The 72,089-nt window shown below is 42.0% G+C and overlaps 1 protein-coding gene across 2 annotated transcripts; it reads left to right on the forward strand.

Moving 5' to 3' along the window:
- The first annotated feature begins 3,378 nt into the window (after nucleotides 1-3,378).
- Nucleotides 3,379-57,133, forward strand: LOC134578204 (carcinoembryonic antigen-related cell adhesion molecule 19-like). 2 transcript variants are annotated; one of them, XR_010086074.1, is made up of 6 exons: nucleotides 3,391-3,419; nucleotides 24,314-24,436; nucleotides 26,864-26,942; nucleotides 32,871-33,221; nucleotides 38,429-38,531; nucleotides 57,049-57,133. XR_010086074.1 is itself a non-coding variant. In XM_063437224.1 (5 exons), exons 2-4 carry the CDS (start codon nucleotides 26,894-26,896, stop codon nucleotides 38,500-38,502), a joined length of 474 nt encoding a protein of 157 aa, XP_063293294.1. In that variant the 5' UTR covers nucleotides 3,379-3,419; nucleotides 26,864-26,893; the 3' UTR covers nucleotides 38,503-38,531; nucleotides 57,049-57,133. The 2 variants fall into 2 exon arrangements, 1 of the variants encoding a protein (XP_063293294.1); XM_063437224.1 differs by lacking the exon at nucleotides 24,314-24,436 and having other exon boundaries at nucleotides 3,379-3,419.
- Nucleotides 57,134-72,089: the final 14,956 nt, after the last annotated feature.

Below are 72,089 nucleotides of genomic sequence, written 5' to 3' on the forward strand. Positions count from 1 at the left end.
CGTACTATTACATTAATCAAGCATGAATCCTTTCTGTTAGACAATTCGACAGATGTCCACTAATTCTTAGTTCTCAGCATGAAAGTCTATGCTGAGAATTGATTGATTAATTGTGAAGGGACCATATTTTTAAACAGAATTATTTTAAAATCTATACATTTGTTAAACACAACATATAAAATATTTTTGTATGCTTGCACAATACAAGATAACGCACTGAATTCATGACAGCTGAATATGTGAGATAAAAGTGATAAAAAATAAAAAAATAAAAAAAGGAAGAAAAAAGGGAAGAGAATTATTTGAAATTATGGTTTTGTAAATAACTGTTTTCTGATATCATTAACCCATTGCAATAATAAAGGACTAATTTGTAGCAAATATAGTTACAATTGTTTATGGAAATGTTCTTTTTAAAGACAGCTGGTCTACGCCAACTGATTTGGAAAAATGCTTTTGGTATTCAGATTTTCATCAAACTCAAAATTTTGTTTTTTAAATATTGATTTTCAATTAAAAGATGTGAAGTATCCCTTGCAACACGGCTGGACTGGGACCAAAAATACATTCAGACATTTACATGCAAAGTAGAAGACCATTGTTTTCGTATTTAGTTCATGGACATGGGGTTTCTCTCTGCTGCCTTTTCAGTCACATTTGTAGACCTATGCACACTGTCATATAAACACATGCATAGAGAAACATACTCATCCACACACTAACAGGAACACACTCATATAGACACATCCATGCTGGTTTACAGTCAAACAAACACATACAAACAGATACACATGAACATAGCTTACATCGTTGGATTATTACCTCCTTAATGTGTGATGCACCAGGGTGTTCACTTAGGTGAATCTTATGTCTTAATGAAGTAATATGATTTTGTTATCTGGTAAGGTGCCTGTTGGGAATAATACACTTTGCCTATACTGACCCAAGGCTCAAGCTACAGATGACATGATGTTCAGTCTGTTTAAAATTGGTTAACATGTCAGCTATTTGAAATAATATACTTTATCTATATGCTTAGTGAATATACCCCTAGACAATTAAGAGATGTAGAATATCATGTAACAAGTAATAGGTGTTATATGCTGTAGAACATTTCGTAACAAGTAATAGGTGTTATATGCTGTAGAACATCTTGTAACAAATAATAGGTGTTATATACTATATGTTTCTGTCTGTCTGCCTTATTTCCTGTTTTTCTCCCTTTGATCATAACTGCATAGTAATGTGATTTTATAGCAAAAAGTGCAAAATGAAAAACAACAGAATCCCAGTGGGGTTATCTCACTATATAAGACACTACAACACCATGGTGGGGTTCCCTTAGCTCTCACCAACAAATATACAATATAAAACAGACAAGGTGGAGTATCTTCCATACAATGAAGAACGACAATGTCCCAAGATGATGCTCCTATGGAGAAAAAAAGGGACAGATAATAGTGCAATATCGTTATGGGATCTTGTAGGGTCCCACTCCCTCTTCTGTATATAGTAGAGCAGATTTCCTCTTCAATACGTGTTGAGGTAAATGTCCCTCTCAGTAACAGGGTTGCTCCAATAGTCTTCCAAACGCTCTCCCTTGGGCACCATTTTCTTCTTTCTTCAGCTCTTGGTGTGTCATCTTCCAGGATGCAGATCAGTGCCATACTCTTGCACATGTGTGAGAGTCATGGGTGTCTGCAGAGGGGGAAAGGGGCCTCTCCCTGGAATTTGCTTTTCCTTTTACTAAAAGGGGCCTAATATTGACAGCATTTATGTCACCATACTTCCCAACATTGGAAGGTATGTGATTGGGACAGGCCGGAACTAAGAGAGTGAGGGGAACACAACTTTCTAGTGTCTGCTTGACATCAAGCAAGACAAGATGACAGACAGCCTCTCTGGCCAACCCCCAAGAGAGAAGACGTGCAGAGAGCTTGGCTGAAGCACTCCATGCATGGTCCTAGTAGGAGGAAGTGCATTTAATTATGTTCTCATGCTGCACTGGCTGGGGACAGTTCCACCAGGGGAAAAAATGAAAAAAAACATAATATAGGTACAGTCCTGTTTAAATCAGGACTGTTGTAAAACTTGTTGCATTGACGATGCCTAAGATGGGCTTTCCTATTTGACACCATCTCAACCAGCCCCTCTCGGGGCCAAATATGCTGCTGAAGTGCTCTCTGCATAGTCCTAGTGCTCTCAGTACAGTGTGAGCTCATCTAATGATGCACTTGCTGAAGAATGTTCACTGGTGTCTGGTTGTAGACAAGGAACCAACCCTGAAAAGAACAAGAAATCGTAGCAGTATTTCCCAGTCCAGTAGTGTTGGGAGGTATGCAGCTACAGTATAGTCACAGCTTGACTACTTTAACATTATTTTTGCAATTTTAACTTAAGTCTGCTCCTATCTGGAGTTTAGCGAGTAACCCTGAAAGCGTGTATGTAAAACAGTTTGCATGTTTACATGTGTGAGAGAATATGTGCTGTGCATTTTTGAAAAACGGTCACCTCTTAAGTGTGACTTTCAGTGACGACTCTCTAATTTGGCGCACACACACTGTAAGCCTCCCGTGAACTGTCACTTCCCACACACTGTTATCCCCACACACACACACTGTCACCCTGCCCCAACACACACAATGCTACCCTCCCACAGGTACACAATTCCAGACACACTCAAAAATGCAAATAGCCAGATACACATTGTGACCATATGTCTGTATTTGTCAATGTTTGTGTCTGTGTGTGGGTGTGTGTGCGTGTATCAGAGTGTGTATATGTGTTTGTATATGAGTGTGTTGCAATGTGGTTGCAATGTGAGGGTGGTAAGATATGGGCAATGCAAAGGTAAAATGGCAAAATATTTAAATATAGTATGTAAACATAAACAATACATAGGGAAACACAATAAAGAACATATTATAGGATATAATATATGCAATAGGATTAGAGAATATGTGGGGAAAATGACACTATGACAGTATTTTATAATCTCTAACTTTTTTCCTCATCCAAAATAGTCATTTTTGTTTCCAATAACACCCATGCAACGATACTCAGCAATTGTGTATAAACGATTAACATAAGTACTGCAAGCCTGCCCTTCAATATAACTACAGCTCCTTTATAGATACACAATGCATGCCCTATTTTTGTTTACTATGGGTGTTAGTGGGGGCCTGAAGTTTGAGTTTCACCTAACGCCTCACAAAGTATAGAGCAGCCACAGGTGACTTTACATCGATGTAATGTTTTCAGTTTGTTTCTTTTTCCTTGCAGTATACTATCTGTCCAAACCCTGCTCAAGCATATTCTACCCATGCCCCTCCCATCACATGAGCCTATTTATCTCCTCATTATACAAACTGACACAAGCATTACTGTCCTGGATAGATAAGAGAAGGGTTCTGCACACAGTGAGTAGATATATTAAAAGGATAATTCATTTAGAATTCTGCTGCAAATGCTAACCTTTTTGCTTTATAGTTTAGTGACCAAAGTGTGTATTCACTAAACAATGAATTTTAGCAAATTAAATCCAAACAGCAATATTTAGGCTAAAATTGCAAAACTGTGACTATAGCTGAGTTATGTTGTTTTTTTTCCAAAGATATTATTTTAGCCTTTATATTAGAATTCGGATTTAACTTGCTAAAATTCAGAGTTTAGTTTAGTAAATAACCCTGCAAATGTTGCCTTAATGACAAATGTTCAGTTTATTGAATAGCACGTCTTCTGCAGCTCAGATCTGTCCGCCCTTGTTTTGTACTAGGCTAGATTTTTGCAAAAAAAATAGTTTCAGCAGGTTGGAATTAAGATAATTTCATTTCATCTACACCCAAATTAATTGATCCTATCTGATTTAGGATGATGTGCCTAATATTCTTTTATCTCCTGTGAGTTTGCCTTATAACATTGCGTGTCATATTCTCAGTATTCACTGATCACACGCATACATATAGGGGTTTGCAGGGGTCGCAGTTGCCACCGGGCCGTCAATCTGGGGGGCCTGGCCGCCCTGCGGACTCCTGCATCCAGGTACCAGCCACCGTGTTTTGCGGCCCCGTCACGCGCGGCAAACCTCACATGCTGTTAGGGCCACCCAATGGAGATAGATTTTCAGGGGGCCCGGATCAGTTTCACACCGGGGCCCCCTGGATTGTGTGTACGCCACTGGATCACACTATGCCTACTCTGTGTTTTTATTAGATATCACAGACTATGTACTCTCTGAGCAAGGTTGTATTATCATTGTATTGTTTACACCTTGGGAGGTGTCACTCCAATTTCCTGCATGCCTACTCCTTTGTATGTTTCACGCTTTTTTGGTGTTCTAGAGGGCACACTATTCAGTAGGTTTGCTGTACATCTGCCTTCAGTGGTTTTCTCTTGTATGCTATATTATTGTATATCTTCTTGATACTGTGTCTTCAATTGAGAAACAGTCCTTGAGGAAGTCCCTGATAGGGATGAAACGCGTAGGACTTGGACTTATCCTGTGAATCTCTTGATACCAGTTTTACCTGCTGTTGTTTACTTCTGTGTATGTAAATAAATTTTGCATTGTGCACTTTATTCATATGGTTATTTTATCTGGCTGCACTTTACCTGTTTTTCATTAAATGAGACCGACATCAATAAAACCCAGGAATTGAGAAGACATACATCAATAATTTCTGAAGGCTCTTTATTTGGCTCCAAAGTGTGAGTGGCCAATTGGCACTTAATATACAACATTATTTGGTTACACAGTGTTGCGCTATGTTGTATTATTCTTGTTTCCCCTAGCTGGACAAGTCCTGTACATCGCATTTGTACTGACTGAAGATTTGAGGAGATATTCGGGTAACTCCATTGCTAGAAGGGAAGTTGTGTGCATTAGTATATGCACCTTAGCTCACTTAAGCACTTTATTACGTAGGAGAATTAGTGCAATCACACACATATGCACTTTTCTTAATTCAAACACTTTCATTGGGTGATATTGAGAAAGAGTATTTTTTTGCTTATATGCAACAGGCCTAGGTTTTCTCTGTAATGGCACATGTGAGCAAAATGTTGAGACTCAAGCCCAAGGCATGAGTTGAAACTCACAGTAGAGCAAACTATTAAGTTTTTGCCAGTTCTCAGTTTAGGACTCCTGTCTTAATTTTGTTCAAATTGTGAATGTGCATACCGCACGCAACTTAGACTGATCTCTCTCTCCTTCTTAGAGTGTGAATGTGTAGGGAACATGTCTACCAATTACTGAACACAGTCCCTGTGCAGGTGTTACTAGCATTAAAATCCTTTAAAAGTATTTTTTGGCATATTTTTTTACAGTTCAATATCAATATAAAGCATTAAAATGTAAGGGGTCATTTTTTTAACCTATTAATTGATTCCCATTATGCATGCCCTGTTTACAAAGGACCCGATATCAGTTGATCATACACTAATTTTAACCTTGAAGGACACTATACGCACCAAAATAACTTTAGACTAATGGAAACATTTTAGTGTATTTATCATGCCGCTGCAGTCTCACTGCTCAATTATCTTTTTTTTAGAAGTCAAGTCACGTTGTTTATGCAGCTCTAGTCACACCCTCCATGCATGTGACCATCACAGTCTCCCTACACACTTCCCGTAAAGAGAGATCTAATGTTTAAACTTCCTTTATTGTACATTGTGGTTAATTTAGAATTTTTATCCCCTTCTCCATTAATAGCCTTCTAGAACATGCAGGAGCCTCCTGTGTGTTTGTAAAGTTACAGAGCAGGAGATAAAACTTCTAAAACACACTTTTTACTAAAAAACTTTTTTTTCCCTGCAGGCTATGTGAATCGGCCAAGGGTAGGTGTTTCTAGGTCTAAATGAACAGAAACAAAAGTGATTTAACTCTAAAATGACATAATTGAGTAGTGCCACTACAGGACCTTTCTAAAACTGAACTCCTTGTCTTTCCTCCTCCTAACACTGATACTCCTCTCTCGCTCTCCCTTCAAGTCAGTGATATCCACATAAGTCCATCCCTGCAAGCGCGCTGTCTTGGCGTCATACTTGACTCTGGTCTCACCTTTGAGTCTCACATCCAGTTTGTTGCCAAGTCCTGTAGGTTCCAAACTCAAAAACATAGCCCAACATCTGCCCCTTTCTTACGCAAGATGCTACCAAGGAGCTTGTCCATGCTCTAGTAATTTCCTGCATGGATTACTGTAACCCTCTCCTGATTGGTCTCCCCAAAAGCCGTATTGCCCCGCTACAGTCTGTAATGAATGCTGCAGCTAGACTGATTTTCCTCTCTAGTCAGTCCTCTCACACCTCACCCCTCTGCCAGTCCTTACATTGGCTCCCTGTATCCTATAGGAGTCAATTCAAAGTGCTAACCCATACATATAAAGCACTGAACAATTCAAGCCCCTCTTATATCTCTTCACTAATCCATAGGTATGCCCCTCCTCGTACCCTCCGCTTTGCCCGTGACCACCTCCTGACCGCTGCTCGCACCCGCACGGCCAACTCGCGCTTGCAGGATCTCTCGCGGGCGGCTCCTCTCCTATGGAATAGTTTGCCTACCGCCATCAGACTTTCCCCTAGTCTTCAATCATTTAACCCCTTAAGGACCAAACTTCTGGAATAAAAGGGAATCATGACATGTCACACATGTCATGTGTCCTTAAGGGGTTAAGGAGGGCCTTAAAACCCATCTCTTCAGGAAAGCTTATGGCCTCCCAGAGTAATTGCTACCTTACATACCTGTCTCTTGCTCTCTCCTATGGGACAGTGCTTTGCTCTCTCCTCCAGCTCTGCTTCACTCTTACTTGATATATCCTGTCCTAATGTTTCTAATACCCCACCTCCTATAGTCTGTAAGCTAATTTGAGTAGGGTCCTCTTCAACCTATTGTTCCTGTAAGTTTTCTCGTAATTGTCCTATTTCTTGTTACATCCCCCTCAAAATATTGTAAAGCGCTACGGAATCTGTTGGCGCTATATAAATGGCAATAATAATAATAATACACAAAAACTCATTAACCAAAGTTATTTTAATGCTTATAGTGTACCTTTAATGATAAACAAGTCAGATTGTCCCCCCTGCTCCTGTTTAAGTTTTCACTTCACTTTTGACTTTGGATTACCTTCTATGTTTTTGAAAGGAAAATGGTGTGCTCAGGTTTCTAAATATTTATACAGGTATTGAAAAAGTTAAATCACTTATGATGACAACAAAGGCTAACTAACAGGTTTATTAATCCAGTAAATCCCCTGTTTCTAACAACATGCTTGGAAACTATTTGTTGAAATCTGGCGTGTCTTCACTTCTAGGATTAGGTTCCTTCAGATTAGATAATTTTATTTCTTGTACAGAGCAACCGGTTCCCATTTGCCTTCTATAGGGAAATTTATTTACAACAGATAAGCTCACTTGTATTTCTTCATGGTATAGAAACAAAGTCCCCAGCCACAGCTTCGTTAATCACATGGGATTAGTGTAACTGCTGAATTAGTGGATTGCATGACAGCTATGAGCCTGTTCTCAGCCATGTTCACAGTTTTGTGAACAGGACTGAATTCATACCTCCCAAGTGTCCCTATTTAGAAGAGACAGTCCCTATTTTACGGTCCAAATCTTTGTCCCTAGAAGCTCCATATTGTTGGTGAGTACGGAAATATACAAGAGCTCCACAACAATAATAGACACAGAAATGTGTCTTTAAATTATTATTATTTTTATTATTATTATTGGTATTTATATAGCGCCAACATATTCCGTAGTGCTTTACAATATTATCAAGGGGTAGATTTAACAATAAATTAGATAATTACGAAAAACTTACAGGAACAATAGGTTAAAGAGGGCCCTGCTCAAATGAGCTTGATGGTAGTAGGCAGGCTATTCCAATAGAAAGGTGCCACCTGCGAGAAATCCTGCAAGCGTGAGTTGGCCGTACGAGTGCGAACAGCGGACAGGACAAGGTGACGGCAGAGCAGAGAGACCGAAAAGGGGCATAGTTGCGGACAGTGAAGAGATACAGAAGGGGCTAAAATTGGTCAGTGCCTTATAGGTGTGGATTAGTACCTTGAATTGACTCCTATAGGATACAAGAAGCCAATGTAAGGACTGACAGAGGGGAGAGGTGTGAGAGGAGCGACAGGAGAGGAAAATCAGTCTAGCTGCAGCATTCATTACAGACTGAAGTGGGGGAAATATGACTTGTGGGAAGACCTATTAGGAGAGAGTTACAATAATCCATGCAAGAGATTACTAGAGCATGTACAAGCTCTTAGCCCGCATCCACCCCATGCTACTATGTTTTGAAGGTGGATTCTACAGGATTTGATAACAGACTGGATGTGAGGCTCAAATGTGAGCCTAGAATTAAATAGGGCGCCAAGACAGAGTGCTTGCAAGGTTGGGCTGATGTGGATACCACCAACTTCAAGGGAGAGGAGTATCATTGTTGTAGGAGGAAAGAAGTTAAATTTTAGAGAGATTGAGTTTCGAAAAGCAGGAGGACATCCAATCAGAGATGGAAGAAATGCAAGCAGTGACACGTTGCAGGACGGCAGGAGGTCCGGGGAGGAGAGATATATCTAGGTGTAATCAGCGTTCAGGTGGTAGTGGAATCCAAATGAGGTAACACGTTTGCCAAGAGAGGCAGTATAAAGAGAAAATAGAAGGGGACCAAGTACAGAGCCTTGGGGGACTCCAACCGAGACAAGACAAAGAAGACACAGAATGAGCGTTGGGATAGAATGAAAACCAAGAGGGGACAGTGTTACAGAGACCGAGTGATTGAAGAGTTTGGAGAAGGAGAACATGTTTTACAGAGTCAAAGGCAGCAGAGAGGTCAAGAAGAATTAGTATGGAGTACTGCCTTTGGATTTACCTGTGATTAGGTCGTTAGTGACTTGAATTAGAGCAGTCTCAGTAGAGTAGAGGGGACGGAAATGTGTTTAGAAATCAGAAAATGTTTTTAGAAATCAATCTTTGTAAATACGATATATTGTTCTTGTTCTAAATTATGTATTAGATGCATAAATTGTTATTAGTAAGTCACCTAAATGGAGCACTAATCAGCATAACCTGTAGTATAGGGTGGTAAGTGCTTAGAGTAATGGTTACATTTGCCATACTGGTTGTTTAAGTATATACAAAGGAAAACAAATGTAAATCATATACACATTTAGTCAAAAGTCAGGAATCACCCATATACCTGTAGAATGAGTAATGTTAATATTTTCAGCAGTATAATGTAATAGACTACAATACTAGTCCGGCCTAAAATTAACTTGTCGCTGCAAAGATCAACCATTGCGATTGGTTACAGCAATATCACACACTAATCAACCATTCTAATCCCAAACTGCTAGCATGTTGGTATATGTGGACTTTATATTATACTAGTCCGGCCTAAAAGTAACTTGTCACTGCAACCATGACAACGACCAGCAACACAAACTATGAAAGTCAGCCAAATAAAATAGAAATCTTTTTTTTTTGTTATACATTTACAAGTAACTTAGTTAGCATATTGTATAGATTAAATTGTAATAATCTGATGCTTGGTTTAAATGTTTATCACAGTATAGCTATTTTAATTAATATTTATTAACATTTATTTATCTCATTGTGATCAGAAAACATTGCCACCCAAAACTCTAGTATATAAGAATGTTTTTAAAGATGTAAATCATTCCCATTATACTGAACACTTATGAAAAGATACTCAAAATGTTGTTAAATTCTAGGGTTACACTTCCAGATGGTTACATCTGTTTACTTATCCTCAAACACACAGACACAACCTAAATTGAGATTGATATAGAAATCTACAAAGGGTCCTTGGCATTTTTTGCAATGGTTGAATTTCCACTCGCTTGGTAACCTACATTACAAGTATCTCCATTAGTCTGTTGTCTGTTACATAATGGTAATACTGCCTTTAATGTAACATTAAAGGGACACTCCAGTGCCAGGAAAACAATCAGTTTTCCTGGCATTGCAGGTCCCCTCTCCCTCCTACCCCGCATCCCAGGTTGCTGAAGGGGTGAAAACCCCTTCAGTGACTTACCAAAGTCCAGCGCCGATGTCCCTCAGGAGACGTGGAGGAGGCCGTAGGAGGGCAACAACCCAGCAGCAGGACCGCTACCTCCGCCTTTGTCCAAGAAGGAACAGGAGGAGCACTGCCAGAGCCCTGCAAAATAACCTCCAGCAAGCCACAAATGTGCATGTGTCTGCTCAAACGGTCAGAAACAGACTCCATGAGGGTGGTATGAGGGCCTGACGTCCACAGGTGGCGGTTGTGCTTACAGCCCAACACCGTGCAGGACGTTTGGCATTTGCCAGAGAACACCAAGATTGGCAAATTCGCCACTGGCGACCTGTGCTCTTCACAGATGAAAGCAGGTTCACACTGAGCACATGTGACAGACGTGACAGAGTCTGGAGATGCCGTGGAGGGGTTTGGGGACCCCTAGTCACCTGGGGGGAGGTAACTTTTTTTTAGGGCCCCCACCCGCCGCTCAGGGGTGGGGGCTGGGGGGAGGACAATAGGGCCCCCCACCCATTGGTATTTAGAGCCCCCACCCGCCGCTCAGGGATGGGGGCCAGGGGGGAGGACCTTAGGTCCCCCCTATTAGTATTTAGGGCCCCCACCCACCGCTCAGGGGTGGGGGCCAGGGGGGAGGACATTAGGTCCCCCCTTATTATAATTTAGGGCCCCCACCCACTGCTCAGGTGTGGGGGCCAGGGGGGATTACATTAGGTCCCCCCTTATTATAATTTAGGGCCCCCACCCACATTAGGTACCCCCCTTATTATAATTTAGGGCCCCCACCCACCGCTCAGGGGTGGGGGCCAGGGATGAGGACATTAGGTCCCCCCCTTTTTTTACTGTAGGACCCTCACCCACCACTCAGGGGTGGGGGCCAGGGGGAGGACATTAGGTCCCCCTCTTATTATAATTTAGGGCCCCCACCCACCGCTCAGCGGTGGGGGCCAGCGGGGAGGACATTAGGTCCCCCCTTTATTTGTATTTAGGGCCCTCACCCACCACTCAGGGGGGAGGACATTAGGTCCCCCCCTTATTATAATTTAGGGACCCCACCCACTGCTCAGGGGTGGGGGCCAGGGGGGATGACATTAGGCCCCCCTTTATTATAATTTAGGGCCCCCACCCACCGCTCAGGGGTGGGGGCCAAGGGGAACCCACTAGGTCCCCCCCTTATTTTACTGTAGGGCCCCCACCCGTTGCTCAGGGGTGGAGGCGGGGGGGGGGCAATAGGTCTTTTTTTTTTAACACTGAGCAGTCACAGGCTGCTCACTGTTTAATAGACATTCCCCTGCTCACGGTATAGTGAGTAGGGGCATAATTTACTAATACTAAGTATTTTTTACTTAGTATTAGTAAATTTGGCTGAAAGACCAATTCAGGTCTTTCAGCCTTTTAGTAGATAGCTCACTAATACCGTGGGAATTAGGGAGTTATCTACTTATTCATCCCTGTCATTACATTGACTATCTAAGTAACTTACATTTTAAATGAATGTATGTCACTTGATTGTTGTAAGTGTTGCAAATGCTTACAGCTGAATCCTTGGTATGTTTGTATACTTTTTATTTATAATTGTATACAATGTAACATTCTTCTTCTTTCGCTGGGTAAGTATATTAGTACTTAGGCAATACTGTGCTTCGGAACTTTGGCACTTTGACACTTCGGAACTTCGGCAACTTCGGGACTTCGGCACTTTGAGACTTCGGAAATTCGGTAATTTCGGAACTTCGGGACCTCGGCAACTTCGGCAATTCGGCACTTCGCCAATTCGGACATTCGGAAGTACCCAAATGTCCGAATTTCCCGAAATTCTTCCGAATTCATATTCGGACCGAAACGAATTGCACATGTCTAATAAGCATCACACTAATTCACACATATAAAGACACACACACAAATATTCAATCACTTATATACAGGTGCATGGAGTTGTCTGTGAAGGCATGCATATTTCCTCAAGATTTGTAGAGAGGCATATAATATTTAACCCCAGGAGAGTATATGTTGTGTGCAACATAACAAGAAGTATGGTTATATGTGGCCCCTGTGGTGGAGCATTCCAAGAGTAGGGTGGGCCAGTTCTCCAATCTGCAGTTTACAGACAACTGCAAAACATTGAGTCCAGGCCAGGAGTTCAGACTGACTCCAACACACTGCCCAGCTGAAAGTAATTAGCAGTAGTAAATAAAATAAATTCCTGCCTGGTTGACAGGGAAGATATATATTATTATTTTTTTTTTCTTTTGAGGACTGGAAGCAGCATACTAGACTGCAAGCAAGGCCTGTGGGGCAGCAAACTCTGCATTCTATAAAGTTGGTGAAATGCTGGTAATGTCTCTCCAAACCCCGGTCCCATCTCAGAAAACTCACCACATACTAACCAAAGGATCCACACTAATCTCATACCCATCTCATATTCCTCTAAATCCTCCTTCAATACTGCCCTCTGGAATGCACGCTCTGTTTGCAATATTACAAAATCTACTGTTGTCCTTGACCTCTTCATCTCTCGTTCAATAGATTCACTAGCCTTAACAGAAACCTGTCTCTCCCCCTCTGACACTGCTACCCCTGCATCTTTTGTCCTTTGGTGGTCTTCAACTTACCCACAACCCAAGAAACTCTGAATGTAAAGCTGGTGGTGTAGGGTTTCTCCTCTCCCCTCACTGCTCCTTTAAACCTCTACCTACCCCCCCTTCCCTCTCTTTCCCATCATTTGAAATACATTTAATTCCCCTTTTCAAACCCTTCTCTGCTAACATTGCTCTTATTTATTGCCCCCCTGGTTCCCCTCTTCTCTCCCTTGACCACTTTGCTGCCTGGCTACCCTATTTCCTCTCTTCTAATATTCCATCCCTAATTCTCGGGGACTTCAATATTCCCATTAACCCACCTTTGACCTCTGCAGCCTCTAAACTACTTTCAATTACTTCCAGCTGGCAATACCCTTGACCTAATCTTCTCTTATTCATGTACAGTATCTAATATCGGCAACACTTCATTTCCTCTTTCTGATCACCATTTCATATAATTTGCTCTCATGTACCCCCTCACCCAACAACCTCAGTCTAACCCCCCTCAACTCAGGAGGGACCTTAATTCTCTTGATCCCCAGCAGCTGTCAGCTGATATTGATTCACAATTGCTACCCATCCCTTCCCTCTCCTGTCCTTCACTGGCCATCTCTGCATATAACACTACCCTTACCTCTGCCTTGAACGCTGTAGCACCGCTCCAAACAAGCACCTCAAGGAGGACCCGCCCTCAACCCTGGCATACTAAATCAACACGCTACCTGCAAAGATGCTCCCGTTGTGCTGAATGCTCCTGGAGGAAGTCTCGCACCCGGTCAGACTTTCTCCATTATAGATTCATATTGTGTCATATTCATACAGCGCAGCCCTTGCCCTTGCCAAACAGTCCTACTTTTCCTTTCTCATTAGAACATGCTCCCGCAATCCCAGGCGTCTCTTTGACACCTTTAATTCTCTTCTTTGCCCTGCTGTGGCCACCCCCCAAACTAACCTTACTGCCGATAGCTTTGAATGTTACTTTACCGACAAGGTTGAACAGCTAAGGAAAGAATTCTCCCCTCCTTGCCGTTCTCTTTCTCAACCACACATAGATCATGACTTTCCTACCCTTCAGACGTTCTCCCCGGCTACTGACCAAGAGGTGGCAGCTCTAATCTTTTCCTCTCGCCCCACCACTTGCCCACTCGATCCTGTCCCATCTCACTTTATTAGATCTCTCTCCACTTGTCTCATGCCTTCTTTAACACACATCTTCAACCGCTCTCTCTCTTCTGGCATTGTCCCCGCTGACCTTAAACATTCCACTGTAGTACCTATCCTGAAAAAAACATCTCTTGACCCATACTCCCCTCTAACTATTGTCCTAAATCCCTGCTCCCTTTTTCCTCAAAGCTTCTGGAAAGCATTGTCTTTACCCATGTGTCTCACTTCCTCATTTCCAACTCTCTCCTTGACCCTCTTCAATTTGGCTTCCGCCCTCTCCACTCTACTGAGACTGCGCTTATCAAAGTTACTAACAACCTAACCGCAGCTAAATCCAAAGGCCACTACTCCATATTAATTCTTCTTGACCTCTCTGCTGCCTTTGACACCATTGATCATGCTCTCCTTCTTCAAACTCTTCAATCACTCGGTCTCTATGACTTTGTCCTCTCGTGTTTTCCTCTTATCTTTCCCAATGCTCATTCAGTGTCTCCTTTTCTAATGATTCCTCCTCCCCTCGTCCTGTCTCGGTTGGAGTCCCCCAAGGCTCTGTACTTGGTCCCCTTCTATTTTATATTTATACTGCCTCTCTTGGCAAACTTATTACCTCTTTTGGATTCAACTACCACCTGTGCGCTGATGACACCCAGATATATTTCTCCTCCCCGGACCTCTCCCCTGCCGTCCTGCAATGTGTCACTGCTTGCCTTTCTTCCATCTCTGACTGGATGTCCTTCCGCTTTCTGAAACTCAATCTCTCTAAAACTGTGCTCCTTGTCTTTCCTAATCCTAATACTGATCCTCCTCTTTCGCTCTCCCTTCAAGTTTGTGGTACCCACATCAGTCCATCCTTACAAGCGCACTGTCTTGGCGTCATACTTGATTCTGGCCTCACATTTGAGCCTCACATCCAATCTGTAGATTCCATCTTATAAACATAGCCCACGCCCGCCCCTTTCTTACGCAAAATGCTACCAAGGAGCTTGTCCATGCTCTAGTAATTTCCCGCATGGATTATTGTAACCCTCTCCTGATTGGTCTTCCCAAAAGCCGTACTACACCGCTACAGTCCATAATGAATGCTGCTGCCAGACTGATTTTCCTCTCTAGTCAGTTCTCTCACACCTCACACCTCTGTCAGGCCTTACATTGGCTTCCTGTATGCTATAGGAGTCAATTAAAGGTACTAACTCACACCTATAAAGCACTGAACAACTCTAGCCCCTCTTATATCTCTTCACAGATCCATAGGTATGTCCCTTCTCGGTCTCTCTGCTCTGCTTGTGACCTCCTCCTGTCCGTTGTCTGCACCCGTACGGCCAACTCACGCTGGCAGGACTTCTCACCGGTGGCTCCCTTCCTATGGAATAGCCTGCTTACCGCCATCAGACTCTCCCCTAGTCTTGCATCTTTTAAGAAGTGCCTTAAAACCCACCTCTTTAGGAAAGCTTATGGCCTCCCAGATTAAGCTCTACCTCACATACCTGTCTCTTGCTCTCTCCTAAAGAGCATTCCACATTATTTGGATGCAAATTTCTGTCCTATTGTGTTTTACACCCCACCTCCTATAGAATGTAAGCTTGTTTGAGCAGGGTCCTCTCCAACCTATCGTTCCTGTAAGCTTTTTGTAATTGTCCTATTTATAGTTAAATACCCCTCTCATAACATTGTAAAGTGCTACGGAATCTGTTGGTATAAATGGCAATAATAATAATAATTTAGTATAAACTATGATAGTGAGTATGTTAGTAAGAGCTCAAATGAGCTAGGATTTTTCTTGTAGGAATTTAGTTTGTGAATTATGTTTCTAATGCTACCTCCTGAAGTGAACTGCACAATAAATTGCCTGAATTTTTCATTGATTTTGCAAGACTGTGCCTGTTTATACCCTGGAGGTGTGTTCCATTTGCATAGACATACCCTGTGCAGTTTCAGGATCACAACAGGGACACACAACATGAAACACTCATTCATACAAAAATGCATACTTACATACAATGACACACGCAGATGCACAATTACTAGCATGCAAGGACATATACAAATATAAACCATTACTCATCTACAAGGACACATACAGATGCACAATTATTAAAATATGTGGATATAACAAAGCCAAATACACTCACAAACAAATGACTTGCAAAAAGACAAGCACTCACATATAATTTGAATAGTGAAGTCAATATTGTCCCTCTGATGCTCACTTTTCTTGATGGTGAGGAGGAAAAGAGAGTAACTGGATGCTTAATAGATGAGATGGCATTTTTTATATTGATTCATGTTAAGATGTTGTGTATATTTTATATTACATGATAATTATAAGCTCTAGTTAATGTTTTAGGTTTGGAAGTAAGGTTAGTGTTTTGGTTAGAGCTAGGGGTAGTGTATTAGGGCAATATAGAGAATGGTGGACAGTGGTGAGACATACGTGCACTTTCTTACAGAAATATAACTAGTTAGACATAACTATCAACACTCACATGAACCCACACTCAGATTAGTAATACACATAATACAGTAAGTAGTTAGACACACATTCTATTCAATTAACAACACACTCACACATACAAAGGCACATACATACAAAGAAAGACATATGCAGGGACATAAAGTTGCACACTTAAACATACAAAAATACTATCACATACAAGAGCAGACACAGAAACAGACTCACGTTTACATGGACACAAACACAATGACATGTACAAAGACACACACTCACTCACATAGACACACACAGACATGTATTTTTTTTTTTTTTTAAATAAAGCATTTTTTTCTTCTTTGCGCTTATCTTGGTGAAAAGTGAAATACAGAAATCAAGAGTCTGTTTTACATAAAGCTTTGTTGTTCTTTAGTTATACAGTGTTGCATCTTATCAACACATTGTTGTTCTTTACCTTCATTTCCTGTAGTATTTAAAGGAACACTATAGTCACCTAAATTACTTTAGCTAAATAAAGCAGTTTTAGTGTATAGATCATTCCCCTGCAATTTCACTGCTCAATTCACTGTCATTTAGGAGTTAAATCACTTTGTTTCTGTTTATGCAGCCCTAGCCACACCTCCCCTGGCTATGATTGACAGAGCCTGCATGAAAAAAAAAACTGGTTTCACTTTCAAACAGATGTAATTTACCTTAAATAATTGTATCTCAATCTCTAAATTGAACTTTAATCACATACAGGAGGCTCTTGCAGGGTCTAGCAAGCTATTAACATAGCAGGGGATATGAAAATCATAATTAAACAGAACTTGCAATAAAGAAAGCCTAAATAGGGCTCTCTTTACAGGAAGTGTTTATGGAAGGCTGTGCAAGTCACATGCAGGGAGGTGTGACTAGGGTTCATAAACAAAGGGATTTAACTCCTAAATGGCAGAGGATTGAGTAGTGAGGCTGCAGGGGCATGTTCTATACACCAACACTGCTTCATTAAGCTAAAGTTGTTCAGGTGACTATAGTGTCCCTTGAAAATCATGTTTTTGAAGTGCACTGATGGTAATATCACCCATGTCAATATTACTCATAAATTGAGCAAAGCAAGGTTCAACTCCAAAGTGAAACACAGGATTTAAGAACATATTAATGTATGTCAGGAGTATGAAAAACTTTTAACTAATGTGTAATTCTCATACTCAGAAGGACATATCCACCCTGCCCTGAATGGAGAAGGATAGGGTCTGTGCTGCCAGGTGCACACTCTCCAACCGTCCCAATATTTGAGACTTAGTTAATGAGACTCTGGAGCCCTCTATTTTCCTTCTTATCACAAAGAATGGTGGACAAAGTTAGGAAAAGGGTGTCATTTATTAAAATTACTTGTGAGGGGGAAACAGAGCAAACTTAGAATTATGACTGTTCCAGTGCAGCTGTAATAGTTAGGGATAGTTAAGGTGTATGAAAATACATTAATGGAATTAATGGCTATCTCTATGTGAAAATTACCCTTTGATAGCTAATGTGTTCACGTATCAAGCAAGCCCTGACTCTGTACTTCAATCACATCAGCTACTAATCATTTAACACTGACAGGGATATTCAAGAGCATCCAATTTTGCCAAGTCATGTCCCGAGATAATCATGTGGTAGAAATTGGGACAAATCCGAGGAAATTGAATGTGTAGATACTTGTTTTATTATTCTCCATAATTTTCTCAGCTGACTCTGAATAGATACAGATGTGTTTCCAAACTAATCTGAATCAGCCTCTGTAGCCAGTGAGGTTAGTGGTCAAATATTAAAACTTCCTGTCTATTTGCCTGGAGGAAATTGGAGCATTTATTTTATTCAAATTTTTTTTGGTGTTTGATAGATATTTGAATCATGTATTTTATAAGGGATTTGGACCAGTTATTACATTTTTTTTTTAAATCTTTTTATTTTACCAATCAATTAATAGTTCTGAATTGGATGAGCAATGTTTCCTGAATATATCCTGGATTTGCATTTAGTAACGTAAATCTGTTATTCAATGCTGGGAAAGCCTGGTTATGTTCACTAAATGTTGCTAATTTGGAGTGTATTGTTCAGTTTTTAATGAATATTCCATTATAAACTATTCAGCCATTAACCTACTTTATACTTGGACCAACAGTAAGAACATACTGGAATGTGCTATGCATATGAACAATGTAGCCCCTTAAGAAAAAAACAAACAAACAAAAAAAAAACAGCTTCCCTTTCAATCACTACATTGTTGTTGTGTTTTGTTTTTTTTACTGTTTTTGCACTTTTGCACAGGATATGATTATATTAAATATCATGTATTTTAACCTAAGTGCATGTCAACTGGTTACTATTTTATTTTTTTCAAAGAAATGTATTGTAATAAACAAAATGCTTCCATCATTTTCTGTCACATTAATTGACATTTGAATTTCTGTTATGTAGCTGTTGTAATCTTGCAAGGAACACATTGAGAGTTAACCTCTAAATTGTTGTAGTGAATTGACCGCGGTTTGTAAAAATTATGCTCCTCTAGTCAGTGGCGGTACTACTGCGGTCGCAGGGTTCGCAGCTTTGTAACCCGGCCCCGGCCTGTGCTTTCAGGCAATGGCAATGAATTTCCAGGGGGCCTGGTCAGCGCTGCGGTGCTTTAACAGCATGACCATGCCCCCTTTGATAAGGTCAGAGGCTGGGAGGAAGTGACTGCCCCGGTCACTTCCTCCCAGAAACCACCGGGAGCCGCACGGGAGGAGGAAGGAGAGGAGGGAGTCAGAGTGGAAACTCTGATTCCCATCAGGCTGACCCACTGGCCCCCAGGGAAAGTCACCCTCCTACACCTAAAAGGTAGGAAACAGGAGGATGACTAAAACATTTTGTATGCGTGTCTGTATATGTGTGTTTATGTGTGTGTCTGTATATGTGTATGTGTGTGTGTATGTCTGTCTGTGTCTGTGTTTCTGTCTTTGTGTGTATGTCTGTCTGTGTGACTGTGTGTGTCTGTATGTATGTGTCTGCATGTGTATTTGTTTGCATGTGTGGGGAGGGGGACGATAGATGTATGGGTAGGGTGGCAGGGGGGTAGACATATGGTCGTGGCAGGGCAATTTTTGCACTGGGTCCACATGGTTTCTAGTTATGCCTCTGCCTCTAGTCAAGCTGTGACTAGAGCTGAAATATAATTTTTTTTTAGAGGAGTACTTTTTAGCAAAAGTTTACATTTTGATTTTTCATTCTCTGCCACTTTGTGTGAAGTGAATAAACGCCACTGTAAACACACCAGATAAGGTGCTGTAGACATTGGGGTGACACTGAAAATGCGTAGGTAGGGAATATAGACATAAGTAGACAAAAAAGACAAGATAAAGGAGCATGAGTACAGTGTGACAAAAGAGATTCTGATGTGTCACATGGCACAAGAGGCAGAGCCTCTCCCCTCCAGCTGTGACCAAAAAGAGATTGTGATACAGACGGTCTTGCAGAGATATCTGCCTGGCAGATCTAGATAGTTATTTGTTGAAAGGGTGGACATGAACAAAGGGGGAAGGGAACTGTAACAAATATAGTTGTATATTGCGTGCTGAGTGTTTAAACTGTAGAAGTGTTATTACCTTTTAAGGGGATTAAGGGGGTCAAGCCTCCTAAATGGTGGTTGTAAGGAAACCAAGTGTATTTAAACCTCCTTCGGTAGTTTCCTCCCGAACTGCCAGAGCCTAGTGTATATAGCTCTCCGTTCGGTAGTTGCAATAGACAAAATCCATACGAAATACCAATAGCTTTACAAGATAATTCCCTTAGTAAAGCATACGAATTCCCAAATAACAGCCGAAGTCAAGAAGAAGGGTACAAAATGAACTGTCTTTAATTACCACACACTGGCTTTTATGCAAGTCCCCATGCAAGGGGACATCCCACAGGGAGGGACAAAATATAACCAATCACATACAGTAAAAACATAAAACACACCCAGCACAAACATACAATTCCTTCCCCTAGCCCTGGAGATACTTAAGTCTGATAAAGTAATAATTTGATTATCTCCAGGCAGAAAAATCACTATTTTCCCCAATATCTGGAACACCCCTTTATACATGGGGTATCCCCACAAATATGTCCCCTGTTAGCCCCGATCTGGGTGACCAACATATTCAAATTTCACCCAGATCGGTTCAGGGGTTCTCAAAAACCATGGAAGTCCTCTGTGACCGGTTCACCGTGGGTGGGCTGCCCAAAATAGTTCCACAAGTTTGGGTGGTTTTGCCGGTCACTTTAGAAAAGGGAGAAAAACGAATAAAAGTACCGAATGGATTCCCCTGGCTCCTAGCAGCGATTGTTCCCCTCATTTGTATGCACAACCGTACCGAATAGCGCTCTTCTATCTAATCGGTACATATAGATCCAGCGTTCGTGTGTTTGAGACCGGTGTTCGGGAAGTTGAGTGTCCGATTTTAGTTCCAGACACTCGACGACCAAGTCCCGCTGCCTTTGTTCGTATGAAGAAAGATGGCCGCGGTTTTCTCAGCCACGTGGCGTTCGGTAGTACGAACGCTGGCCGCACACGTAGAGGGTTTAATTGACGCAGGCTTTGGAGTTAAATGAGCCAGGGGGTGGTCTTTGTTCGGTAGTTTCATCTACCGAAGGGAAAAATGAAGAAATACCGAATAAAAGGGTAATTTCTTCACAGTGATTTTAACACTATAAGTGTTTGTGTTCCTGACCCTTTAATGCTTTAAATGCCTGGTTTGTTTGTTTGTGTGTTTTAATTGTCTGTGCCTTAAAGCAAACAATTATACATAACCTCAGTAGGTTAACAACACAGAGCAAAATTTAGAAATTGCCCATGGGAGGACCCATCAAAATGTGTCTACATTCAGCAGCTGTTAAAGTAAGATTTTTTTTGGAAAGATTCTGGTTCTAGTGAAGCTGCCTATGGTAAAACCAGCAAAGCTGGCTGAATAATAAGAACCGTGACCTAGGGAGAATCAGAACAAGCTAGAAAGCACTAGTTGACTTGTTTTTGGGCATTTCTTTTTTCTAAATTCTGCCCTGTTTACCCCTGATATAGCAAATGAAGGTGAGGAGAAAGTTTAGGATAGATACAAGGTATCACATGTCTTCAGAAAGTATACAGCTCCCCACAAAGTATACAGCTTCCCTCTGAAAGCAGACATGGTTCAGAAGATCAGCTTACATGAAAACGCAATCTCTCACCAATTGCCATTGCATTTTGAGGTATACCATTAGGTATGAAGGACGTTCAGGAATTAAAAATCAATATTTTAAATGTTTATTCCATGGAAGATTGCAAGTACAGAGAAGCCAGGAATTGTAATATGTAATATGGGAATAAATGACAATTTATGTCAGAAAAATGTTTGGTCATGTAGAAAAGAGCTGCCTTGGCCACCTAGTATAGAGCTAAGTAAGAGTGTTTTTCAGCTTACAAAGCTATGCTGAACCCATTCATGGCTAATGACATGATTGTACTTCATAGCAAACCAGACTTTAAATATCACAATTGGAAATTATCATTGAAAACGTAACATATACAGTGCTATATAGAGTTGAAAATGTGAAGTAAACATGACTTTAGATGTTTTTCTATATTCTTTAGGGATCTGTGATCCTTAATGGGGTTGTGAGTATGGTCCTTAAAGGGTTACTCTTTCTGGTGTAAAATGCCCTATTGGGCACTATGTCAAAGGTAACCCCCCTGTTTGTAGTAAAACATGCAAATTTAGCTTACCTGAAACCCAGCTCTGTGTGCTGAATTCCAATGCTGACCTCTCCTCCAACATCACTGGGCGCCATCCAATCACAAGCTTCTTATGCACGCACTTTGGCCAGTGAGGGGAGGGAAAGTTAGCGAGGGAGTCAGTCTGTAGGGAGTGATTTAAAAATAAATAAAACTGAGGCAATGGTGGAAGGCAGGAGGGAGCAGTGGGTAGGAAGAGGGGAGAGCAATCATTGCATTCACTACACAGACACTACAACCACTAAACACACTTCATCCACTACACAAATACACACTGCATTCACTACATAAACACACACGGTGCAACCACTTTACACACACACACCTTATATTCAGTATACACACATCTTGCATCCACTTTATACAGAATGTATCCCCTATATAAACAATGCATCCACTATATACAAATATATATAAAAATACAAAATACACAATACAGCACCTTTGCTCATTCACTAAACAGAAATTTCAAGTCTCACAGAATGTAATAGTTTTATTTAAAAACACCTCACCTAGGCAAAAAATAATGGAGGTTTATTTACAGTATATGATCATACATTGCATAAGCCTGCCACAACGTCAATGTACCCCATATCCAACTACCGTCCGATTTCCCTCATTAATCTTGATATAAAAATATTTTCAAAAATTCTAGAAGATAGATTGAACCAGATAATTTCAGATCTAATCCATTTAGATCAATCTGGCTTCATAAAAGGAAGATCAGCTAGTGATAATATCTGTAAAATTTTGAACATGAACTATAGCGAAAATTTATGGTAATGGTTTAGATTCTGCTTGGTTTTCTATTAAAAACGGAACCCGACAGGGGTGCCCATTGGCACCCCTTCTTTATATTCTTTCTATTGAGCCATTGGCAGTATATATAAGACAGCATCATAACATAACTGGGGTGCATTTAGGAAATCAGGAACAAAAAATAACTATGTTCGCTGATGATATAAATCTGACTTTAACAAACCCAGAATCTTCTATACCATCCACACTTCATTGGATAGAAGAATATAGTAGATTTTCTAACTATAAGATCAATATGCAAAAAACACAAGCTCTGCATGATAATCTACCAAGCTCATTAATAAGAAACCTGAATAATAACTGTAAATTTAAATGGTCCAATTCTTTATGTTATTTAGGAATAAATATAAATTTTGATATTGAAGAATGGACCACTGATAATTATACCATACTCCTTAGAGAAATTAGAAATGCAATTTTAAAATGGTCTAAATTACAAATATCTTGGCTTGGAAGAATAAACATCACTAGAGCATATCTACTTCCAAAATTACTACTACTTTGTAGTATCCCACTTAGAGTCCCAAAGAAAATACTTCAATTGTTTCATGGTCTATTTGTATCCTATGTTTGGGGCAACAAAAAAACCTAAGATTGCTCTTAAAGTTATGTCAGCTAGATTAGCAGAAGGAGGTCTATCCTTTCCCAATATATTTTATATCCACGACACAGTAATGTTTTCACACTATTTAGAATGGGGAAATAACAATTCAAAGCTACCTAAAAATTCAGGACCTATACGATACCTCTGGTATTTGCAGCTTTCCAAGTATTAAAGACAAAATTGGACTTGTAAATAAAGAACATTTAACTTACTTAAGAATAAAAAACTTTCTTTATAAGGTAACTATGATCGTATATTGTAACGTAACCACATTATGTTTTGCCTAGATTAGGTATTTAAAAAAAAAACTAATAAAATTGCTGTTTAGTGGATGAGTGAGTGGGCTGGACCTTGTGTAGATTTGGCAGAAGCCTGGGGGCTCAGGCCTTGAGCTGTGTAAGGGACCCCATCATTTCTAATGGCAGCCCTGTCAAAATACAATTACAAATATCTCAGTAAGTGCACAGTTTCAAGCAGAAACACTGCACATACATACTCCTACCACAATGACCACTTCAAATCACTGAAGTGGTCCTGGTAGTTGGAGTAACCATTTAAGGGGTTAAGAAAGTCTAGAAATACTATATTCTCACCCCTTTTAACAATAAAATACATCTTATAAAGTAGATATGAAATATATGCCTTTCAATGGAAACTATGGAGTTATAACCCGTCTTTCCATTTTAAAGTGTCAATTTAAATTTCATCACAATGACAGAGCCTACTCAGTGGGTCACATGGTCTTTAGAGATTGTCAAGTGACTTTTAGTAGTGTATGGTATGTACCCATCTCAAAGGTGGAATGCAAGTGGTCCGTTTTCTTCTGCTAGATGTGCTTTCCAGTTATCTTGTTCCAATATTTATACTTGCTCATTAATGATTGCAACATAATGATTCATTCTTCCAGGTAAGACAGGTGTGTATTGCAATAAAATATGCGCATGATTACAATACACGAAGCAGTCTCCACAATCACGCAGACCAGTTGGACCTGTTGTCTGTAAAGGAGATAGGAGATCTACAAAGTTAAGTAAGTAAGATTTTGTTTTAAACGTGTTATAAAATGCTGTATTGTGCCAAAATATTCAGCCTATAGAAATATTCATGTTTTCTAAATAATAATAGATCAAGGTCTGCAACCAAGTTAGAGACTAAATGTTAACTGCAATATAACGGGTCATATGGGAACATCAAGTATGTGATACAGATGTACTATTTTTTTTAAAACAGGTTTGGTAGTTTGCACGTCTGTGTTTTTTGTTTTTTTTTAAACATAAACAACCATGAACTTGTTTTTCCTTAAACGGCAATCTAAACAGCATAAACTGTTGTAGGAGGTACGGTTCTAAGAGTCTGTGGGATTTACTGTTTCTGTGTTAATCCATACTCAACTCAGAGGGGATATGAGAGCATTATACAAATATATTCGGGGCCAATGCAAACCATTGTCTGAAATTCTAAATATGACTATACATAGGACAAGAGATCATGCATTTAGACTGGAAGAAAGGAGATTTAGTCTAAGGCAAGGGAAAGGGTTTTTTACTGTAAGAGCAGTAAGGATATGGAATTCTCTGCCGGAAGAGGTGGTATTATCAGTCTATACAGATGTTTAAACAGTAGCTGGATAAATATTTGCAAAAACATGATATACAGGGATATACATTTTAATTAGTGGGGTAATCGCTTCTTGATCCAAGAAGATATTTGGCAGCCATTCTGGAGTCAAGGAGGATTTTTTTCCTAGTTTGTTGCACAATTGGAATTTCTTCAGACTGGATTTTTTGCCTTCTTTTGGATCAACGGCAAAAATCAAATGTCAGAAACCTAATGAACTTAATCGACGCATGTCTCTCTTTGGCTATGTAACTACTGTATGTAAGTGGTTTAACACCACCTGAGGGTTCTTCGTCACAAGCTAGCAATTTAGCGTGTGAACGGCAACAAGGAGCTGTAGTAGTTAAGGTGCCTAGAGTGCACCATGACCGGTTAAATACATTTTTAAAATAGCAAAATGATGTCATCAAGGAGTTCTGAACACATTATAAAACAAGCCGGGGGGTTTATTTACTGAAATACCAATAATCATAACTAAATTGTAGCAAATTGAAAACTAAATTCAGTCACTTAGACATTGGCATCCAGACTAGCACATACACACTAATAACACTGGCTCGCCCACACAATTAGGGCGAGGAGCTTACAAGGAAATTCAAGAGAGGAAGTTCAGATAGTTTAACATAAATACTCACTGAATCACTTTAATAACTGAACGCTAGTGATTTAGTCTCGGGGTTTGTAGAGAGCAATTAACTCTTTACATGCATATCTCTGAGACTGTGTTCTGCAGACCTCACTCCTTCAGAGGTAGAAAACCAGAGAAGAGCTACATATGTATGTGGGAGTGTGTGTCTCTCTCGCTCGCTCACTGTCTTTCTTTCTATCCATTTTTTATGCAAATAGGCTTCTTTAACAGAGAATGAAAGCAAGACTCTGACACTATCATAATTTGGTGCTATACAAATGAGTGTTGTGTACAGTTTAGGATATTTCAGAGCAATGTATTTACCATAGGCTTCTGCAGCATAAGAAAAGAGGGGTTAAATGCCCACCATAAAATTTGACCTTCTCTTGATTTAAATGCAGATTATTTCTTTGGACCCTGGAATTTTGTAATTTTTTTTTTTTTTTTTTTTTTAAATACCAGGTAGTTTTCTGCCAAGTGGCCTCATTACATGTATTTGTAAATGACCCACATTATGTATACAACCCCTCCAGTGGGGCAGTGGGGGTCTAACAGGGTCACACAGGGGAGCAGTTTTAGCAGGGTGCATTAAAAGAGGAATATCAACTGTCGGAGGATAGCAGAGGGCGTATAATATAAATGGTAGTAGATGAAAGCTAATTTGTGGTTTTATTGTTGTAATGGGTGTGGGAGGTGCACCCAGCAATAATGATTTGTATATATGTGTGTGAAAAACAAAATATTGCTATAAACTTTAGATGATTTGGTGCTAAAATGTACTATTTAAAATTGTCAAAGTACCCGTAGATAAATATCCTTCCTCATAAAAATATGTTTTTTGGGACAATTTTAATTATGTGAGTTAAATGAACATCCTATCTAATGGCTTTTAAAACAATATATACACTAAATGATAATGAGGTAGATTATTATCAAACAAATACAGATTAAAAATGCTCAAATTGGATAAAAATGCCTCAGGTCTTTGTGGGGTTATTATGATGGATGACATAATTCCAGTTCTAAAATTGCATTTTTCTAGAGAGAACAACATTTTAGAGAAGGATGACAAAATGTTGGAGAGTAGAACCTTCATGAAAAATCCAATAATAAACAGGCATAAATACAAGGACTTTAAAAAAAAAGAAGTTTTGGGGCTGTCCTTATTGCATATTTTATGAGACCATTTACTATGTGTCTTTTTTATTTTAGGTTACTGTCTGAAAGAACCTTGGAACTGAAATGTTTTGTAAAATGTGCATCAGAGTTTTCCCTGGGTTTCTTCCTATAGGTGAGCTGTCTATACATATTCACAAAGGCCACAAAATAAACACATATTAAACCAACCAAGTAAATATTATGTATTCACAATTTGCTAAAATATCTCTCACAATTTTGATTTATCCGTGTTCTGTTGTAAAAAAGTGGTCTAAAGTATTAAAAAAGTTGTTAAATCACCATGGAAACCAATGGAACCAATAGCATCTTTTATTGATGACTTCTCACCTTTTACATTTTAGCACCACATTTTAGAACAGAACACCTTGATAAATACCCATAATCTCTCCCATTACACATATATAAAACTCACTATCACTACTTGTATACAGTTGCAATTGAAATTATTCAAGCCCCCATTGAAAATCAGGTTTATTGTCAAATGTTACTGACTGTTGGCTGATTGCAATGAACAAATCAAACAAAAGCAATTGAAATAGCTCAACAAAACACATTCTTCAAGTGGTTTTCCCCTGAAAATACAACCTATAATGACTTCTCCAGTTTCAAAATTATTCAACCACTTCATGGAAAGCATCTTTAGTACTTATTAGAGCACCTGTTTGCTGTTATGACCTGCTGTAAATGAGACAGACACCAGCTTCTGACAGTGTTCCTGAGGACTCTTAGCCCATTGCTCATGAGCAATAGTCTCCAGTTCAGTAATATTCTTGGGTTTGCGTGCTGCAACCACCTTCTTCAAATCCCATCAGAGATTTTCAAGGGCAACTTCAGAATTTCCCAGGACTTCTTTTGAAAACAAGCCTTGGTGGAATTTGAAGTATGCTTGGGATCATTGTCTTGTTGGCTTAATGATGTCGAAGCTTCAGCTTCTTCGTGATGTTTCCTCCATGGATTTCCTGTTACTTCAATAAATCCATCTTGCCTTCCACATACTGCAGGTTTCCAATGCCAAATGATGCTCAGCAGCCCCAGAACATCATCAAGCCACCACCATGCTCACCTGTAGGCAGAGTGTTATTTTCAACATGTGCTTCATTCTTCCTCCTCCAGACATAACTCTAATCCATGGGGCCAAAAAGTTCCAGTTTTGTTTCATCACTCATTCACAGAACAAAATCCTATGTGCTTTTGGGTCAGTAGTGGTGTACGTCTTGGAGTTCTGGCATGGAAACCTTCTGCGTTTTAGTATGTGCCTGAAACCTCAGTGCCTGTTGCCACTAACACTTGTCAGGTCAGGTATTTTTAGTGTCCCAGCTCAAACACACCTGGTGCAACTAATGAAGCCCTTGATTAGTTGCATCATGTGTGCTTGAGACAACACCTGTTTTGCATATTTGTGCTGTCGTGAGGGATTCTATTCAATGGGATGAATAGTTTTGAGACTGGATAAGTCATTATAAGTTGCATTTTCAGTTGAATTTGGGGAAACCACTTGAAGCATTCATTGTGTTGAGCAATTTTAATTACTTTTTAACTAATTGCTTTTATTTGATTGTTCATTGCAAACAGTTGAAAGTCTTTAATGGTGGTTGAAAAATTTTGATTTTACCAGATGACAGGAGGCTTCGTATTTTGCATAACTTTATTTACTCAGAACTCCAGCAACACAGATCAATCTCAGAATCGAGCAATGAAAACAAAGTAACATTCTCTTTATAAGGCAGTCCAAACTTCTCCTTATTTGCTGTTCCTGCTGTGCACAGGTCACAGTATTTGCTCCTGTTTTCTGTATGATTCATGTGTACATCTATTTACACTTATATCTCTTTCATTGTGTTTCCTTAGGTTTCCTATACTCTATGCTGCCCTTCCAGCTGTCATGCCCACTGTTTTGCGTAGCCCTGTCATGTTTTTGTACCTTTACTTTGCCATTAGGCCTCAGGATTTTACTCCCTGTATTTGCTTGCTTTAGTTTGCCATTAGGCCTCTGGACATTACGCCCTGCATTTGCTTGCTTTAGTTTGTCATTAGGCCTCTCTGGGTTTTACTCCCTGTAATTTACCCTGCATTTGCTTGCTTGTATATTATTCCCTGTAGTTGCTTTGCCTTGCACTGAAAGAAGAAGTTATCATGCCTGGTAGTTCAGTTTGCTTGGTGCAACTGTGAGCAGGGGTGAGCTCCCTGCTACACTTGGGGTGAGCCCCCATATCCTATCCTGGCCACATGCCTTATGGTATTCTACAGGGGTGAGAGCCCTTTACTACTGGAGACTACCAGCGTCTACTCATATTAAGAGTACCAATCCCTTGCATATATTAGCCGCTTGTTTCAACCTGCTGGGAGTGGTGAGTCCTAATAATAATAATTAATTAAATGCACCTTTACCTGTATACCTTGCTGATTCACACTATCTACCATATCAAAGGTGTCAGATGGAGGTGTTTACTTAATTTATGTACTTTATGCCACTGTCACCAATGATACCATTGGCAATCTAAAGAGGGTGGTATACAGTGTATACAACTGAACTTTACTGGTGCCTAGCCCCATCAGCTTTATACATGTTGAATGAGTGGAACGCCAACAATTCCATTTTGGATGATGAGCATCACTGACAAGATGTGTCAGATATGTTAAGGAGTCGTTCATGGAATGCTCCCTACCACAAGATGACACCCGGGATTCTTATCCGCAGGACAGTGAGGATTTTTTTCTGGATGCTCAGGGTTGCCCACTATTAGATCCCAGGACCCTCAGACATCCGAAGTCCTCAGAAGAGAGCCTACTCATGCATTTGGCTTTGTTAGCTCATTTCTGGATAAAAAAAAAAAAAAAAAGCTTCTAGGCCGCGAGGTGTACTCCCATAAAATAAAATGGCAGTCACGCCAGAATTCGAACAGGTGGTCATGATAATTAGGTGCCGGAAGGGACCTGACCCATGTAAAGGGATAGAAAAAGGGTTAAAGAGCACCCATGATAAACTGCTTGACCTTCTAGGTCCTTTAGCCAATATACTCTACTTCGCAGTCCTAACACTGTCATAAGAAACCCAGCTCGACCCAAGTGATATACGTGAATAGGCCAAACGCTCCATTTGTATGCTGGGAAATACTAATGTGGCTTTGTATACTGAGAGACAAAGAGAGTCCCTCTTGAGGAGTAACTCTGAGCTCTTGAACACTAAGGAGCCGACAACTATGTAACTTTTCTGAGAAGATTGGGAAGTCATATAATCGGATGCTTGGATTCTACAGATTGTACAGGGCTACATCACATCATGCAACCCTCTTCATGTCTCCAAAGAACACAAGGCTTTCATAGACGAGGAAATCCAGACATTGTTTTCCAAAGGCGCAGTATAATATGCACAGGACATATTGATCCAAGGATACAAACTGACTGCCATTCTTTGGTCAAGAAGGATGTTTTGCAAAATTGGTAGTGCTTCAAACGGATGTGAGGAAGGCTGAACTTGATGGATACATGTCTCTTCTCAAAACACACAGATCGGTGGTTACTGTGTGTAGTGCGCTTACAAGTATAGTTGAATTATAAATAAGCAGCTACACACTCTAGTGGATACTCTCTTATCCCCACTAATTATAGTAATGAACCAAAAGTGAGCTTAGTACAATCTGGATGTAACATCCAGACCTTACTAATCAAGTGAGTGGAGCACTAAAGGTATACACTTACCCTAAAATAGTGTTAGATCTCAGATGTATATCAATATATATAAAGGAAACAAAAAATAAAACCCAATATAGTGTAAATCCACAAGTGATGGTGTATTTTGGTGATAATTTAAATAGTCAAACTCACATTGATTAGAGCCTCAAAGGGACAGGCTCAAATCACTTGCACAGTAATGTCGTATGGAGACACTGCACCCTTTTGCCTGGAATGGATTTCCTCAAAAGAAAAAAAGGAAAGCTTCCCAGTGTATTAAGTTTCAACCCAAATGAGAAACACAGTGGTTATGGTTGTGCTCACCTTTTCCTGAGCCAATGAGAACCTGGCTCTGGATGATAGACCTGGGTGCCTTTGGAGGGGGTCACCTGTCCTTCTTTAGCAGCAACAGGAAGTTGGAAGCTGATGGAACTTTGTTTAAAAAACATACATTTATTGCAACTTTAAATATAAAATCTAAACATAAAATCAAAAGATTATTATTATTATATTATTTATAGAGCACCGTCAAATTTCTGGATGAAAGTATCCAGTTGCTTCTATATAAGGTAACAAAGTGTCCCAATGGTTAGCTCCAGTCCCGAGACACGTTTCACCCACACTATGGGGGCTTTTTCAATCGGTATCTTCGTTGTCTTCTGACTGCTTTTTAAACGTGCCGGTTTCTTTATCCAGTGGGCGTTCCTTCCATCCCGTCCTCCAATCCGGATTTCGCTTCTTGTGAGGTCAATTACCTCACCTAACTTTCATCAGCGTGATCAGGATCTGCACGGTACTGCCGTCCGCGTCACTTCCACTCCCACCGCAGCCATTTCTCTTGTGGGCACATTCCCCCAAGCAAGAAACGGAAATGACGCGGCGAACCAGGTCCGTTCGCCGCTCCCTGCCATCCTAACTTCAATACATACATATTTCACCTTTTTCTTACAAGCATGATTGTGCTCAGCACATAATAGAAAAATAAAAGAAGGGAATAAAAAGAGAAACACACATAGGTACATATTAGTAAACAGTTTCATACTTATTCTTAACACTATCCATAATGAATACAAAAATTTAAATAATATGGTCAATAAAAATGTATGCAATTTCTGTAAATCTATAGAGAATTAATATAAGATTAATATAAAAATACGTTTCTTACATTTCTCAAATTGTTAACATTCTTAATAACATTAATATTTAATGTGCAGAAAGTGCATATATTTCATTATCAATATTCATTTCTAGTTTTTTAATTAGAGAGGAAATAACTCCCCTAAGCAGCCATCTCTCTTGTGGGCACATACCCCCTTCAGTGGGTGTTTCCTATATCTCTGATGTTTATGTACTTCATGCTTTGTCCTGTTATGATTCATAATTGACCTATTTGCCTGTTAATATCGCATAGCACATGCTTATCGCAGTTTTGTTGACATGAAGCCATTACCATTGCCTTTAAGTTATTTCTGTTCTTTTCAGTTTGTTCTTTGACATCTTTTATTGACTCTGATGGTCTCTTCGCTACTTGCAGAATTTATTTTCGGAACCATTTGGAATTGGTGTTCAGTTCTTCCATTAACTTTCTTGTTCCAGTTCTATTTGGTTTCTAACTACCTCGCTTTAAAGAAAGAGGAGAAGTTCGGACTGTCAGGGCTTTGTATAGAGAATGTTACTTTGTTTTCATTTCATTGGTTAGTTATATGATTGATCTGTGCTGCTGGAGTTTTGAGTACAGAAAGTTATGCAAAATACTCGCCACCTGTCGTAACTAAAATTAAGATTGTATGTACACTCCATTAGCATAATCTACAATTACAGCTGTAATCAACAATTCTAGGATAGATTGTAGACTTCAGACCTGTGTACTGTATTTACCTTTTTTTTTTTATTTAGCCCAAACAAAATTTAGCACTCCCCAAATTTGGTGAGTGGGCAGACCCTGAAAAGGGCATTAAAATGGATGCAGCAGGATAGTACCTTAAAATAGGGACTGGACTGTTTTACCAAAAAGCCAGACATTTGGGAGGCCTGATCTAAGCACTATTTTCTGTTGAAAATTTCTGCTATTTTCAAGACAGTATGCTCCTCACTAGGGAAACATTGGAGGTTAATCTACTCATAAACAAAACCGTTTTAATTACTGACAATTCTCTTTTAGTGAAAAAACATGTAAGTTTCAGTATTATAGAGATAGATCCCTGCCATTCTATTATTGATTATAAAATTATTGATTGTAACTAATTTTCTACCATTCGTCTACATATTCTAATTGTACAATTAATCTACTATAGAACCTTGTTTAAACTGATCTCTCTTTCTTTTTGCACAAAACATATCTATAACCCTTCTCCTGTGCCTCTTTCAGTTTTCCTTGGTTTGTTGGTGACTCAGACTGCTGGAATTGACATTCAGCTAATACCCAAGGAACCAAAAGTCAGTGATAATGTCATCCTGAATGTCATTGGTGTCAGTGGTACAATAAGAAGCTTCACCTGGTATAAAGGAACAAGCCCAAGTGCTCCAAGCCAAATTTTAAACTTTATTCCTTCTCTCCCCAACCCACAAACAGAAGGAGCTCAGTATTTTCCTGAAGCCAGTGGCCTAGCAAATGGCTCTTTATTGATCAGAAATCTAAGTGGCAAAATTGCTGGTGAATACACTGTACAGATACAGACTGATACTTTACAACAACAGTCTGTAAAGTTGGCTGTGAATGGTGAGTGCACTTATCTTATATTCGTATCTTACACTATTATTCATCCTAAAGAGTCAACAAATTCTGCAGAGCTTTACTTCTGAGGAGGTGATGACTATACAATACAGGGTCCCAATGCTTTGTAGGCCTATCGACCGGCCCATGCAGTTAGGACCACCCAGTGGGTATTACTGAACACGTGCCTTAAGAGCACGACCGGGTTCGTGTAATATCCGATACTGGGAGCAATTGATAACCGGTCTTCTTCTCCCACATATATACAGAGAGCACTGTGTGGGAGGGAGGAGGTGCCAGCTCAGGCAGCATGGGGGGAGAGGAGCAAGAAGAGAACCCACACTTGCTCCCACTTGAGCCAGCAGCAGGACCATAATCAAGCCACCTTTCTGCACACAAAAGATATGCTAGTAAGAGGGTGGCTGCACATATTAAAAATGACATGTATGTGTATATATCAGTGTTAATGTGTCCAGGTATGTGTATTTGTGAGTGTGGGCCAGTGTGTGCATCTGTGTGTCAGGGCGTGCATATGTGTTTGTCAGGGTGTGCATCTGTGTGTCAGGGTGTGTTTGTGCGCGTGTCACAGTGTCCGCATGTGTCAAGTGTCCGCATATATCTGTGTGTGGGTGTGTATCCATGTGTGTGCATGCAGATTTGTTTATATGTGTATATTTGTGTGTTAATGTGTATGTTACACATCCCTGTATTAAAACACTAAAATTATATACAAATACCCCTTCATACCAACACTACACACAAAAGTACACCTGCATTTAAAAGTCAACACTGCATACAAACACACCCCTGATTTCAAATGTAACAATACACACAAGTACACTACTGCATTCCAATGGCAACAGTACATACAAATGCACACTTATATGTACACATATACTCTATGCAAAAACATGCTTATTCTCAAATGAACAAACAATGCTCACAAATACAACTCTGGTAGATCCCCATAGCATCGTTAGAGTTATATGGCAGATGGGGATCCACGTTTTGGCCGCTCTTGCACTATAGAGGGGCCCAAAAACCTTTCCCTCTCTTATTATATTAGTTCTGCCACTGATAAAGTACATATAAATAACAGTACAAAATAAAGAGGGGATCGTGTGTCAGCTTAGAATCCCACGTTTACAGTGTTTTTTTTTCCATTCTTTACTTGTGATTGTAAATCGGGCAATACAGATAATTAAAAAAACATATGACAATGATGTATTATGTTACATTCAATGTTCCATTTGTAGTCAACTTGGCATCTGGACAACGTCAAGGAAGATTGTATATCATCCAGCATTTTAATATTTTTACATATTTAGTATAACTTGACCAACCCTTAAAGGGTAGGAAGGAAGTGAGAAATTAAAATAAAAAAAGGAAAAATAATAAATGTTAAAAGGGTAGAAATCAAAACGGGGTGGGGAGGAGGGGATTGTCATGACAGGTGCACAGTCGCCTTGTCGGCATATGCACAAAACCCCCCACCAATACCCATTACAATAAAAGACACTGACACCAGGGCTTTGGCAAAAGTATATCACAGCTTTTATTTATTATTAACATAAATTATAAAGGTCATTTTTAACATCAGGCCCACGTTGGCCTGCACAATTACCACAGTAGTTTACAATTTAACTCTTTGACAATGACCCACCCCCACGTAACATAATACCCAAACATTGTAACATATTAAAGGACCACTCTAGTGCCAGGAAAGCATACTCGTTTTCCTGGCACTAGAGTGCCCTGAGGGTGCCCCCACCCTCAGGGACCCCCTCCCGCCCGGCTCTGGAAAGGGGAAAAGGGTTAAAACTTACCTTTTTCCAGCGCTGGGCGGGGAGCTCTCCTCCTCCTCTCCGCCTCCGATCCTCCCCGTCGGCTGACTGCGCACGCGCGGCAAGAGCTGCGTGCGCATTCAGCCGGTCGCATAGGAAAGCATTCATAATGCTTTCCTATGGACGCTTGCGTGCTCTCACTGTGATTTTCACAGTGAGAATCACGCAAGCGCCTCTAGCGGCTGTCAGTGAGACAGCCACTAGAGGAAAAAGGGGAAGGCTTAACTAATTGATAAACATAGCAGTTTCTCTGAAACTGCTATGTTTATAAAAATAATTAGTTAACCCTAGCTGGACCTGACACCCATACCACTTCATTAAGCTGAAGTGGTCTGGGTGCCTAGAGTGGTCCTTTAACTTAACATTGAAACATGACCATTGCCACCGAAGGGCACCATCCATTGCCACCAAAGGGCACCACCAGTGTAGGGGCATACCGAGACACCCCTACACACCCTGGTTCGGAGCTACCTACGAGCTCAAACCTACCAAACCAGTCCAAAGGCCTACCTATTAGCCCTGAACTCTAAACTTTTCCCCCATCTCACTCTTTTCTCCCCCCAACTTTACTCTCCATCCCCCGCCGCCGTGACCAAACGGGAAACACCTGAAAGCAAAGGGAGGGTGGGTGGGACAACGACAGGTAAGTGTAACTTTAGATTAAAAGTGATCCTTAGATCTAAAATGACCACTACTTATACTCCCCTTATAACTCCACCCCACTCCATATGCTTAGGCCCATCCCAAACCACTGACCCCTAGATGGCCTGTCTCCTGGCAATGTCAAGGCCCACTCCCCTTAGCTACGCTGCTCCATGGGCTACATGATGGTGAGGATCTAGATTCCAGGAAACCCTTTTGAGTAACATTTTACTATGTCGAAAAATGTTCCCTTTTTTTGCTTTTTTAGTCTAATGCTTACAATCTAGTAGAAATGGAAAGTAAGACAAAAGGCTGCCGCAGTATACAACATTGGTTTGGTTTTGACTGTGTTAAGGGGTAGTTATAGTGTATTAGCAATATTTGGCAGTTCATGATGTAACAGTCAGGATGGGGGTTATTGGCTCCAGATATTGCGATGGCTGACAGAACAGATAAGGGTATCAGTGAAGGAACAGAGAAAATGGATCCAAAAACAGAAAGTCAGGATCCACGGTTTTGGATATATTAGAGTTAACTGTTACAAAATCAAAAGTTTATCGACACATCATAAACACTAACAAAAAATTATAAAAAAATCACCTGCCTATCCTCTAGCTGTGTTTATATTGGGTTTTCAGACTTTTATACTTATCCTCCTATATCATTTAGGTTAAGATATTATTTTTGATCAAGTATAATTCAGGGAGGACTACTCCTAGCAAATATAGACTTCCTATTTGACCCTGATATTGTAGGAGTCATATTTCTCTCCCTCCTGTCTCCTTATCCCCATATGTATTTTGGTTCTCCCTTCCTTATTAATCAAGCTTCTATATCTTACCCCCTTAAATAGCCCAACTGGAAAAAATATTTAAAACAGCTATGCTTGCCATTCAGCTCCTCTTGCCTTAAAGGACCACTCTAGTGCCAGGAAAGCATACTCGTTTTCCTGGCACTAGAGTGCCCTGAGGGTGCCCCCACCCTCAGGGACCCCCTCCCGCCCGGCTCTGGAAAGGGGTTAAATCTTACCTTTTTCCAGCGCTGGGCGGAGAGATCTCCTCCTGCTCTCCTCCTCCGATCCTCCTCTTCTCCTCCCCGTCGGCTGAATGCGCACGCGCGGCAAGAGCTGCGCGCGCATTCAGCCGGTCACATAGGAAAGCATTCATAATGCTTTCCTATGGACGCTGGCGTGCTCTCACTGTGAAAATCACAGTGAGAAGCACGCAAGCGCCTCTAGCGGCTGTCAATGAGACAGCCACTAGAGGACATAGGGGGAAGGCTTAACCCATTCATAAACATAGCAGTTTCTCTGAAACTGCTATGTTTATGAAAAAATGGGTTAACCCTAGAAGGACCTGGCACCCAGACCACCTCATTAAGCTGAAGTGGTCTGGGTGCCTAGAGTGGTCCTTTAATGTTGAACTTAAATTTTAATTCACCTTGAATTCTCTCTTTAGCAAATTACCCCGATAGTGGTAAAAAAATAAAATGCAACCAAAAGGCGGAAAATTCACTTGCATCATTTTTACTATTTTTAAACATGTTACTTATTTAAGTATTCAGAAACAGCCAAATTTAAGGGAAAACCATAGCATCATGAATGCAAATGTGTATTCCTAACACTATAGGGCCCTGTTAGTCATTTAGGTTCCCAGGCTCTTTGTCCGAGGGAAAAATAGCAATATCACTTACCTTTTCTCAATCCTGCACTGCCATACCATTTCCATGGAAGAAATCACCAATCCAAATGCTTTCCCATAGCAAAACACCAAGCCGTGTCAATCAGATGGTCTCTGAGACCTTTTGATAAAAGTAATTAAAGGGACACTATAGTCACTAGAACAACTACAGCTTATTGAATTTGTTCTGGTGAGTAGAATCATTACCTTCAGGCTTTTTGCTGTAAACACTGTCTTTTCTGAGAGAATGCAGTGTTTACATTACAGTCTAGTGATAACTTCACTGGCCACTCCTCAGATGGCTGTTAGAGATCTTTCCTGGGTCATGGCTGCCTAAAATGCATCTAAACATTTAGTAACTTCTCCCTCTGCATGCAGTGGACTTTTATTCATTGATAATTCATCTCTATGAGGAGATGCTGATTGACCAGGGCTGTGTTTGAATCATGCTGGGTCGGCCCCTCATCTGCCTCTTTGTCAGTCTCAGCCAATCCTATGGAGAAGCACTATGATTGGATCAGGCCACCACTTCTGCTGATGTCAGCAGACTGTTTTTTCTTTTTTTAGCCTAACAGCATGCAGAGTCACAGCTTCAGGCTTGAATACAGTAAGATTGTTCCTATATTTATGGAGGCATGAGGGGCCCAGGGGGGCTAGATGGTGGTTTTAACACTATAGGATCAGGAATAGATGTTTGTGTTCCTGACCCTATAGTGATCCTTTAAGTTTTACTTAGCTATTTTGGAAGAAGCACCTCTTGGGGCTATCATAGTGACATTAAATATAGGCATTTATACCCTGCAATGTAAACATTGCTATTCATGCACAAAGTCAATATTTTACATTGCAGAGTTAAAACAAGGATCACCCAGTCCACTTCATGGCATTATTATTATTAATTTACAAGAGGGGTATATGGCACCCAGACTAATTCAGATGAAGTAGTCTGGGTGCCTATAGTGTCCCTTTAAGCTGAATTGCGCTCACAATTTGCCATTGCTTGATAAGTTGTACTTTTTCTAAAATTATTTATTTTATATTTTTCCAGGAAATGTTTCCATTGGCGTAACACTGTCCTTTTACAGTCTATTAATTTTATCTCAAGTAGTAATATTCATCTAACAGCAGAACACTGGAGAATACCACTAGAGGTAAGAGAGTTGACTGCATTACACACAGAAGTGATGAGCTTCTTTTACATACACACCTAATCCCAAGTACCGTTTGCTTATTTATACATATACTTAATGAAGTCAATCTAAACAATAAAATTTTTTTTTCTATTATTGAGCCTCTTTGAAAAATTCAGCTACACCAAACCATTTTTCTGAAAAAAAGATTTAAAAAATCTGCAACAGCCAAATTTAACAACCAAGTAGGATGGAATTTCATGCAATCAACTCTGAAGGCTTTCGGATTTTCAGGGCGGATTATCCCGGCAATTCTGGCCTGTTACTCCTCGCCATCTAGCAGGATTGTGGGAGGGGGGATTAAGTCTGATTGGTTTACGGTATCGAATGGCACCCGTCAAGGCTGCCCTTTATCCCCATTACTATACATTTTAACAGCCGAACCCCTGGCATATGAAATACGGAAAAATGCTGGAATAACAGGGCTAAAAAAAAGAGATAAACATTTTAAGATATGCCAATATGCGGACGATACACTGTTAATGCTAACTAAAGCAAACAAATCAGTACCAGCCGCTATGCAGGCAATCGAAAAATATAGCCGCCTTTCAAATTATAAACTTAATGTTCAAAAAACGTCGGTATTGCCCTTCTATATGCAAGAGGCAGATTATCAGTATTTATCTGAACACTTTGCCTTTAGGTGGGAAAAAAAGGGATTTGTTTATCTTGGGATCAATATAGTGAAAAATCCGGAAAATATAATGATGGCTAATGTAATCCCCTTGATTGAAGAATGTACTCAATCGTTAAAACACTGGAACTCTATGCAGCTATCCTGGTGGGGGCGGGTTAATTTTATTAAGGCATATATTTTTCCTAGGTTTATTTATCTATTGAGGATGATTCTGATTCAGATGCAGCCCCAACGACTTAAGCTTATAAATAAGATTTTTAGAGACTATGTATGGCTTCAGAAGAAACCCAGATTGGAACAGGATCTTCTGTATATGAAATATAAGCAAGGAGGTATTGGTTTTCCAAATATCTTCCTATATCATCAAGCGGCTCAGTTAATTCATACCCTTCCACTAATTAGACAGGATAAAATTTCACAAAATTGGTTTGAAATATAGGGGGAAGATATTACTACTCCTTATAACAATGTAGATCTAATGTGGCCTATAAGAGAAAAAAAACGAAATAAAAATATAGGGTGTACCACGGATAACATGATAACAAAACCTCTTGTAAAATTTTGGGTCCAGTTTAAAAATCAATTGGATTTAAAAAACAAAATATTACCCGCTATGCCCTTTAAAGGCTTAGAGGTCTGGATAGAAAACCTGGATACAACAGAATGGATTGAGAAGGGGATCAAAAAAGTGGCAGACATATTAGAAGACGGTAGGATTCTTCCCTTCTCCGAGATTAGGAGAATATATGGTCTTTCAAATGCACAGACTTTTAACTTCATTAGGATTAGGAGCTTTTTACAAAGCTCCCTCAGCAGGATATCAAAGTCATCTTCAGTAGCTAAATTAAATGAATTAATAGACTCAGAGAAGGACATAAAATTATTAACCAGATGTGTTGAGATTATGAAAAAGTTTTTTATAAATTTCCTATAATAGTTGGCAAATCCTATAAAACGCTGGATAGCCTTCAGTCCTTGGGGAAGTGGCCAGGACAGTATGGCTTCCAATTTAGCAGGATCCATACTGAAACCCTGTTCAGTAATTATATATCCAAGGAATTGCACAGAGGTCTGATCGAATAAAAATTTTTCTAACTTACAATAGAGTCCGTTCTGTAATAACTTTTTGAGCACCATCCTAACATGGTTATGGTGTGACTTCAAATCAGGAGAATACACAAGTATGTCGTCAAGGTACACCACGGCACAGACATGCAATAGATCCCTAAGGACATCATTTATGAGGTCCTGAAACACAGCAGGAGCATTACACAGTCCAAAAGGCATGACCAGATATTCGTAATGCCCACTGCGCGTATTGAACGCTGTCTTCCACTCGTCATTCTCCTTTATACGGACGAAGTTATAAGCCCCCCTGAGGTCTAATTTAGTGAAGAACTTAGAACCTTTAAACACGATCAAACAACTCAGTGATGAGGGGGATAGGGTAGGCGTTTTTAATCATTATATTGTTCAGACCCCTGTAGTCTATACATGGCCTCAAGTCGCCCTCCTTCTTTGCCACAAAAAAGAAACCAGCACCAGCAGGAGAGGAGGACCTTCTAATAAAACCTTTACTTAAGGATTACCGTATGTACTCCTCCATGATCTGGTTTTCTTTCTCAGAAAGAGGGTAGACCTTACCCCTAGGAGGCATAGTACCCGGTAACAGGTTTATGGCACAGTCATACTCACGATGTGGAGGTAGTTTATCTGCCTCCCTTTTTTCAAAAACCAATGCAAGGTCTGCATATACAGAAGGGACAGAAACAGAAAGTGGTTTAGCCGTGGGCACATTGAGTGAACAAACAGGACGTACATGAGCCATACAGTCTCGTTGACAAGATTCCCCCCAGGAGAGTATATCTAAACAACCCCAATCAAGTACAGGGTTGTGTTTAACTAACCAGGGAAAACCCAGAACGATGGAGGCAGTAGGGGAGTCAATTATTTGGAAGGTTAACCTTTCCTTGTGCAAAGCACCCACAGACATAACTATTTCTTGGGTTTCATGGGTTACCAGAGGTTTCTCAAGCGGTCTACCATCTATGGCCTCAACGGCCAAAGGTGTGGCCTTTTGGATCAAAGTCAAGGTTGCGGTTTTGGCAAAGTTCTCATCCATAAGGTTGTCTGCCGCACCTGAATCGATCAAGGCTTTAGTTGTTATAGTGGTTTTATTGACCAAAAGAGAAACCGTAATAAACGGTCTGGAGATGGACACATGAGGGGACAAAGTCATAACACCCGAGGCCGACCCCTCTCGAGGCCTTAGGTTCTGTAGTTTCCCTGTACCTTAGGGCAGGCATTACAGTGGTGCCCCCTCTTTCCACAATAAAGGCATAACCCCTCCCTTCTACGGTACGCTCTTTCAGCCTCAGTTAACCCCGTAGCTGTCAGGATCGGGACAGGGATCCAACACGCAGAGTACAAAGAGTGGAAAGGTACGTATACCGGGCCTTAGAATGGCCGGACTAACGTACCGAGAGTAATAGAGAATAGTCAGAGACAAGCCGAGGTCGAGGGAACGGGAAGACAGATAAGCGAGAGACAAGCCGGGTCAAGGGATAACAGAGAAGCAGGGTAGTACAACAAGCCGAGTCAAAACCAAATAGAGCAAACTAGAATACCAGAGCACTGAGTGACTAGACAAGCTAGAACCACGACAGGGCAATGAGCTGAAGTGAGAAGTAAGCTTAAATACCCTGGCTCTGGATGGTAATCACGCCTCTGACAAGTACCGATTGGATATCGGACACTTGAGTGACAGGTCGCTCGTGATAGCGTCATGACGTCACGTATTGAGCGTCCCGCTAGAAAAGGACGTGGATTCCTCGCGGCCGGTGTTTAAGTGACTGGATGAACCGCGAGGAACGAAGGAAACAGCTCGCCTGGACGGGCAAACCACCAAGTCTCTACCTCCCTTAGAGGTAGAGGCCTCAGGTACCCTGACAGTACCCCCCCTCTCAGATACGCCCACCGGGCGGAAGGAACCGGGGCGAGATGGGAAGCGAGAGTGATACGCCCTGCGGAGACGGGGAGCATGAACATCCTCCTGAGGTACCCAACTCCTCTCCTCAGGACCATATCCCCTCCAGTTGACCAGATATTGCAATTTTCCCCTTGAAATTCTGGAATCAATGATGGAGCTGACCTCGTACTCCTCCCGACCCTCCACCTGAACAGGACGAGGCGAGGAGACCTTAGAGGAGAATTTGTTGCAAATAAAAGGTTTCAACAAGGAGACATGAAAAGAGTTAGGAATGCGTAAGGCAGGTGGCAGAGCAAGGCGATACGCAACCGGGTTGATACGAGTGAGAACCCTGTAAGGACCTATGTAGCGAGGAGCAAATTTCATAGATGGAACTTTTAGGCGAATATTCTTAGTACTCAACCATACCCTATCCCCAGGAACAAAAACAGGAGCCGCTCTTCTATGTTTGTCAGCGTGTTTCTTGAACAACGAAGAACTATGTAACAGAATTTGCCGAGTCTGATCCCATAATTTCTTCAGGTTGGCGACATGATCATCAACCGACGGTATCCCCTGAGAAGAGGAAACCGAAGGAAAAATCGAAGGATGAAAGCCATAGTTCATGAAGAAAGGGCTAGAGCGAGTTGAATCACAAACAAGGTTATTGTGTGCGAACTCCGCCCAAGGAATCAGACCGACCCAATCGTCCTGGTGTTCGGAAACAAAGCAACGCAGATACTGTTCGATCTTTTGATTAGTACGTTCAGCAGCTCCGTTAGACTGAGGGTGATAGGCAGAGGAGAAGTTCAATTTGATACCCATTTGAGAACAAAAGGATCTCCAGAAACGTGAGACAAACTGAGAACCTCTATCAGAAACAATCTCCGAAGGAATCCCATGTAGGCGAAAAACCTCTCTCGCAAAAATCTCCGCCAATTCAGGAGAAGTCGGAAGTTTAGGTAATGGCACGAAATGGGCCATCTTAGTAAATCTATCCACCACCGTGAGAATAACAGTCTGTCTCTTGGAAGCAGGTAAATCCACGATAAAGTCTATGGACAAACAGGACCAAGGTTTCTCAGGAATGTCCAAGGGATGTAACAGGCCACATGGAGAAGCATGAGGTAGTTTAGTCTTGGCACAAGTCTCACAAGCTGCAACGAACTCCTCAATATCTTTTCGAAGTGAAGGCCACCAGAAATCCTTGGATATCAGAGAGTATGTCTTGCGAATACCAGGATGGCCAGCTATTTTACTTTCGTGAAAACATCGTAAGAGCTCCAGTTGAAGTTCAGGAGGAACAAAGTTTCTTCCCTCAGGAGTGTCTCCGGAAGCTAGATGTTGTGACTTCAAGATCTGGTCAAGTAGCGGAGAATGAATTTTAAGACTGGTATTAGCAATAATATTGCATTTGGGTACAATGGAGGACACAAGTGGTTCAACTGAAGCAGAAGGCTCAAATTGGCGAGATAGCGCATCGGCTTTAGAATTCTTTGAGCCAGGTCTGTAAGTCAGAACGTAATTGAAATGGGTAAGAAACAACGACCAACGAGCCTGCCTGGAGGACAAACGCTTGGCCTCTCCGATATAAGACAAATTTTTGTGGTCTGTTAGAATGGTAACAGGATGTAAAGTACCTTCCAATAAATGTCTCCACTCTTTCAAAGCCTTGATAACCGCTAGTAATTCTCTGTCACCAATGTCATATCTGCTCTCAGTACCGGACAATTTTTTAGAGAAAAATCCACATGGATGTAATGGTTTATCAACACCCAACCTTTGAGATAGGACAGCACCTAAACCAGTCTCTGATGCGTCTACCTCAAGTAGAAAAGGCAGGGAAGTGTCGGGGTGAACTAAAATTGGAGCGGAAGCGAAAAGCTCCTTGAGAGTTTTGAACGCAAGAAGAGCTTCAGTAGTCCAATTCTTAGTATCAGCCCCCTGTTTGGTCATATTAGTGATAGGTGCGATAATTGAAGAATAGCCCTTAATAAAGCGCCTATAATAATTAGAAAAAACAATAAATCTCTGTACGGCTTTAAGACCTTTGGGTAAAGGCCACTCTAGAATGGACTGGAGTTTATCCGGATCCATCTTAAATCCCTCCCCAGAGATCACATAGCCGAGAAAGGTTACCTGGGTTTGATCAAAGCTACATTTCTCCAACTTGCAGTACAAGCCATGCTGAAGAAGCTTGTGCAAAACCCTCCTGACTTGCTTGTGATGAGTCTCAATCTCACTAGAATGTATAAGTATATCATCTAGGTATACAATGACGCAATCTTGCTGAAATTCCCTAAGAACCTAATTTATCAGATCTTGGAATACAGCTGGTGCATTGCATAACCCAAAAGGCATAACCGTATATTCATAGTGGCCATAGCGAGTATTGAATGCCGTCATCCACTCATGTCCCTGCTGGATTCTCACCAAGTTATATGCCCCTCTGAGGTCTAACTTGGTGAAAATTGTAGAGCCCTTCAAACGATCGAAGAGTTCGGTGATCAAGGGAATCGGGTAGGCATTTTTAATGGTTATCTTATTTAAGCCTCGATAATCAATACAAGGTCTCAAAGAACCATCCTTCTTTTTAACAAAAAAAAATCCAGCCCCGGCAGGGGAGGAGGACCTCCTGATGAATCCCTTGTCTAAATTCTCGTGAATATACTCCTCTAGAACTGAGTTCTCTTTCGTAGATAATGGGTATACATGACCTCTGGGGGGCATGGTACCAGGGAGTAGGTTAATTTTGCAATCAAAGGGCCTGTGTGGGGGTAAGGTATCGGCTTTCTTTTTGTCAAATACTGCCTTTAAATCTAGATACTGAGGCGGAATTTGTGTCTCTGTAGGATTGTCAGAGTTAGCCGATATGTTGGTTAATCCGAGAGGTAAGACCCTCCGCAAGCATTTTTCTTGACAATTCTGTCCCCACGAAACTATCTCCCCTGATTCCCAATTAATAATAGGGTTGTGTCTCCTCAACCAGGAGTACCCCAGGACTATGGGAATAGACGGAGAAGAAATGAGCAGTAAGGATATGTCCTCTTTATGTAGGATGCCAACAGTCAAGTTAATCGGTATGGTCTCATGGAAAATAACAGGTTCAAGTAACGGTCTACCATCGATGGCCTCAACAGCCAGTGGTGTCTCTTTTAACTGGGATGGAATAGCATGCTTGGCAGCAAAACCCTGATCTATAAAGCTCTCAGCAGCTCCAGAATCGATTAGTGCCATAGTCTTAACTACTCCCTTCTCCCACTTTAAAGAGACGGGTAACAGAAGCCTGAGCTCTTTGTAGTTGTGAATAGAGGACAAAGTAGAAACACCCAAGGCCTGTCCTCTAGAGAAACTTAGGTGCGAGCGTTTCCCGAACGATTGGGACAGTTTAGGCGTAAATGACCTCTGACTCCACAATACATACATAAACCCTCCCTTCTCCTGTACTGTCTCTCCCTCTCTGTGAGATGAGTACTGCCTATCTGCATAGGTTCAGGAATACGTAAGTCCTCGAACTCAGAATTTTGAAAGGTAGGCGCTAGTTTAAAGGAGGGTCTACGGGTCCTATCTCGAGTGTTCTGCCTCTCTCTTAAGCGTTCATCAATACGAGATATAAAAGAAATTAAATCCTCCAAACTCTCAGGGAGTTCTCTAGTAGCGACCTCGTCAAGAATTACATCTGATAACCCATTCAGAAACACATCTATATAAGCCTGTTCGTTCCACTTAACTTCTGCCGCCAAGGACCTGAACTCTAGTGCATAATCCACAAGTGTTCGATTGTCCTGTCTAAGGCGCAACAGTAATCTAGCTGCATTGACCCTTCTACCAGGAGGGTCAAAAGTTCTTCTAAACGCAGCTACAAAGGCATTATAATTATAGACTAGTGGATTATCATTCTCCCATAAAGGATTGGCCCATCTCAGAGCTTTCTCAATGAGTAAAGTAATAACAAATCCAACCTTCGCTCTATCTGTAGGATAAGAGCGGGGTTGTAATTCGAAATGGATGCTAATCTGGTTCAGAAAGCCACGACACTTCTCCGGTGACCCGCCATAACGTACTGGTGGGGTAATACGGGAAGAAGCACCTACAGTGGCTACCTCTAGACCTGAGACTGCAGGAGAGATAGAAGGAGTACGTGTCTCCTCAGGTGGATTACTAGCACGAGACAAAAGTGCCTGTAGTGCCAAAGCCATCTGATCCATCCTATGCTCCATGGCGTCAAACCTGGGATCCGAAGAACCAAGCTGACTGTTTGTACCTGCAGGATCCATTGGCCCTGTCGTAATGTCAGGATCGGGACAGGGATCCAACACGCAGAGTACAAAGAGTGGAAAGGTACGTATACCGGGCCTTAGAATGGCCGGACTAACGTACCGAGAGTAATAGAGAATAGTCAGAGACAAGCCGAGGTCGAGGGAACGGGAAGACAGATAAGCGAGAGACAAGCCGGGTCAAGGGATAACAGAGAAGCAGGGTAGTACAACAAGCCGAGTCAAAACCAAATAGAGCAAACTAGAATACCAGAGCACTGAGTGACTAGACAAGCTAGAACCACGACAGGGCAATGAGCTGAAGTGAGAAGTAAGCTTAAATACCCTGGCTCTGGATGGTAATCACGCCTCTGACAAGTACCGATTGGATATCGGACACTTGAGTGACAGGTCGCTCGTGATAGCGTCATGACGTCACGTATTGAGCGTCCCGCTAGAAAAGGACGTGGATTCCTCGCGGCCGGTGTTTAAGTGACTGGATGAACCGCGAGGAACGAAGGAAACAGCTCGCCTGGACGGGCAAACCACCAAGTCTCTACCTCCCTTAGAGGTAGAGGCCTCAGGTACCCTGACAGTAGCACCCAATTGCATGGGTTCAGGGGATGGTTGCCTAGGAGCGGGTAATGCTAGTAATGCAGTACTGGGTAGAGCAGGTAACACCCGTGTATCCAGCCGTCTTTGAGTACGCCTCTCTCTAAAACGGTTATCAATAATAAACATATAGTCTATAACATCATCCAGAAGAACAGGCAATTCCCTGGATGCTATTTCATCCAGTATGTAAGCGGCCAAACCCTCCTGAAAGGCTGTTACGAGGGCGTCATTATTCCAAACCACTTCAGCTGCTAGAGTGCGGAATTCGATAGTGTAATCCGCTACAGATCTGTTACCCTGTCGGACCCTAAGCAGAGCTTTGCCAGCAGAAGCAACCCTACCGGGTTGATCAAACGTGCGTTTGAAAGCTGTCAGAAAATCTGCAAAGGACATAGGAGACGTATTCTCCCACATGGGGTTGGCCCATGCTAAAGCTCTCCCAGACAAGTGGTTTATCAAAAAAGCGATTTTAGATCTGTCAGTGGGATAGGAACGTGGATTCATCACTAAATGGATGTCAATTTGGTTGAGGAAACCACAACACAATTCTGGGTCACCGCTGTAGCGCTGTGGCGGCGTCATATGAACTACATGAGCAGGAACGGGTACTGGAGTGGGAACAGGGGCGGACTGACCGGTCGGGCACTTCGGACATGGTCCGAGTGCCCGGCCGGGAGGGGGGCCCGCCATCAGGGGGCCCGCCCGCCCCTTTAAATGCTGCAGCCGCGTGAGTGCTCTCTTAAGAGCGCTCAGCTGGCTGCAGCTTCTCACCTCCCCTCCCCTGTAGCGTGGCCGAGCTGCTCTCCGGTCCGCGCGGAACAGGAGTTTCTGTTTCCTGTACCCGGCCGGACTGACAGGAAGGTGCACACTCAGTGTGCACCTTCCTATCACTCCGGCCGGCACCGCGGACCGGAGAGCAGCTCGGCCACGCTATAGGGGAGGGGGTAAAAAGAGAGAGGGAGGGGTGGGTTAAAAGAGAGGGGGGGGGTTAAAAGAGAGAGGGAGGGGGGATTAAAAGAGAGGGGGTTGTTAAAAGAGAGGGGGTTAAAAGAGAGAGGGAGGGGGGTTAAGAGAGGGAGGGGGTTAAAAGAGGGGGGTTAAAAGAGATAGGGGGGTTAAAAGAGAGAGGGAGGTGGGGTTAAGAGAGGGAGGGGGGGTTAAAAGAGAGAGGGGGTTAAAAGAGAGAGGGGGGTTAAAAGAGAGAGGGGGTTGTTAAAAGAGAGAGGGGGTTAAAAGAGAGAGGGGGTAAAAAGAGAGAGGGGAGTAGGGAGGGGGGTAAAAAGAGAGAGGATGGGGGGTAAGAAGAGAGGGGGTAAGAAGGGGGGTAAGAAGAGAGGGGGGTAAGAAGAGAGAGGGAGGGGGGTAAGAGGAGGGAGGGGGGTAAGAAGAGAGGGGGTAAGAAGAGGGAGCGGGTAAGAAGAGAGGGAGGGGGGGTAAGAAGAGAGAGAGGGGGTAAGAAGAGAGGAGGGGGGAGTTAGAAGGGAGGGGGGAGTAAGAAGGGGTAAGAAGAGGGGGAGGGGGGAGTAAAAGAGGAAGGGGGAGTAAGAAGAGGGGGAGGGGGGTAAGAAGAGGGGAGAGTAAGAAGAGGGGGAGGGGGGAGTAAAAAGAGGAAGGGGGAGTAAGAAGAGGGGGGAGGGGGTAAGAAGAGGGGGGGTAAGAAGAGGGGGGGAGTAAAAAGAGGGAGGAGTAAGAAGAGGGGGAGGGGGGAGTAAGAAGAGGGGGAGAGTAAGAAGGGGGTAAGAAGAGAGTGCAAGTAAGAAGGGGGTAAGAAGAGGGGGAGAGGGGTAAGAAGAGGGGAGGGGGGAGTAAGAGGAGGGCAATTGCCCCCTCCCCTGTCCGCAGGCACCGTGCGGGCAGCCGGCAGGGGAGGGAGGAAGAGAGGACCCGGGAGCTCAGCCTGCAGCTCCTCTGGGTCCTTCTTGCGCGAGCACAGATCGTTGCCGCGGTTACCACGGCAACGTTACGGCTCTTGTGAGAGTGAACTCTAGCCCTGGAGCTACGGGCTAGAGTTCACTCTCAACACTGTGACCACCAGGTATACCTAGTGGTCGCAGTGGTGAGAGTGAACTTTAGCCCCATAAACACACTGCCCCCACACATCATACACATTCACACACTGCCCCCCATACACACACACTGCCCCCACACACACCATACACATTTACACACATTGCCTCACACACACACACACATACACTGCCCACCCATACACACACAGCCCTCCATACTGACATTGCCACACACATACACAGCCCCCTCGTACACACATTTCCCCACACACCCTACACATTCACACACTACACCCCCTCACACACACTGAACCTTTCACACACACTGCACCCCTTACACATTGCACCACTGCTCCTATACCCTACTACAGCCTCATATCCCAGCAGACCCCAGGTAAGTTGTCAAACTGTTCTTAAACGGTTTGACTACTTACTCTGGGAGGGGGGCCCGGCCCTCCTGGCACCATAACGACTACACAGAGCAGTAGTGGTTATTGTGCATGGATTATTTCTTTAAATAATCTACGAGTGCCCCAGTAGCCAGCCAGCCAGCCAGTCAGCCCACCGGCTGGCCAGCCAGTCAGCCCACCGGCTGGCCAGCCAGCCAGCCCACAGGCTGGCCAGTAGACAGCCAGCCAGCCCACAGGCCACCAGTTAGGCTTAAAGCCAGCAAACCCACAGCCTGCCAACCGCAGCCAGCAAGCCACAGCCTGCCAGCCAGCAAGCCACAGCCAGCAAGCCACAGCCTGCCAGCCGCAGCCAGCAAGTCAACAGCCTGCCAGCCACAGCCAGCAAGCCCACAGCCTGCCGGCAGTAGCCAGCAAGCCCACAGCCTGCCAGCAAGCCCACAGCCTGCCAGCCTCAGCCAGTAAGCCCACAGCCTTCTAGCAAGCCCACAGACTGCCAGCCAGCAACAGAAATTAAGGTAAGAGGAGCCAACTTGACCTAGGTATCAGCGAGCTATGTTGTGTTGCTATATTGTAAATAGGAACCAGAGTGTTGGAGAGACCCCCCTCCAGGCCCCATTAGACTCCATTGTAGTCTCTAATGGGACCTGGAGGAAATTCTTTCTCACACACTCCCTAAAGGACACTGAGATAGCCTCTGCTAGAATGCTCCCCCCCTCCATGGCCCATTAGCCCTCAATTGTAGTCTCTACTGGGGCCTGGAGGCGACTGTTTCCAGCAGGGACACTGAGATGGCCTCTGTTAGTAAGACCCCCTTCCAAGCCTATTAGACTCCATTGTAGTCTCTAATAGGCCCTGGAGGGGATTCTTTCTAACACACTCTCTAAAGGACACTGAGATAGCCTCTGCTAGAAAGACCCCCCTCCATGGCCCATTAGCCCTCAATTGTAGTCTCTACTGGGGCCTTGAAGGGATTATTGCACTTTTGTTCCTTGTGTCTAAAGATTGTGTAGGGTGTGGCTGGAGGCGGTGCATGGAGGCGGGACATGGGTGGCGCTTGCTGCGGAGTATGGGTGGGGCCTGTAAGGGGGCCCTTGATTTATTTTGCCCGGGGGCCCTGAGTGTTCTCAGTCCGCCCCTGAGTGGGAATGGGTTCGGGCACAGCAGCAGCAGCCTCCTGAATGGCAGGCTGCAAGTGTGCAGTACGAGCCAGTATGGTTTGCATAACTTGAGCAAACTGATCCATACAGTGGTCTAAACCATCCATTCTAGCCTCCTGATTAACTAGGAGCTGTGGGATGTCAGCAGGTTCCATTATGGCCCTGTTGTAATGTCACGATTCTGGGAACCAAACACGCTAACACACACACACATACACAGAAAAGGTGCAGTACCGGACCTTAGAGTGGCCAGGCTAAGCACACAAAGAATAGTCAGGAGACAAGCTGAGTAAGGGGAACCAGAAGACAGAATAACGAGAAACAAGCCGAGGTCAAATGGTAGGAGAAAGTCACAAAGTCAGATTAACAAGCCAGAGAGTACGTAACCAGAAACACAAGTTCAGTAGCAATACTAGCCGCAAAGACCACAACAGGGCAGGGAGGAACAGGAAAGGTACGTATTTAAACCATAAGGTTAATTCTGATTGGATAATTTCCAATCAGAATTAACAATCACACGTGGGAGATATCTAAACCTCCCACTGTGATTGAGGCACTGTGCCTTTAACGCCGGGTCAGGTGACTGACCCCGGCGTGTAATATATTGGGCGGTCTCCCAGCGTGCAGCGTCATGCATGCTGCCGCTGGGGGACGTGGAGGAAGATGCTGGAAGGATGCCACTCGCCGAGCCCACGAGGAGGAGGGGACCGCGGACGGCTGGATGGTGAGTACTGCGAGCGGAGTGCAGTCTCCCCTCGCAGCCGCCCGCGGGATCCCGACATTAATATAGCGAAAATCAAGGTCAAGGATACAGATATACACAATGTCAAGACAAGGCTGGATCAGGTTACCAGAAATCATAAGTTACAATACTAAGCCGAGGTCATGATACCAGAAATCACAAGGTCAATACGAAGCCGAGGTCAAACACAGAAAAATCACTAGGGAATCACTAGGAGCACAAAGCAAGGATCTATACAGAAACCATGATAGGGCAATGAATGGGGGCTAAAACAAGCCATAAATAGGCTTACCTATGTCCTGATAGGTCCACATCATCATTGTGACTCAAAATATATTAGGATCGCAATGATTACGTGGTCACTTTAAGAGCGGGCGTGATGTCACGCCTATTATATATTTATAGATGTCCTGCCGCGTGGCCGCTTAGAATGGTCAGACTGCGCGGCAGAAGGAAGTGAGTGCACTTGACTGTCGCGCGGACGGCCCGCACAGCTCGAGGGAGGTAAATTTCCCCCGAGCCTTAGTGATAACATTTACACAACAACTCGTGTGATGTCAAATAATGCCCTTGATGTTCTGTTAATTTTATATTGGGATTCATAATGTTACTGATCCAGACAAGTCTTCTGAAACTGGAAGTACATTGCAGATTTGCTCCCCTTGTCCCACTTTTCCATATTTTTGGAATAGTTCTTTGTCCTTCAGACTCTAGAGAAAACTTTCCATAAAAGTGCTGTAACGGCACCCCCAGGCATAAAAAGGGGTTAAAAGCCGTTTAGTAGATCTTCCCCTTCCAGAGACACAGGCACAGCTACTGTAGACACCAATACACCGAACCGGAGAAGCATTTGAATGCCGTAAACAGCTGAACTGGAACCATACGAATGCTGTAAACAGCCGAATAGGAAAAACCATACAAATAGGTTTACACTCCTAGCAGTCAAACTGGAACAGCATACAGTAAATCCCCCCCAAGAACGAGACAAAGCTCCGTGTTCCGGGTCAAGCAGTGAACAGTCAGAGCTGTGGGTTTATTGTTCTTATATACACATTAGTACCACCCACAGGGTTTTGGAAAACAACCAATAAACACGTACAATACACTCAGAGACTCCCACACAAAATCCTCCCCTCTGCCTGTGATACAATTACCTTACACAATGGGTAATGTAATTATCACAGGCAGAGAAATACAGTTTTTCCACATTATTCATAACTTTAAAAGTATGCATCACATTCACTTAAAACATTTTCAGAATCAGCATACTCCAAATACAAACATACGTCAAAATCATACATTGGTCCAGTGGTTCAAAAGATAGGTTGTAGTCCTTTGTGACCAAATGAAGCATGGCTTTTCTGCCCAAAACCAGTTCCACAGAGTCTTCTATCCTGGAGATAATTGGGAAGTAATCCAATTATCTCCAAGGACAGAGGCAAAACCCCATTGAACACATGGCAGCAAAAGACAATAAAATACATAAAAATATATAACTGTGCAGCCATTGCATAAAAGAGGTACATTCAACATATCCCCAGATAGCTCAGATCTGAGCGCACATTATAACTGAATGGCGCTCAGATCACACACATACAGTTCAATTGCCATGGAGCTAAAGTTTTTCCCATAGTCTTTCATTATACGAATGGGCTCCATGGCATAGCTATCTGGGGTATCACCGCTCAAACAGGGCAAGCACCGAATGACCCGGCTTTCGTATCAATCAAGCGTTTCAGCATGGGGCCATAGTCTAAAGGCAGCAGGAGGGCAACAAGGCTCCTCCAATGCAATGCAGCGAGATTAGTTTCGTGAAAATGTGAAAATCCCAGTGAGAAGCGCGGAAGCGCCTCTAGCGGCTGTCAATGAGATAGCCACTAGAAGCTGGATTAACCCATTTGTAAACATAGCAGTTTCTCTGAAACTGCTATGTTTACAGCAGGCAGGGTTAATCCTAGATGGACCTGGCACCCAGACCACTTCTTTCAGCTGAAGTGGTCTGGGTGCCTATAGTGGTCCTTTAACCCCTTCAGGACCGGCCTGTTTTTGCGATGTTTGTACGTTAAGGACCAGAGCAGTTTTAACACTTTTGTGGTGTTTGTGTTTAGCTGTAATTTTCCGCTCTCTCATTTACGGTTCCCATACAAGTTATATATTGTTTTTTTCACGACAAGAAGGGCTTTCTTTACATACCAGTATTTATATTATGTCATATATTGTATTTAAAAAAAATAATAAAATATGGTGAAAAATAAAAAAAAAAACATGTTTTTGGACTTTTACTTGAAAAATCTTTTACTTATCTACAAAAGCTAATGAAAAAAACTGCTAAATAGATTCAAAATTTTGTCCCGAGTTTAAAAACACCCAGTGTTTACATGCTTTATTGCTTTTTTTTGCAAGTTATAGGCCTATGAATACAAGTAGGAAATTGCTGTTTCAATATATATATATTTTAAATGTATCAATAGTGACATTGTTACACCGTTATCTGTCATAAATCCCCGAAACACACCTAACATGTACATATTTTTTAAAGTAGACAACCCAGGGTATTCAAAATGGGGTATGTCCAGTCTTTTTTCGTAGCCACCTAGTCACAATCACTGGCCAAAGTTAGCATTTATATTTGTTTGTGTGTTAAAAATGCAAAAATCGCTAACTTTGGCCGGTGTTTGTGACTAAGTGGCTACTAAAAAAGGCTGAACATACCCCATTTGCAATACCTAGGGTTGTCTTCTTTTGCAAATGGTATGCCATCATGGGGCTAATTCTCATTCCTTGGCTACCATACGCTCTCAAAGGCAACCTAACCAATCTGACAAATTTCAATAAAAAAAATAAAAGTAAAATCAAGCCTTATATTTGACCCTGTAACTTTCACAAACACTATAAAACCTCTACATGTGGGGTACTGTTATACTCAGGAGACTTCGCTGAACACAAATATTAGTGTATCAGAACAGTAAAATATATCACAGCAATAATATCCTCAGTGAAAGAGCTGTTTGTGTGTGAAAAATGCAAAAAACTTCACTTTCACTGACAATATCATCGCTGTGATATGTTTTACTGTTTTGAAACACTAATATTTGTGTTCAGCGAAGTCTCCCGAGTAAAACAGTACCCCCATGTACAGGATTTAGGGTGTCATAGAAAGTTACAGGGTTAAACACAGTGCTAGCAAATTAAATTATCTGGACTTTTGGCCTGGGTTGGCAGGCAGGTCCCTCAAATTGCAATCATTAAAATTACTTAATTAGGTAAAAATATTACATAAATATGCACGTAGAATTTTAATATATATACATATTTATGTATTTGACGTCTACGTGTATATTTATGAAATTATTTATGTAATTATTTATGTGGACATATGTATATTTTGTATTATTTTTATTTATTTATTTATACATAGATATATATATATCATTACATTCTAAGTGTATTTTGATATAAATATATATATATCAATATCAAAATACTGTTAGAATAAAATTGAATATATATATATAATTTTTTTTTAATTATTAAAAATTATTTTTATTTTTTGTTATTTATTTTTATTAACATATTATTTGTATTTTATAATAATATATATATACCATATATATAGTTATTATATATATTGTATATATTCGTGTGTAATTTAAATATAAGTGTATTTTTATATTAATATACGTATATATAAATATAAAAATACACTTAGTGTGACATTATATATATTATATATATACATATATTATATATAGGTATATATAGATATAATACATGTATATATATCATATATATATACACATATTATTATTTTTTTTACACTTTCTTTTTTTTTTACACTTTATTTTATGATTTTTTACTTGCAGGGAGACTGCCTGTCAGCACAGACAGTCCCCCTGCAGGCAGATACACAGACCCCTATTGCGGTCATGTGATCGAGTGATCACATGGCCGTGGGGTCCTGATCTGCCGAGGGGGGACTGCCCGGGCAGACAGGCAGTCCCCCTGGACCGGGAGGAGAGCTGATCGCCGCCGTGGGACCGACGGCGATCAGGTAAGTTGCCCAAAACCGTTATGACGGTTCAGGACCGTCAGCGGTCCAAACGCACGTTTTACCGCTGACGGTCCTGAACCGTCAGCGGTCCTTAAGGGGTTAAGGACAAACTAGCCAAACTGAAAATATTCTCTAAGTCAGCTGTACTTTCAGTTAATCTAAACTGGCCTTAACTTTGAATTTCACCTTGAATTTACTGTAAATTCTTACTTAGTAGATATTCCTGATAGACACTAATACAAACTAATAGTGTGTATGTGTGTATTATCTAGTTCTCTTTAATATTTTTATTAGTGATATTGCAGAAGGTCTTGATGGTAAGGTGTGTCTTTTTGCTGATGATACAAACATATGTTACAGGGTTGATGTTCCAGGAGGGTTAAGCCAAATGGCAAATGATTTAGGTAAACTCGAAAAATGGTCAGAGTTGTGGCAGCTGACATTTAATTTGGATAAGTGCAAGATAATGCATCTTGGACGTAAAAACACAAGGATAGAGTACAGAATATTTGATAGAGTCCTAACCTCAACATTTGAGGAAAGGGATTTAGGGGTGATTATTTCCGATGACTTAAAGGTCGGCAGAAATTGTAATAGTGCAGCAGGAAATGCTAGCAGAATGCTTGGTTGTATAGGGAGAGGTATTAGCAGTAGAAAGAGGGAAATGCTCATGTCATTGTACAGAACACTCGTGAGACCTCATTTGGAGTATTGTATGCAGTACTGGAGACCATATCTCCTGAAGGATATTGATACTTTAGAAAGTTCAGAAAAGGGCTACTAAACTGGTTCATGGATTGCAGGATAAAACTTACAAGGAAAGGTTAAAGGATCTTAACATGTATAGCTTGGAGGAAAGATGAGACATGGGGGTTATGATAGAAACATTTAAATACATAAATGGAATCAACACAGTAAAGGAGAAGACTATATTTAAAAGAAGAAAAACTACAACAACAAGAGTCTTAAATTAGAGGGACAAAGGTTTAAAAATAATACCAGGAAGTATTACTTTACTGAGAGGGTAGTGGATGCATGGAATAGCCTTCCAGCTGAAGTGGTAGAGGTTAACACAGTGAGGGAACTCCCTGTATCTTAGTTCAAGCATTTTGGTCTCCAATTTATTTATCAAGGCGCTTATAGTCTGAGCCACTTTCTAACGGCTCAGCATCACGTGAGTGAGATATTTTCTTCTCCATTCATTTTATTAACATATACAGGCTATACTATGTTTTGTGTTTTATATTTCTAGGACACATACAGATACATGGTAATATTGCATGTTATATATTATCCATGATTAGTTTGTTTACCACACATTTTGCTCTCACCATATTGTTTATTATATTCTGTTTGTTTAACTTTGTGTGATTTGGAGTGACACACACTTGGTGATTTTGAGCAATTTCTTCAATTCTTTCTCCTCTTCTTTTTTGCTGTTTTCCATTAACACAGTGAGGGAGTTTAAGCATGCGTGGGATAGGCATTAGGCTATCCTAGCTATAAGATAAGGCCAGGGACTAATGAAAGTATGTAGAAAACTGGGCAGACTAGATGGGCCCAATGGTTCTTATCTGCCGTCACATTCTATGTTTCAATAATGCATTGATTTTAATTAGTTATTTTTCCACAGGAAAACTTCTCAAATCTTCAAGCAAACACTAACTACTTCAATGAACGGAACTGCAAAGAAAATGAAACACCATCATTATTCACAATGGGAATTATTCATTGTAAGCAGCTTTGTCATTAGACAAGATATTATATTATAAAAAAAAAATGCCAGAAAAGGAAAGACTTTTATAAAAATGTCACTCTGTCTTCATACAAGTGAATATCCGATCTGATTTGCATATGTGACATGTAACTCCATGAATACAGAGGGGTAAACACGGCTTAATTTAGACTTTGGTAAACCTGAAGAATAATTGTGCTGTACAATAGAAGCACCTTGCTTTGCACTGTCATTTAAATACCAATATAATGATTTTGTAATACCTAGCTATTTTTGGTTGTGTAATCTGCAAGGAATGTTGAATGTGAACTGATATTAATGTGGTCAACCATGCTTGATTATTTAAATACAATACGTAATTAAACATAAAAAGAGTCCTAGTTTAATAATAGTATGTATACACTGTAATATCATAGTAATAAGGAAATGGAGAAAATAGCAAGCCAGTTTAAAAGTATATACAAATACAAAGAAACAAGTCCTGCGCTCAAACTCCCATCACTCCTGGGCGGCAGCAACGACCATAGCACACATCAGCCCAAATACATATAGTGAAAACCAAAGAAAAAAAGTTACCGGCGCTCTTTCCACATCCCTATGTATTTTTAAACCTCCAATGGTTTTTAGTTACCTCCAATGGCCATGAGAGGGTATGCCCACCCGCCACGTCAAGGCAGACCTCTTAGGTGGGTCCGTACTCTAACCAGGGCCGGACTGGGAAAAAAATTTGGCCCGGGCATTTTTTATTCACAGCGGCCCACTGAAAAGGGGGCGGGGCCAGATAGGGTGTGTTTTGTCATCCCCATGTATTCTCATACAGGGCATGAGAAAAGGGCCCTGTATTTGTTCTGCACAGCGCAAGCAAATGTAATAACATGCTTGCGTTGTGAATATAAGAAAAGGAAAGACTACAGAGTTAGAACAAACTAACCCTGAAGTCAGGAGGACTAAATGGGCAACAGACATGGGCATGACCCAGAGCAATATATACCGGAGGAAAAAATCCCAAGTGTTAGGGTAAATGGAAGGGAGAGCAAGGGTCCAGCTTCCAAAGACCACTAGCAGAGGGTGTGCCCATATAGGAGGGTAAATAACTGACTAGAGTCCCATGGATGAAATAATGAAATAAGCGAAAATAAAAATAAAAAATCTTAGTCACACTACCTCCTACACTCTAATAAGAGAGGAGCTGCTCTAGCCTCTGCACAAGTGGAGCCTGCTTATCTACCTGAACTCAAACTTGGGGGACACTTAGAGGCATTTCTAATTGTATTTTTATTTTTAGTTTCACCTATACATATATACCTTATAGTAGGGGTCACCTACTGGCTGTTTTTCCCAGACAACTATACAGGTGATATCTCTATCTTTATTGTTATCCCTACTAGGAGGGCAGTTCATACCACTGGTCTGCCCCCCCTATGTTCTATATAGGTGACTGGTGCATGCTTCCGGGCTGTGCTAACTAGGAAGAGCTCAATTTACGTATATGGGCATCCTTTCCTGTTCGTACATATGCTAGCCCCCGCTAACTCCAATTTTGCTTTATTTAGCCTCTAGGCAATTGCATGGTCCCCCTACAATATACTTTACATATAGTATATTATACCTGAGGGGCACACCCATGGGACCTTAACTTAGATCGAGACCAAGTGTGTGTAGCACGTTTTTTCACACACCCCTTTTTTTGCACAGTTTGCTTGCACTTTCTTGGGTTACCATATTGGTTTTTAGTACATTAATTTCCTAATAAAGATTTTTTATTTTTATTTTCGCTTATTTCATTATTTCAGCCATGGGACTCTAGTCAGTTATTTACCCTCCTATATGGGCACACCCTCTGCTAGTGGTCTTTGGAAGCTGGACCCTTGCTCTCCCTTCCATTTACCCTAACACTTGGGATTATTTCCTCCAGTATGCTTGCGTTGTGTTTGCTTGAAACTTGTCTCAGGGGTTTCCATAATTGGGATACTCACGGTATCCCATTTATGGAGACACTATGTGTTTGCTGAAATGGAATCTAGTGTGTGCATAGGGTATCCAGAGTGTGTATGTCAGAAATGTGTGTGTGTAGGTGGTGCAGCGTCTGTGTGTATGGGATCTAGTGTGTGTGAAGGAGTGCGTATAGGAGATCTAGTGAGTGTGTGTGTGAGTGGTGCAGCGTGTTTGGGGGCTGCTGTGTGTGTGAGGGGTGTAGTGTGCATTTAAGAGGAGTATAGTGTGTGTGGGAAGGTGCTGTGTGTGTGGGAGGGTGCAGTATGTGTGTGTGCTGTGTGTGGGTGCTATGTGTTAGGGTGCTGTGCGAAGGTGATGTGTGTGTGTTAGGGTGCTGTGTGTGTTAGGGTGCTGTGTGTGTTAGGGTGCTGTGTGTGTTAGGGTGCTATGTGAGTGAGGGTGCTGTGTGAGAGCTACGGTGCTGGGTGAGCGTTAGGGTGCTGGGTGAGTATGTTAGGGTGATGGGTGAGTATGTTAGGGTGATGGGTGAATGTTAGGGTGCTGTGTGAGTGTAAGGGTGCTGGGTGAGGGTGATGTGTGTGTTTGCAAGGATTGTGTATTGGGGGGAGGCAGGTAAATGCCAATATTGAGTTTTGTTTTTTTTTATTATTATTTAAAATAAATATATTATATCCCCCCCCCTTCCCTTCTTACCTGTAGCCTTGAAGGAGGGGGGGGGGGGCGCGCTGACATCCATCCCTGGTGGTCCTCGTGGTAAGTGAACTCTAGCCTTCGGGCTAGAGTTCACTCTCGCGAGACCGGGCCGGTTGCCATGGCAACGGCCCGGATCTCGCAAGAGAAACCCGGCGGAGCTGCAAGTTAGAGCTCCGCCGGGTCCGCCTCTCCAGGCTGGCTCCCTCCCTCCCTCTCTCCCCGCCGGCGGCCGCATTTGAGAGCATGTGGGCCGGTGAGGGAGATCTTTGATCTCCCCACCGGCCCTTCATGCAACACAGCGGGGCCGGCGCTCGGATAGCGCCGGCCCTGCATAGACCGGCTGGATCTCCCCGGCCTCGGCCCGTGGCCATCGCGGCCCACCGGGCATTTGCCCGGTTTGCCCGATGGCCAGTCCGGGCCTGACTCTAACCATTCACCTTGCTTCCTTAAGCTTCTGGCAAAGATATATCTAATTAGTTTAAAAGTATGTCTATTTACCTATTAGGTTGGTATGTTGAGAATTATTTTGACCTAATGGTTTAGAAGAGCCAGTAATTACATCGTGGGATTCCAAACTCTTTCAACACTGGCCCCACAGCTTATATCTGTTAGTAGATTTAGTACTTATACCCCTCAACATTGGCACCCCGAGAAGCGGTACCAGTGGAGTGGTAAAAAGGGGAAGGTCCACCTGAATTACTTGCAGTATAAAAAACCAATAAGGAAACACCAAGGTTTGGTCAAAACGTTGCCGGTTCCACACAGCTGGAATAAATCTCTGTAATTTATTTTGGTGTTGCGGCTCCTTATTGTTTTTGTTTTTTTTATATACTGTTTATGAGGTATTTGAAAGGAGCACCCAAATTTTGCATGGAATGCTCTCCCCCCCTCCTCTCTTTGAATTACTTGCAGATCAGCCTGGTGTGAATGCATGCCAAGTTATCTGCCAATCATCTAAGTCCGCCAACTAAAGGCAGGACATGCAGAGAGCACTATTTCAATGCCCTCTGCAGTGTCCTAGTGCCCTAAATGCTGCACAAGCATATCTAACGACATGCTTGCACAACATTTTGGGTGGACAGGTTTCTGGTGACCAGATATTGGGGAACAAAGTTGGAACAGTGAAAACATAGAAACAGAATGTGACGGCAGATAAGAACCGTTCAGCCCATCTAGTCTGCCTAAATTTCTAAATACTTTCATTAGTCCCTGGCCTTATCTTATAGTTAGGATAGCCTTATGCCTATCCCACGCATGCTTAAACTCCTTTACTGTGTTAACCTCTACCACTTCAGCTGGAAGGCTATTCCATGAATCCACTACCCTTTTAGTAAAGTAATGCTTCCTGATATATTTAAACCTTTGCCCCTCTAATTTAAGACTATGTCCTCTTGTTGTGGTAGTTTTTCTTCATTTAAATATAGTCTCCTCTTTTACTGTGTTGATTCCCTTTATGTGTTTAAATGTTTCTATCATATCCCCCTTCTTTCGACTTTCCTCCAAGCTAGACATGTTAATATCCTTTAACCTTTCCTTGTAAGTTTTATCCTGCAATCCATGATCCAGTTTAGTAGCCCTTCTCTGAACTCTCTCTAAAGTATCAATATCCTTCTGTAGATACGGTCTCCAGTACTGCGTACAATACTACAAGTGAGGTCTCACCAATGTTCTGTACAATGGCATGAGCACTTCCTCTTTCTTCTGCTAATACCTCTCCCTATACAACCAAGCATTCTGCTAGCATTTCCTGCTGCTCTATTACATTGTCTGCCTGCCTTTAAGTCATCAGAAATAATCACCCCAAATCCCTTTCCTCAGATGTTGAGGTTAGGACTCTATCAAATATTCTGTACTCTGCCCTTGGCTTTTTACATCCAAGATGCATTATCTTGCACTTATCCAAATTAAATGTCAGTTGCCACAACTCTGACCATTTTTCTAGTTTACCTAAATCATTTGCCATTTGGCTTATCCCTCCTGGAACATCAACCCTGTTACATATCTTAGTATCATCAGCAAAATGACATACCTTACCATCAAGACCTTCTGCAATATCACTAATAAAAAATATTATAGAGAATGGGTCCAAGTGCAGATCCCTGAGGTACCCCATTGGTGACAAGCCCATGCTTTGAATACACTCCATTGACTACAACCCACTGTTGCCTGTCACTGCCTTACCCATTCAACAATATTGGAATCCAAGCTTCAAGATTGCAGTTTATTGATAAGCCTTCTATGTGCAACAGTGTCAAAAGCCTTACTGAAATCTAGGTAAGCAATGTCTACTGCACCACCATGATCTATTATTTTAGTTACCCAATCAAAAAAATCAATAAGATCAGTTTGGCATGATCTCCCTGAAGTAAACCCATATTGTCTCTGATCTTGAAATCCATGTGTTTTTAGATGTTCAACAATCCTATCCTTTAACATGGTTTCTATTACTTTCCCCACTACTAAAGTAAGGCTTACTGGCCTATAGTTTCCCGACTCCTCCCTACTACCTTTCTTGTGAATGGGCACAATATTCGCTAACTTCCAATCTTCTGGGACTACTCCTGTTAACAATGATTGTTTAAATACATCTGTTTTTGCTAGTACACCACTAAGCTCTTTCAATAACTTTGGGTGTATTCCATCCGGTCCCATAGACTTATTTGTCTTTACTTTTGACAGTTGAAATATAACCTCTTCCTCTGTAAACTCACATGTAACAAATGATTCATGTGTCATTTTTCCTAACTGATGTCCATTTCCTTCATTTTCATCTGTAAATACTGAACAAAAATATATCCATTGAGGCAGTCAGCTAGACATATCCTCTTCTAAATACCTTCCTAATTTTAGAAAAGTCTGTTTTTCTAAAGTCTAAAACTTTTTGTTTTTGTGTGGTGTGACTCAGTCACTTTTCTTATATTAAACCACCTGGACTGATGATCACTGGATCCTAAACGTTCACCTACAGTAATATCTGATACCAAATCTCCATTTGTTAACACTAAATCTAGTATGGCCTCTTTACAATTTGGCTCCTCAACGACTTGATTTAGAGACAATCCCAGTAGGGAGTTTAGAATATGTGTGCTCCTGGCACAAGCAGCTATTTTGGATTTCCAGTTCACATCAGGAAGATTAAAGTCACCCATGATAATAACTTCACCCTTCATTGTCATTGTATCTATTTCCTCAATTAGTAGATTATCTAACTATTCTACATGGGGGGCTACACAAGTTACTGTGTGATTATGAAATTCTAACGTAACTTTACATACAGGACCACCCTCCTCCTTTCTTGCCTTCCCTGTCTTTTCTATATAAAGAGTATCCTGGTATTGTTATGTCCCAGTCATTTTTCTCATTATACCATGTCTCAGTAACAGCGACTAAATCTACATTATCAGTTGCCATTATTGCTGCAAGTTCATGGATCTTATTCCCTAAACTGCGAGCATTTGTAGACATGACTCTAAGCTTATTTTTAACACACTTGCTGCAGGCACCTTCTGTCCTTGTTTTGGGGGCAATTGTATTGATGTTTTATTACCCTTTTTCCTCCTTGCCCCCCCCCATTTTCACACCACCTATGTCTTATCTTAAATTGCATTTTACACTGATCAGCCACAACATTAAAATCACTGACATGTGAAGTGAATAACATGGTTTATATCATTACAATTGCACTTGTCAAGAGGTGGGATATATCAGGCAGCAAGTGAACAGCCAGTTCTTGAATTTCATGTGTTGGAAGCAAAAAATGGGGTGTTTCCGGTATGCAGTGGTTAATATCTACCAAAAGTGTTGCAAGGAAGGACAACTGGTGAACTGCCATCAGGGTCATGGGCGCTCAAGTCTCATTGATTCACGTGTGGAGCAAAGGCGAGCACTTCTGGTCTGATCATACAGAAGAGTTACTGTAGCTCAAAAAAAAAAAAAAACTTAATGCTGGCCATAAAAGAAAGGTATCAGAACACACAGTGTATTACAGTTTTCAGTGTATGTAGCCACAGAACAGTCAGAGTGCCCATGATGACCCCACCCCTGTCAACCACTGAAAGCAATTTAAATGAGTCCATGAAGCAATGGAAGAAGGTTGCCCAGTGTGATGAATCCTTTTAGATCAGGTGGGTGGCCAGGTACATGTGCAACATTCACCTGGGAAAGAGATGGAAGTCAGATGCACTATTGGAAAAAAGCAGTCCTCCAGAGGTAGGTTTTGCTCTGGGCAATGTTCTTTTGGGAAATGTTGGATCCTGGCATTCATGTGGATGCTACTTTGAAATATATCACCTATCAGTAGATTGTTGCGGACCATTTACACCCTTCAGTGCCATCTTAACAGCATTATGGACCTCCGGACAGAGCAGTGCACTGGGGCCCTTCCTACATAACTCAAAGGAATAAAAATGTAAATTATCTATAAAATTAAGCTTATATTTATTGGTACTTTCAGCAAATGCAATACATACATGCAGGGGCGTACCTAAAGCAATTGGCACCCGCGGTGGATCCTGTGCTTAGCACCCCCTCAAACCCCCCTCCAAAAAAAAACCTGTAAAAATGTTTAAATGTTTTCCTTTTTTTTTGTTTTTATGTATTGAACAAATGTGTAAACTTTGCAAAACTGCTGTCAGCCCCTTCTACAAATCCCTTGTCCTGCCCCACCCCCTCCTACAAAATCCCTGTCCTGCCCCTTCTACAAATCCTGTACTGCCCCCCTTATAAAGACTCCTGTCCCAATACAAAACTCCTGCCCCCTTCTACAAAATCCCTGCAGCCCCACACAAATATCTACAGGCGGACAGTCACACACACACACAGTTACAGGCATACAGTCACACACACACACACAGTCACATGCAGACAGTCACACATACAGTCACAGACAGACAGTCACATATACATTCACACACATGGTCACAGGAAGACAGTCACACACAGAGTTAAAGGCAGCAGCAGACAGTCACATGCACAAAGTCACAGACAGATAGTCACACACACAGTTACAGGCAGCAGCAGACAGTCACATGCACACAGTCACAGACAGATAGTCACACACACAGTTACAGGCAGCAGCAGACAGTCACATGCACACAGTCACAGACAGATAGTCAAACACACAGTTACAGGCAACATCAAACAGTCACATACAGTTATAGGCAGACAGTTACACACACACAGTCAGTTACAGGTAGTCACACAGTCATAGCCAGACAATCACATATACAGTCACTCACACACACAGTCACAGGCAGAGAGTCACACATAGTTACAGACAACATCACACAGTCACAGGCAGACAGTCACACACACACACACACAGTTACAGGCAGACAGTTACACACACAGTTACAGGCAGACAGTTTTACACACACACACAGTCACACACAGTCATACATACACACACACAGTCACACACACACAGAGACAGTGTGAGCTGGAGGAGGAGTAGATTTCCTGAAGTCCTTCCCTGGAGCCTGTTAGGTGGAGAAGCAAGGATTCCTTGTTGCTGCACCTCCATGTTCAGCTGTAACAGCAGTGGGTAAGGGCCATATTAAGCCCTGCCCCCACTGCCGGTTTGGCCCCACCCCCAATTCAGCCCTCCTAGATTGCTCCTCCCTGCCTTCCAGGTCCCTCCTGTCTTCTCTCCTTACCACTGATGAAGGGCCTTTGATCACCGCACCAGCCGGAGAGGGCTCACATAAGGATAATGGGGCTCTCTCTCCATGGGTCGGCAGGGGAGATCAAAGGATCTCCCCCTTCAGCCTGGGCACATGGGCATAATGGTGGGGCCCCCATGCAACTGCCCAACGAGCCCACGTGGAAAGAAATCCTAACACCCTTTCATGGCAATGGTGTTTCCTTGACACACTGAAGAAAATGTTAAGGAATACAATGAGTTGCATTTTCAGTGCAATTTGGTTAACCAATTGAAGAATTTGTTGTGCTTTGCTATTTCAATTGCTTTTGATTAGTTTGTTCATTGCATGCAGCTGAAAGTCTGTAAATATTGACAAAAAAAACTGATTTTCAATGGGGTTGAAAAATTTTGATTACAATTATATATACATAGACTGAAAGGCATGTGTCCATCAAGTTTAGCCTTTCTCACATTGCTGATCCAAAAGAAGGCAAAAAAAAAAAACAGTTTGTAGCACTTTCAATTTTGCAACAAACTAGGAAAAAAAGTCCTTCTTGACCTTATAAGGCATGGTTAGATGTATCCTTGGATCAATACGTTATTACCACACAATGATGTAAAAAATATATCCCTGAATATTATTGTTTTTTTTTGCTTCCAGTTGCTGTTTATACAGACTCTGATATAACCACTTCTTCAGGCAGAGAATACCACATCCGTATTTTTACTGTAAAAAATCCTTTCCCTTAAACTAAATCTCCTTTCATCCACTCTAGACATGTGACCTTGTGTCCTATGTACAGTCCTGTTTGTGAATAGTTTTCTATATAATGGTTTGTACTCACCCCGGATATATTTGTATAATGCTATCATATCCCCTCTGAGGTGTCATTTTTCTAAAATAAGGAGGTTTATATTTGTTAACCTTTCTTCATAACTAAAATGTTTCATTAATTTTATTAATGTTTTAGCCTTCCACTTTTTCTAGTGCCGTAATATCCTTCTTTGGAACAGCTGCCCAAAATTGCACAGCATATTCAGGATGTGGTCTTACCAGTGATTTATAAAGAGGCAAAATTATATTCTCATCCAGAAAATTAATACTCCTTTTTATACATGATCTGACAGCGTAAGGGCCACTGAAGAGGATGTTACAACCCTCTCACAGCACCATGTGGGCACTGCAGAACAGATCAAATGACCTGCAGGGCTATACAGGCTTGGATGGACTCACTAAACAATTCATGTCGGTGGAACAACCTCAAAATTAGAGGAATTGTGGAATCACTGACGGCAAACTTCCACACTTCCACACTTCCTATTCTCAGCTATTCTCTGCTGTCCCACCCCCCCCCCCCCCCCCCAGCAAACTAAAACTGTAATAGTGGATGGCTCTCTAATACACTTGAAGTGGTCCCCTGGGATGTCCTAATCTGTTTTCATTCATTCCAGTACAAGATGGCAGTCTTTGAGGCGCTTGCAGGACTTATGCAAGACCACTTTGAATTAGAGATGTTCAGTCCACCTGGTCACGCAGGCACTCAGAGAGGCCAACATCAAATACAATTAGGGCCCATCACGCACCCTTGTTGCCATCAAGTAAGGCAATACCTACTGGCTCTCAACTCCAGAGACTTCTGAGTCCTGAGTCACCGAATTAGGTCTTGTTCCATATAACGCCCCTAACCCTGTGGCAAGTCAATCATGGGATGTGCAAAATGGTGTCCCTTTATGCCCCTCTCAGGAACAGACACTAGCTGATGAAGGCATGTCTCAGCTTTTCCTTTCAGTTGCCTTGGGGCTTTACACAGTCTACACAGTCCTCAAGATTGCACGTTTTGCAGTTCAAATATTAACATAATTGCATACAAATTGAAATTGTTTGAAAAAACAAAACAAAATGTGCTGTTTCATCATAACACTGACCAATTGTTTCTAAGTGTTGTGTACTGAGCCTGTACGTGCAGTTGGGGCATTGCAGAGTAATATGTCATGATTTAATGCACAACAAAAATAAAGAATAAAAAAATTTAAAAAATCTCTTGTCTCTCTAGGTATCTATGGAAGATATTACAGGTGATACTTGAAAAATTAGAATATCGTGCAAAAGTTCATTTATTTCAGTAATGCAACGTAAAAGGGATAACTAATATATGAGATAGACGCATTACATGCAAAACAAGACATGTGCAATGATTATGGCTTACAGCTCATGAAAACCCCAAATCCACAATCTCAGTAAATTAGAATATTATGAAAAGGTGCAATATTCTAGGCTCACAGTGTGCCACTCTAATCAGCTATGTAAGCTATAACACCTGCAAAGGGTTTCTGAGCCTTTAAATGGTCTCTCAGTCTGGTTCAGTAGGAATCACAATCATGGGGAAGACTGCTGACCTGACAGTTGTGCAGAAAACCATCATTGACACCCTCCATAAGGAGGGAAAGCCTCAAAAGGTGATTGCGAAGGAAGTTGGATGTTCCCAAAGTGCTGTATCAAAGCACATTAATAGAAGGCTATGTGGAAGGGAAAAGTGTAGCAGAAAAAAGTACACAAGCAGCAGGGATGACCCCAGCCTGAACTTCAGATGTCGTATTCCTCTTGTCAAGCCGCTCCTGAGCAACAAACGTCAGAAGCGTCTTACCTGGGCTAAAGAAAACCAGACCTGGTCTGTTGCTCAGTGGTCCAAAGTCCTCTTTTCTGATGAGAGCAACTTTTGCATCTCATTTGGAAACCAAGGACCCAGAGTCTGGAGGAAGAATGGAGAGGCACACACTGCAAGATGCTTGAAGTCCAGTGTGAAGTTTCCACAGGCTGTGTTGATTTGGGGAGCCATGTCATCTGCTGGTGTTGGTGCACTGTGCTTCATTAAGTCCAGGGTCAACGCAGCCGTCCACCAGCTGATTTTGGAGCACTTCATACTTCCTCCGCAGATGAGCTTTATGGGGATGCTGACTTCATTTTCCAGCAGGAAACACACTGCCAAAAGCACCAAAGCCTTGTTCAATGACCGTGGGATTACTGTGTTTGATTGGCCAGCAAACTCGCCTGACCTGAACCCCATAGAGAATCTATGGGGCATTGCCAAGATAAAGATGAGAGACTTGAGAACGAACAATGCAGAAGAGCTGAAGGCCGCTATTGAAGCATCCCGGTCTTCCATAACACCTCAGCAGTGCCACAGGCTGACAGCTTCTATGCCACGCCACATTGAGGCAGAAATTGCTGCAAAAGGGGCCCAAACCAAGTCCATATGCATGCTTATACTTTTCAGAGGTCCAATATTGTTCTATGCACACTCCTTGTTTTATTGATTGCATGTAATATTCTAATTTTATAACATGACATGAGGCTTCATATTTGCTTAAGTCTCTCTTTACTAGAACTCCACAGCAGCATTACCATCAAGGAGACTTACGAGACTCTATGGAGGAACCTGGTGTGCCCTGACTCCTACACAGATGTCAACATCGGGTCACAACATAACGCTGGAGTACGGCTCAGGATGTGTAGCAGACTCCGATAGGGCTGCTGACATTCTCAAACGGGACAACACATGTTTCGGACAGCTGAAGCTACACCCTTCTTTTTTCGCTATATCTGCTCTCTGGAGTCACCTGTCATGAGCGAAGGGACTTTACGCCTTGCCTGCGTATTGGAGAACGCTATGTGTTCGCGGGACTCCAAACTAAGAAGGGAGGTATCCCTCTATAGGGAGACTTTGACTTCAATTATCAAACTCACATTCCTGGGTCCCTTGACCTAGGGCCTACTCTGGGAGATACGTGCCCGGACAGTCAGGGGTACAGGGACCTAAGGGTCTCACTATATTATACCCTATCTTGTAGGTGGTGTGTATACCAGGAACCCCTACACGAATTTGGACAGGTCGGGCATGGAACAGGATCATACGACGGGTAGTCGGACTATGTCACTCTCTCACTACAGCACGTGAGGACTCTTCGTTGTTATACAGGTCCCAATCACCATTGGATCCATACATCTTATCACTCTTAGACGATGACATCTGGATGGGAATCTCAACTCCGGTTTACGTTTCCAATCCCTTTGAATATTTCCGGGACCCACTATTTCCAGAATAGTCAACCACCGTTACACCACCCAAGTTCAGTTTGGGACCCTGATTGGACGTCCTTTTTGGAGTCCTTTCTCTACCGCAGCCAAGGATTACACCTTATATTTTTCATGTGGTGGGGGAGCAGAGGTAGAGTCACGATCTGGGTCTGAAGCCATTTAGTTTATAGTTATATTTTTCTTTTCAGTTTTTTTCCCTACGTTTTTCTTATGTGGCTATTCATGGAGGATGCGGTATCTAACATGGGGTGGGGAGATAACTTCAGCTCCTGAACGTTTATGTCGACTGGATTGGGAGGGGTTAGGGATGCGGGTTTATGAGGGCCTGGGACTTTTGCTTCAGTACAGCACGCCGGGAGGTAGAGGCTTGTGTGAATCTGCTCCCTATGACGACTGTCATTATCTTATTTTGCCGTATATTTTTGAAGCAACACGACAGCTATGACCCAGCTCCGCCTGTTTTCTTTTGATCGGGGAACCGATAGAGTTCCTGGGGGTAAGATTGGCCCTGCTGGTGAATCAATGGTATTGACCCTTTGCTGTGGCCCCCCCTCTCCTTCCTTCCCCCCACTTCTCCTTCCTCTCCTGCCCCCCATGTCCCCCCCTCCCAGAACCCATAAGTTGATCCAAAAAAAAAAAATTACAAATGTAAATTATATATGTATGCCATATGAGGGATCCTTCGCCCCTTCTCCCCCACCCCGTATCTCTCTAGCCTCCTAGCAGGATGGTGCACGTATTGATACTTGCCAGCCCTGAGTATCTACTTTCTCTACGTTGCACTGAAGTTACATATTCTTTAAACGGAAAGTGTTTTTTCCCCAAAAAACGAAAAAGGAAAAAAAAAAATGGAAAAAAATAGAATAAGGCGTTGCATACAGTTTTAGGGGCTAGGTATTAAACCTTCTAGTAGAGGTTGGGAGGTACCGTAGAATTTACTCGAGTTCCATATCTGATTTTTGGGGAATGCTGGGATAATGCTTAAAAGTTTTACATTGCTTCGACCTGTACTAACTTGTCAAATATGTTGTTATTGGACTGGATATGTGGGGGGAGGGGGGTGGGATCTTAGGTCAACTACATGTCATCGTGGAATTTTTTTTTGAGGATTATGTCTGCCTGTGGGACGTCCGCGGAGGGGCGGGCCCTTCCAGTTTTCCGCCCCCCCCCTGCCCTCACCTGGGTCCTGTCTTTCCCTCCCCTCCCCGGACTCCCTCCGGAGTCCTTTTGGGGGTGGGCCTCACTTGACACGTACAAACACGGTGCCGCACTCTGTATATAGCAACCATACTGTCTTTTCTAAATGGGTTTGATTACACAATAGAAAGTTATTTAAGAACAAAAACACACAAAAAAAAATGAAAAACACAGAGGGAAGGGATACCTATATGCATTATGACTATGACGTATACCTTGATGCCGCTGATTCCCTGGATGGGTATCTATGACTCTAATTGCTGAAGCTATGTACTTACTTGACTCTGTGCTACTGTATGCGATCCTTTCAATGGCTCTTCCTATATGATCCTTGCTGACAATGTCAGGTGACGATGGTGATATAGATAGGGGTGGGTGGGTTCTGTGCCCACTGATGGTAATTTTCACTCCCATACCGACACGAAACAGATTATGGGGTCGAAAAGACCCGGTTCGGGGCGAATGTGGACGGGTATGCCAGTTCATGTAGAGGCGGGCCCAATAGCGGGAGGTGGGAACCCGGATGGATTTCCGCCCTGTGATACCCCCACCATCCCATGACTTACAGAACAGGGGGCTGGGGGCGGGTCTGAGGGAGTGTGATCGGGAGGGTGTTGGATGATCTGGAACTACGAGTAGCGGACATGCTGAGTAAGGAACTCCCAGGCACTCACGACCTTATGGTGTACCTAGGCAGGGTAGGGGGACCTAATGGGGGATTTACACGCTTACCTACATCTAACCAGGCAAGGTAATATAGAGGTCAATTCAAACTTTAAAGGGCGCGTAGGAGACGGAGCTCAGGGATCCTTGTTTCCTTCTTACGTTGATCGTGGTGGGAGATGAGGGAACATGCTATCTACAAGACTCTGGCTACTGGTGAGATCAGTGTTTCCTTGCATCTGAAAGGATTCAGATGCCGTGGTTCTTTTCTTTCCTCTTTCTTTCTCTCTTTTCCCTTTCTTCGTGGTGCACATCTGGGGGGCGGTGGGGTTGGGAGTGACGGGGGTCCCCCGGGGGGTCACCGGAGAGAGAGGCGGGACGGGTATTAAACAATATAAGAAACCAGGTACCATATAGCGGGGATGACCACGACACACAATGACACTTAAAAGCACTACATTGAACGTGAAGGGCCTTAATGCCCCTAGGAAGCGTTGTCTTCTGTTCAAAGAACTGAAGAGACTACACACAGATAAAGTATACATCCAGGAAACCCACTTGCCTAAACAGGCTAAGTTCGGTCTGAAGGACCATGTCTTCAAGGGATCATATGAGACCAGATTGCACCGTAAACACAACGGCATAGCCATTCTTATTAGAAACAGTTGCCCTTTTCAGAAGACAGCCCAAGAT

Source organism: Pelobates fuscus, chromosome 11 (genome assembly GCF_036172605.1).
Source record: "Pelobates fuscus isolate aPelFus1 chromosome 11, aPelFus1.pri, whole genome shotgun sequence".
NCBI lineage: Eukaryota > Metazoa > Chordata > Amphibia > Anura > Pelobatidae > Pelobates > Pelobates fuscus.

What these genes read in the sequence shown, in the direction of transcription:
- LOC134578204 (XM_063437224.1), top strand. Translation starts at nt 26,894, where the DNA reads ATGTTTTGTAAAATGTGCATCAGAGTTTTCCCTGGGTTTCTTCCTATA. An exon ending in CCCTGGGTTTCTTCCTATAG is followed by an intron (nt 26,943 to 32,870) that starts GTGAGCTGTCTA and finishes TGCCTCTTTCAG; the next exon opens with TTTTCCTTGGTTTGTTGGTG. An exon ending in TGTAAAGTTGGCTGTGAATG is followed by an intron (nt 33,222 to 38,428) that starts GTGAGTGCACTT and finishes ATATTTTTCCAG; the next exon opens with GAAATGTTTCCATTGGCGTA.